Below are 72,089 nucleotides of genomic sequence, written 5' to 3' on the forward strand. Positions count from 1 at the left end.
GAAAAGTCCAGTTTTTTCACATCAAGTACAAAGTGTTTATGCCAGATATACTTGTTCCAAATGTTGTTTCTGTTATTATACCTGTTAGTTACCTTTTGCAATGCATAATATTCATATTTCTTTATTTTAATCTTTAATTATCTTTCTAATAATGTCATATTTTACATATTACTGTTTTTGTAAATGTTTTGCTTTTGCTCCTGGTTTGTGACCGAAATTTGACTGATAACCAGGTCATGCAGCTGGTTATCAAAAGAATAAACAAATAAATTGGTTTCAATCATTTAGTAGATAACATCTTCAAAGTAAATAAAATATTATAAATCACCATCAGGAGAAGGTAGGTGGTGAATCTTGATCCATAAATCATTAAAGACTTCAGACAATGACTATGCTATCAGTACCATAGTGTTGGGGTAAGTTTTCTGGAGAACTTGTAGAAATTCTTTATAAGCAAACTCTACAGAATGGCTTATTGCCCTTAATATATGTAAAAGAGTGGAAATTAGTAGAATATCTGGTAGAGACTGATTTGCAGGAGCATGACCTATACATTAAAAAAGAAAAGGAATACATGGAAAATAATGTTTGGAATTTCTTCCCTTTTACAGAGATACAGCCCTGTGATGAGCCCACCTGAGAAACACACAGCAATTATGCTAATTAGCAACCAGGGAGCAATGAACGCTCTGAATCCAAGTGCTATCAGATACAATGGTGCAGTTGTAATAGTTAGAGCGGCACAGCATTACCCGTCATTTAACCACAAAGTCCCTAGCTCTCTATCTCCTCCCAACAATAAGCAAATAATTAACTAACTCACTAACTAACTAACTCACTAACTAACTAACTAACTAACTAACTAACTAACTAACTAACTAACTAAACTAACTAACTAACTAACTAAATAAATACTAACTAAATAAATAAATGTTTTAAAGTAAGACTTGTGTATACATATTATTCTCATCTGAGAATCTTATTGTGTAAATAGTACATATTTAGGACATAAAATTATTTTTCTTTTGGTAAGTATTACTGGTGTTCTGAACCCTATCCTGCTTGTGAACTGTGACCTTATAGGAAAGTACTAATACACAACGGAGTGTTTTATTTATAGACTGAACAAAGCTAAGAGCTGGTTTGCTGAATCATGAAAACAGACAGACTGCTTTGCTGGTGCCTACTTAACTCTTTTTACGTACATAATTCCATTTCTAGCTTAACGATCATCAACAAGAATAAAATAAACGTTTTACATTCGCCTGGAGCTGCAATGTACTCAGCTGCCTCTGTTTGTAATTATTACAGGCAAAGTTGCAGTCAGGTGACATAACTAAAATTCAAAGTATTTGTTTAACTCTGTCAATGTAAAAAAAAAATACTAAATTTATATTTGTGCAGTAGTGACGTGGCAACATTTTGTTCACTTGCTGATTGGCGGGAAAATGCTGACATTAGCAGAGGACATTGGCAGCAGATGAATATTGAGCTGCATTATACAGGTGACGATTCCAGTCAGTATTTTTAATAAAAGCAAAAATAAGCTATGTTGAATTCTAATGGAAACTTCATGAATGATCAAGACATTCTAAAATGGTGTTTCTAAAATTTAAATCTAGGACTGAGTATGTTAACATAAGCTGATATTTGAATACATCTTCATTATTTTACTTGGTGAATGTCTGGAAGGTATGATGACAACTTACACTGGAACTATGCAACATTTTTGTATTTTATTTTACATTTGTTTGCTGAGGTATCACACTGCTCACAACTGGCCATTTTTAAGTATGTCCAAAGTGAATAAATTAAAAAATGCAAAGAAAACAAACTTATAAGAGTACGCATTGAGGAAAAATATTTAATATAATGGTTGAAAAGAACTTCACCCTGTATAAACGAAAATCATTTACCAAAAAATAACAAAATCAGACAATAACTCATTTCAAAAGTGTTATGAGGTACAGAGGGGAAACTTGACAGCTGAGAAATGTAAGAGTATATTTTCTGGCAGGAATATTTTTAGAACCTAACCTGCATAAGGACAAATAGCACAATGATATTATTCATTCATACATATGTAATATGTAAAAATTAAATAAAAAAGAACCAAGGCTGCAACAGTTTTTGACAAAATCTGGAGCATATGCTAATAAGAAAGTATTCTACAAAGCAATCTCAGACACTGCTCTGCTTTGCAAAGAGTTTGCAAAGGTGTAATGTGCTTGGTTGGATTAATTTTATCTTCTTGAAGAATCCATGTCTAAAGGCAGTGATTGTTCTGCAAATTACTATTTACATTTATGAGCTATTCTCTCTGAGGGTACGAAACAGAAGCTGTTTACAGCTTACACCTTTACACCAATATTAATGGTGTAACTTGAGTTACTGTTGTGATTGGCAACCTAGATTAAATAGGCATTCTAGTGGTGCTTTATCTCTGTAACACGGAATACTTACAAAATAAATGTGGTATGGCATAATTCAGAAATGTAAGAGGGTAATTATTCTGAGCCACTGTACACAGTTTCAGTACATTCACCAGTTGGGATTTATCTTGACAAACCACCACTTTCCACCTTACCTGGACTTCTTCTCAAAGTTAAGTCTCTTACCTTTCTGTCTCTTTCTTCTTTCCACTACATATTTTTTACAATGACATAGTCCCTATTGTGTCTGAGACTATAACGGGTGGATTCACGAAGGCTTACACGGAGTTTAAGAGTAGTGTAAGCCTCCGTGTAAGCCTCCCGATCCAGGAACAGCCCAAACCTCCGTGTAAGAGACAGCTAAAACGTCTCTTACACGGACTGGGCGTGGAAATGCTCAATACCTCATTTGCAGCTCAAATATATGCAAATGAGGTATTTGAGCGATCCAGGAAGCCCAAACCAGTCCGTGTAATGGACGTTTTAACTGCAGAAATGTACTCAGCTGACAACTGAGTACATTTCTGCAAAATTGACAACGGAGCTATGTCAGCTCCAAATAAAGGGTGCATATGTGTCATCTAGCATGCCAATGGCCAAATATGTGGCCATTGGCATTAAAAAATGATGCAAAATTATTTAAAATAACTTTTTTTTTTTCGGGGGATTTTAATGTTTAACTGCAGCGCACACCCGCGCAAACGGGGTGCGCTGCTCAAAAGTAAAAACCGAAGCTTATAAGCTCACAATTGTGGGTTTTATGTATTACATGGAATGACAATGCAGGGACTAGCAGACCAAAAACAATATGGCCACTGTGTAGTGGTTGCCAAGGGGGGGAAGCTCAGTGTAAGAGATGTAACTAAACATTATAGGCAATCCTATGTAAATGAGGGTTGCAATACTGAATCACACTGCCACATAGGTAATGGGCACTTTCCGAGTAGTGTAAGAGTTACAGAAGGGGGAGGAATAGAGTAAGAGGTAGGTGACATCACGGGGGGGAATGATAGAAGTAAATGTATCACATTGGAGGGCAGTGTAACGTGACAGATGACAGACAGACATCAGGGAGAGAGGTGTGTCCCAACAGAACACTAGGAAAGTCAAGAAATAGAGGGTGCACACTATCCCTACACTCAAACTTTCTTGATATACGTGCATGCGCATGTGTGCGCGCGTGTAAGGCAGGTTCAACATGTGGGAGCGTGTTGCAAACCGTTTACAACGGTTTGCACGGGCGTGCACATGTATAAGGCAATGTGCGCGCATTTTACCATGAATCAGCCAAGTCCAAACCGTCTAAGGATGTGTGCGCGCATTTAAGTAACTGTGAGCGTGCTTAAGCTGGTGTGCACATTGCTCCCCCTGAGGAAACAGAGAGGAAAAAGGAAACAACCAGAATACAAGGAAGCTGCCAGAGGATACTGCTGTAGTTAATTGGTGATAACAATTAGAAGCAGGTAATTACACAGGCAGACTAGAAGCCCAACCCAGCACTTAAAACACTGCAAACTGCAGTGCAGGGTGTTTCTCTCAAGAGATACTGCAAGAAAGGAGTAAGCTATCAGAATTGAAAACTGAAAAAGCTGAACTCAGAGCAGAAATGCTAGGGGCTGCCATAGCTGTTATAATCAGGCATAGGCGAATTGCTGAGGGTGGTGACAATGCAGATGCTGACAGACAACCCAGAGTGAGGAGAAGGAGAAGAGTATACAGGCCCACGGTCACCTACCATGTGTTACATGAGCTGGAGATAGTAGAGCACTACAGAGTGGACAGAGACCTTCTGCAGCAAATTGTTGAGCTGTGCAGGCCACGTCTCACACACAGAACCAACAGAGGGGAACCCATCCCAGTGGAAACCAAGGTATGTGTTGGCCTAAGAATACTAGCAACAGGTACCTTCCAGAGACCAACTGGTGATATGATGGGGATATCACAGGCATTAGCCTCCAGGGTACTGCACCAGTTCCTGGATGCCATGTCAGCACATGTCGGTGATCATGTATATTTCCCCAATGCCCGTGAGGTATTGGCCAGTAATATGCGTCTCTTCCAGCAAATAGTGGGATACCCTGAGGTACTGGGTGCAATAGACTGCATGCACATATGCACCAAAGCACCAGCCGGTGAGTGGGGTAGAGCCTATATTAACCGCAAGGGATTCCCCTCCATCAACTGCTAGGTCGTGTGTGATGCCCAGGGCATAATAATGAATGTGTGTGCTGGCTGCCCTGGGAGCTACCACGATTCCCACATCTGGCATCTGACGCAGCTGTACCAATCATTTACCAGTGGGGACTTCCCACATGGACACCTAGTGGGGGATGCAGGTTATGCACTTGAGCCGTGGCTGATGACACCCATCAGAAATGCACACACACCTGAACAGGAACGCCAAAATGAGGCACACGCACAAACACGTAATGTCATAGAGCGTGTGTTTGGGCTGCTCAAGTCACGGTTCTGGTGTCTGGACACATCTGGTGGAGCCTTGCAGTACACACCAACTATGACTGAAGAAATGTAGAAACCACCACGAAGATAAAAAATGTAAAATGAATTTATTGTAGATCAGAAAACAAGCGCTTTCACGCAATATAAATTGCGCTTCCTCAGGTTACAAATTACAAAACCAAATGAGTGCTTTTATACCAAATGCATTGCCTTTCAATTAGATAATTGAAACAATCATTAAATAAGCAACCAAAGTGCTTGTTTGTATAAAATAAGGATTCAATATTGACGTCACAAGCAGTCTAACACAATTAAACGCAAGCAACCTTATCATCATTCAATGGCACCCAGATACAAAATTTTAGAATGTAAATAATGTTGATGTTCATTAAATAAATGTCTTTTTAGAAGCAAAATAACATAAAAATATTCATACCGTAACCATCTAGATATTAGTAAAACTTTTAATAAGCGCTTGCAGGAAGCTATGCCCATGTTTAGAAAGCCTAATGCTAAAGTTGCCAATACTACTTGATTCTGCAATAAACACAATCAAATAATTAAGGGCTAACAAACCATTAGCTCAAAGATTCATGAATCAGGAAATGTTGCCCATATATGGCTGGAAGTATAGCCAAAATACTTATATAGAGTCACCGTAGAATAAAGGTGATGACAACAAAACAAAAAGTATGAAACAACTTTCATTTAGCACAATAATGGTTATACTGCATGACGCAAATATGAAAAATGTAAAAATGTAAAAAATGCAGAGATATATAAAAATATATGAATAAAGATATACATCAATCATAAGATTTCATTCATCCAAAAATTGAGTAGTAACAGCATGAAAATAATGCTTTTAATTTAATCAACGCTAACTAAAAACTAAAAACTCGTGTTAATTATTAATGAATATAGTACATTATTATAATAATAATAATAATTACATTAAAAACGAAAATATTAAATAACTCCATTATTATTATATATTATTCTAATTCATTTTTATTTTTTATTTTTATTTTTAAATTTTGACAGACACGCTTCTATCATATTGTTATGTACCAAGTTGCGCTATAATAAGCACACAAGCTAGTGGCTAACATGCATAAAATTAGTATGCCAAGAAGATGCTATTTTTATTTTTATTTTTAAATATTAGCAAACATACTTCTGGCATATTGTTATATAACAAATTGCGCTATGGTAAGCACACAAACCGATAGCTAACAAGCATAGATTTAGTATACAACGAAGATGGATATGAAGCGTCTTTCAAAATTAGCTTACATAGAACGTACCATAATTCATTTTAATATATCTAAGCAAAGAAACATGTCCAAGAATACTCCCTATAGGTATTCTCACTTAGAACAGAATATATACAAACCTATGCAAAGTTTAAATGTCTGAATCAATAGGGCTATAATACTGTTCATAAAACAAATTAGCAAAATGGCAGAAAAGCTCAGCGACAATGACATAGATATTAGTGGGGGATGCAGGTTATGCACTTGAGCCGTGGCTGATGACACCCATCAGAAATGCACACACACCTGAACAGGAACGCCAAAATGAGGCACACGCACAAACACGTAATGTCATAGAGCGTGTGTTTGGGCTGCTCAAGTCACGGTTCTGGTGTCTGGACACATCTGGTGGAGCCTTGCAGTACACACCAACTACATGTACCCAAATGATCATGATATGTGCTATGCTACATAATATGATCCTGCGGAAACAGCTGCAGCAGGACCAGCATAGGGCTGGGCCAAACATACCCCCACCATTGCCAAGGCCACCACAGGCAGAGGGTGACTCGGAGGAGGAACAACCTGACCTTGCCCCAGTAGGCAGAAGGAGGTGCGCCCAGTATGCCCTGGCCTTGGCAAAGAGGCAACGCATAGCACATACACTGGCTCAGTAGGAACACTGAGACTGATACCCCCTCCGACTCACTCATATAGTAACAGGGATGCCAAACATGACACAACCTGCTTCCAAACATGTACAGGGAGTGTAGTATGTGCATCTGACAGAGGCAGCCCTGCAGCACCACCTGAGGCATGAATGTCATGTGTTAAGTAATGTAACACCATGTACCATATGCACACCTGAGGACCCTGACTAACATCCACCCTCACCAATCATGAACCACAAAAACACAAACCCACCTTCATAGGTACCACAAGGGATAGGAACCTAGATGTAATGCTAAAAAATGCCAGAAGTATAAACAGCAAGATGCGTGCAGTGTAAATGCACACAGTATAGAGAATGTAGATATCAGTGCTGTAATAGAAAACTGGGTCAAAGCCCACATCAGCACCCTAACACTACCAGGTCACACCTCATACAGTGATGTACAGCTGCAAAACATGGAACAAGCTACAAAACGAGGGTGACTAGCAATAAATGTCATGGATAACCACACCCCATGTTGGTACCACAACAAGAAGCAGCATGGATTAGCCATGGTCAAATACCAATGGCTAAAACTGCCTACTACTATATAGCTTGCTGCAGACCACTGTCCTAATAGCAGGAACTGCACCAGGCCTGTGTTGGAATACATGAAGATATCAAGCCCCCCAAACCACATTATATTGCTTGACTGAAAATACCTACACATACACCATAGTTTCATAGTTTCATAGTTTACTACTAGGCTATCTGCCCTAGTGCATTTATAAGCCTAGCCATAGTGATGTGGCTTTTGGCACCCCTTATAGTGGTAATAAGTGTACAGAATAGATTCCAAATATTGTGCCTCTGACTTAGTAGTGACACATTATGACACCCTTACTTAATCGAATAACTTGACTGTGCCTCTGTCTAGTAGTGACACAGGGAAGACCCCTGGGGTAAACCTATGATCTCACATCCACTTGTCCAGATTTCTCTTGAAGAGAGTCAGTGAGGGACTCTGTCTAACATAAACTGGGATTCTGTGCTAGAGTGTGAGAAGCCTCTGAGTTATGACTCTGTCCCTCCAGCATGTCCTATACATGTATGTGCTGAGGTTCAAATCTTTAGCTCTCATGGTTCTGGTGGATTTGGATTGCTTGCAGTGGAGCATGTCCACCAAATCCTGATTGGACATGGTCTTGTATATCAGGCATAGGTCACCTGTAAGTAGGCGGTATGCTACTGAATAAAGCTGGATTTCCTTTAGTCTGGAAGCATATGACATGTGTTGTAGACCCTTGATCCTCTTGGTAAGGTACTTTTGGGGTCTCTCCAGCTGTTGCAAGCGCTGGGTGAGGTACATACCAAATGGGGCTTTGTATTCAATCATGGGCCTGATAAGGGAGAAGTATAGGGGTACAATGACCTCCTTTGATCTGGATGGAAAACCCTTCCTGATAAGGTGGGCAAGATAGACAGTCTTTCTAACCACTTTGGCAACATGGGTGTCAAACAAGAGGTCACTATCTACATGGGTCCCCAGGTGTCTGATTTGTTTTCTGTGCTCAGTGGGTTGCTGTCTATGTGTTAATTTGTGGGCACTTTGTTCCTCCCAAAGGGGATGACAACACATCAGTTGCATTCAGTTTCAGGCCATGATTCCGGCACCAGCTATCTGTTTTTGTAAGGACATTCTGTAGGATGTGTGTGCCGGCTGATGTATTCACTATGGTGCCTAGGTTGCAGTCATCTGCAAACTGTGTCAGCCACAACCCTCCTATGTTTGCTTTCACATCTGAAAAGTAAATGCCAAATAAGAGGGGTCCCAAGACAGATCCTTGTGGGACACCACTTGTGACTGGCTTTGAATCTGACAAGGCACCTGCAATGTCGACTTTATGGGTTCTGTTTCTTAGCCATTTTGCAACCTATCCTGTGATGGATCTACCTTAGTAGATCGACATGTTAAAAGAGCGAACACGAATTAACCGACGCCAAAAGATCGCAAGTCACTTCACCGACGCCAGAAGATCGACAGTGCACAAACACGACATCGCATACACCCGACACATCATACCAACAAACAAAACAAATCCCCTATCCAAAACCCACACACACAACACAAGCACACCAAAATCCTTACAAACAAACACTAACCCATACATACACAACTATCTACAACCCTAACCCAAACCCTTACCCTTAGGTCCGTCACTATCGCACACTCACCTAACCCGCGCCCTAATCCTAACTCACCTATCCCACCCCTACCCCTACAGACCACCAACATTGCACACTTACCTTACTCGCATCCTAACCCTAACCCTAACTCACTTATCCCACCCCTACCCCTGCAGACCACCAACATCGCACACTTACCTTACTCGCACCCTATCGTCCGTCACTACCACATACTTACACATCCTTTCCCCATCGCAGTGTTCTCAGCGTCGGTGTCTTCCTCCGTCGGTCTTCTGCCTTGTCGAATTCTGGCATCGGTAAAGTGACTTGCGATCTTCTGGCATCGGTTAATTCGTGTTCGCTCTTTTAACATGTCGATCTACTAAGGTAGATCCCCTGTGACATATGGTTTTATATTTCAGCTGTTGAGCTTGTCTATGATGCCTGAGTGGGGTATTGTGTCAAAGGCCTTAGCCAAGTGCAGGTAGGCTGTGTGGACTGCTTAGCCTTCATCAATGGCCCTACTGACAGTTTCAAAATAGTCAACTAGGTGCAAAAGGCAGGATCTGCCCTGTACAAAGCTGAACTGGGTGGGATCAAGGGTCTGTAGGTCACCAATGTCTCTGTTTAAGAGCTCCATAATGACTCTTTCCATAGCTTTGCAGACAAGGCTGGTTAAGCTTGTGTGGTGGTAGTTCCCAGGGTCTGTGGAGGCATCTCCTTTATGGAGTGGGACCACTGTTGCTGTACACCAGTGTTCAGGTACATATCCTGTAGCAAGGCTAAGGTTAAATAGCATTTGTATATACCGGTTTAGCTCCTTCTGGAGTTCACGTAGCATGCAACTGGGGATACCATCAGGTCCCATTGATGCTGTGTTTGTGTCTTTGCTGAGTGAGGCTCTCACATGGACATCTGAGATGACAGTGAGGTTACATTCAGCTGTGATAACTATCTTCTTTTGGGGGTGAGGGAGGGGGAAAATTGCACTGAACCTGTCTGCCAGAATGTTGCCAATATCTGTCAGGTCACTGAAATTTATGTTGTTGTGTACCAACTCTGAGCATATCTGAGGGTTCCCACCCAGGTTTCTGACATAACTGAAGAAGGCATTGTGGTTATCTTTATTGTCTTTGGTGATTTTTGTCTCAAAGTTGACCTTGGATGTCTTTATGAGAGAATGTAGCTTTTTACTAGTGCTGATCACAGCTGCCTTCCCTTTAGGAGATTTAGCTCTGTCTTGCATTAGTATCCTTCATTTGTTATACAGTTTATTTATGGCTGGGGTCCACCAGACAGGCCACTTTCCCTCGGTGGAGAGGGTCTTGGTTTTATTTGTGATTGCATGGTCCATGCTTTCTTGGAGATGTCTGTAGAAAGCGTCTGTGAAGGAGTCACCATTGTGTGTTGTGGTTTCCACTGGCCCAGTGGGCTTAAAGAATACCATCTCAGTTTGAAGAAGTGTGAAGTCAGCTTTTGACACGTTTGTCACTATACTCTTTGTATTATACTATCACCGACACATTTGTAGACAATTTCCCAGAATCCATCAAACAAAATGGACATGCAAAATGTAACACTTCCACAAGAGGGGTAAGCATACTGGATGTGATAATCAGAAATATGTGTACTGGATGTCAAGATGAGAAGTGTATCCCTCACTGGTAAGACCAGACCATAGAGTAATCACACTGTAGTTACACATCCCGACCCCAGTCCCTGGCCAGAATACCACAGTGAAACACATGTATAAAGCATAGCTTGCACTCCTACAAACCAATGTGGAATCCATGGAAGGCCCTGTGCAAGTCCAGAATATGGGACACACTGCAGAACATGTTATACAGGCATACCATGAACACAGCCAAGAGTGCTTGGAGTCTGCGATCACAAATAACAACAAGACACAATGCCATACACCCAGGCATCTGGCATGCTGGACTCCAGCAATTACTAAACCATTGAAGAGAATGAGGAAGCTACCACATGATAGATCAAACATAAAAAGTGAAGTAATCAGTGATCACTAGTATGGCAATAAAATGTGTCCACACATACAATCCACTAAGGCCAGGCAAAACAAGTAGAATCTGTGAATCCAGAGGCAATGTGACACCTGTCCCAAGTACACACACAACAACAACTCACCCCGATAAATACAAATATATGTGATAGACGCAACCAGGTAGCCAAACTGGAGCCTGAGCACCCCCAAATCAGTACTGTCAAAACTAGTCAGGAGGTCAAGGTAACCACATACACCACAAACGCAGTCCCACATAGACCTACAATGACTGTAAACCAAACACATAAACACAAAAACATTCCCAGAGGCCCTAATTACAAACACACAACACCAACACAAGCCTCCAAAGCAGACACCCAATAAAACAACCTCCAGACATAGCACATGTAACACATAGTACACAAAGCTGGTGTGCCAAACAGTCACAGGACAGAAGGAGAAACAGCATGCCTGATAAAGTTGTAATAGGTGACTCCATAGTGAGACATGCTGCTGTTCCAGGGATGGCTTGCACCTGTTACCCATGGGCGTCTGGATATTGCTTAAGGCTTTTGCAACCTACAGAGATCCTTTCGTAGGCAAGGCTGAAAAGACTAACCCACCACCATAGAAAACAAAACTGGAAAGAAACAGAAGGGTAATGCTGATCAATGCCAGATGTGTAAACCTCAATATGCATGCTCCTGAGGCCCTCCCCAGTATGGAGAAAATTTATGTCTGTCCAGTGATAGAAACCTGCTGCAAGCCTCGTGACAGCACACCAGCACTACCAGGTAATACCACATATCATGTGTTATGGCCACAAAACCTGGAACAAAACATAAAAGGAGGGTGAGGATCCATATTCAGCACAGACACCTATACGTCCAGTTAACTGACAATGCTTACGTCATTGCAGTCCACCCATGTGCAACTAACCATAGGCAAGACTGCTGTACAGTCTGTAGCATGCTACAGACCACACTCTCACACACAGGAACCGCACTCCACTGTCCTGAAGACAGTGGACAGTATGAATGTACCACCAAATACAACACAAGGTACACACAAATTACCACATAGGTGGTAAACCATTATGTATGGAAGGAGTAATCAGGGACCTAGTGACACAAGTGGACAGTAACCTATGTGACAGTCACATCGCCAATTTGGCTAGGAAGACTGCCTATATTGGACACTGTATCATGAAAAGATTCACATCTACGTCAACAAAGGTCATTGTGCCCCTATACTGTTCCCTTATCAGACCATAATGTAGTACAATGCCTCATTTGGGATGTACATTACCTGGCACCTGCAGCAGTTAGAAAGACCTCAAAGGTTCCTCACCAAGAGTCAGAAAGGGTCTCAAATATATGTCATATGCTGCCTGGCTGTAGACACCATGGCTGAATGCAGTCACATACTGCCTACACAGAGGCATTGTATGTCTGTTGTACACGTCCATGTCCAACACATAAGTAATGGACATGCTCCACCCCAGAAAACTCAAAGCCATCAGAGCTGTGTGAGTCAGATATGTCATCCTCAACACATAATCAAATAGGATGTGCTGGAGGGACAGATACCTAACCCTGAGTCTCTCCACACCCTTGAACAGAATACCACTACATGTTAGGCAGAGCCCCTCACTGACACTCTTCAACAGGAAGTTTGCAAAATGGATGGATAATTGTAGATGTACACTGGGGGTCTTTACTGTGTCATGTCCAGACAGAGGCACAGCTAAGTAAATCATAAATGGCCATAATATTCACATAGCAAGGGGTGGCAAAAGCCACACACACTGTGGCTAGGCTTACAAATGCCCTAGGGTGGATAGCCTAGTATGAACCTATGAACCTATTATGATACAAATTGTACAGGACACTAAGGATAACCCCAAGGCTGCTGCAACTGATGGTAGGAAGCGTGTTGTGAATTCCCAGATATGCTGTGGATCACACAAATATTACAAACAACATACCAAACACACACACGTATTGCCAACATACATCCTGACAGGTGCAGTGCAAACCCCCCCCCCATAATGCAAAATATCTTTCCCAGCAGACTGCTGCCTCCCTGACATTATGTCAGCCTTACCACAGGATATGTACCCAAAGAGCAGTGTACAACAACAGTGGTCGTTCTCAAGAAAAGTGTTGCCTGAATGGATACTAAAAACAACCACCACAGAATCCTGAGAAGCTTGGTCTGCACAGCTATGGAAAGGATCAGCATGTACCGCAGACATAAAGATATTGGGGATCTATTGACACCCGACCCTACCCAGTGTGGGTTTATTAAGTGCAGACCCTGCCCCTAAACATGTGTGACTCAGTTGAAACAGTAATTGAGGTCACTGATGAGGGCAATGTGGTCCACACAGTGTAGCTGGACCTTGCAAAGCCTTCCATACAATACCCTACGTGTTCAAAATAGATATGCTCACCAGCTTATATATACACCCTATGTCACTAGAGGGGTTGCAAACCAGACCAATGACAGAACTGACATGGTCAGACATGCTGCAGCCATGTCAGACTACAAACCACATATAACAGGTATCCCACAAAGCTTGGTCCTGGGACCTTCCCCATCTGGTATATATGCCCCATAGGTACAGGCCAACATGTAAGGACTGTGCCTGAACATGTTTGCAGAGGACTACAAACCGCCCAACATATCTGACACTCCAGCTGACACAAGCATCCCACAAAAGGGCCACATAGAAACAGACAACTGGTGCCATAGCCATGTCAGCATGTTAAATGGAGAAAACTGTATAGTCAACCTCTGTGGATATACAGTAAGTGACCACCAATTACCACATAGGTGTTAACCCATTACATACTTAACATGTAATGACAGACCTGGGTACACAAGGTGATAGATATCCTGCATTGGACAAACATGTGGCTGTAGTGTTAACAGAAACAATCCATATACCAACCTAATCATGAAGGTTATGACATCTACATAAGGGGAGGTCATGTTGGTTCTGCAGTTATCCTTCATCAGCGTTACAATTGACTACCAACAGCCCCTGTGGTGTGTACCTCAGCAGACACCTCCATCAACTGTAAAGTCCACAACAGTACCTCACCAGGAGTATAAAAGAGCTTGAACAGATGTAATGTGTTGCCTGATTAAACAGAGTGCAACTCCACACACTGCAATGCTGGCCACCCAGACGGAAGCTGTGCCTGATGTAGAAAGCCATGTCCAAGCTGGAATCAATGAACATGCTGCACCTTGTACAATCTGAATGGCAGTGAGCTATGCACATGAGGGACCTGAACCCCAGCACTGACATACATAGGACAAGCTGTACTGCATTATCCATAACACAGAAGCCACCCCCACGCATGAGTAAACTACCAGTACAGGTTATCCATAGAGTCACTCGTTGATTCTCCTCAACAGGAATCTTAATGAGTGGATGAGAGATGGTAGGTTTACCCTGGGTATCACTGTTATGTCACGGGTAGACAGAGGCACAGTATACTAAACATGACATATGTCATGGCAAACTACACTTACAATGTGTCGAAGGACAAACACACTCTCTGACTAGTATTAGAAATGGCCTAGGGCACATCGGTAGTGTTTGCCAATGTACGCCTATGTTGTGGAATACACTACTGATGTTGGACGAGGCTGTTGTAAGTAGTTAATATCTGAACATAATGCAACATGGTCAAATAGGTTCATAGGTTCATAGGTTTATACTAGGCTATCTGCCCTAAGGCATTTATAAGCCTAGCCCAGAGTTTTGTGGCTTACGCCACCCCTTATATGGAAACAATGCTGTGCCCATTAGTTTGTTGTGCCTCTGTCCAGCAGTGACACAGAGACGATTCCCGGGGTAAACCTATGATCTCCCATCCACAGGTCAAGATTCCTCTTGAACAGAGCCAGCGAGGTGCTCTGCCTCACATGGACTGGGATTCTATTCCACAGCATAAGGAGTCTCTGAGTGATAAATCTATCCCTCCAGCATGTCCTATTTATATCCATGCTAAGGTTTAAGTCACTTGCTCTAGTGGATCTGGTGGATTTGGATTTTTTGAGGTGGAGCATGTCCATTAATTCATGGTTGGACATGGCCTTGTATGTCAGGCACATGTCACCTCTGAGCAGACGGTATGCGACTGAATAGAGCTGGAGTTTCTTCAATCTGGCAGCATATGACAGATGTTGGAGTCCCTTTATCCTTTTGGTGAGGGACTTTTGGGGTCTCTCCAATTGCTGCAGATGTCGGGTGAGATACATCCCGAATGGGGCATTGTACTCGATCATTGGTCTGATAAGTGAAGAGTACAGGGGAACAATGACCTCACTAGATCTGGATGTGAATCCCTTCATGATCAGGTGGGCAATGTAGAAGGTCTTTCTAACCACTTTAGCAATGTGAGTGTCAAAAGAAAGGCCACTGTCAACCTGGGTCCCCAGGTCCCTGATAACCTCTTCTGTGCTAAGAGGATTGCCACCTATATGGTAGCCTGGGGTTACCTTGCTTTTCCCGAAGGGTTTGACTATACATTTTTTGGCATTTAACTTCAGGCCATGGCTCTGGCACCAGCTATAAGTTTCCGTGAGTCCCTTCTGAAGGATATCTGTGTCTGATGCACTTTCCACTATGGCGCCCAGTTTGCAGTCATCTGCAAACTTTGTCAGCCAAAGTCCTCCCATGTTGGCCTGTACTTCTGAGAAGTAGATGCCGAATAATAGGGGGCCAAGGAACGAGCCTTGTGGGACACCACTTGTGACCGGCTTGGAGTCTGACATAGCGCCAGCAACTCTAACCCTGTGGGTCCTGTCCTTAAGCCAGTTTGCAACCCATCTTGTGACATATGCGTTTACATTTAAGTTGGTAAGTTTTTCTACAATACCCGAGTGGGGCATTGTGTTGAAAGCCTTTGCAAGGTCAAGGTAGGCTGTATGGACTGCCTTTCCCTCATCAATGGCCTTGGTGACTGTTTTGAAGAAGTTGACCAAGTTTAAAAGGCATGATCTGCCCTTGACAAAGCCAAACTGGGACGGATCCAATGTCTGCATGTCCCCTATATCTTTGTTTATGAGCTCCATTATGATCCTCTCCATAGCTTTGCAGACTAGACTTGTTAAGCTTATGGGGTGGTAATTACCAGGGTCCATAGAGGCACCGCCTTTGTGCAGATGTGCACAACTGGACCCTAACCAGGCTGTTGTGCTCAGTATGGAAATGTAAAGCAGTGATAGGACTAAAGCCCAGGATACTGTCCACCACAGTGAAAGTACTGAACCACTACACTATACAGTACTACAGTGTTAGGTCAGTATGAACAGATGTTGACAATTGTATGCAAAGTATCCCATGCAAAACCTGCAGGCACAGTATAATCCCTGTTGTGTTCACACAAAAAGCATTTGGACAGTAACTACACAACATGACACAGAACACACAACCATAAACAGGAGATATTTGTTGAAGTTCACACTCATCCACAAATGTGATGGGCTGCAGAGTTCAACATATGGAAAGCTCACACTGGGCATGCTCACACACTTGGATAAATGCGACATCTTTCACACAACATACCATGGGAAGGCTGAACTGGGCATGCTCACACACTTAGTCCAAATATCAGTTTAGCATTTTGCCACATATATCTGGTATATGTACGTGTTATTCCAGTAACCAACAACATTATAGCAATCTGACCAGTGCTCACACTTAAATGACTACAGAGACATACATGATATAAGTGGATTTCCCCCGTATGAAAACATCTTCCACAGATACACAAGTTGTTCATACAAACAGGAAATGTTATGGCAATAAAGACCTGCAAACACTGCTATCAGCACCAAATAATGTGCATCTGACAGTTAAACATATGGGTGTAGAGGTCAACACTAGGCTGTTTGCCCTAGGGAATGACAGTTTATCCAGATTGTGTGTGTGTGGGTGATTGTGGTTGGTCTGTGTGCAAGTCTGTGTGAGGGAAATGTTCCTTTTAGCAACTGGGAAAACACACCACAGGATGCTCATTCCCCTTTCTAAAAACTGATGATGTCAGCACCCTATAAGTACATGAGGAGAAAATAAATCTCCCAGTAATCCGAATAGTGTGCTCCGCTAATGCGTCTTTCTTTAGTGTCATAACATAGTTAAGTAGAGGTTTGAATCCGGCTAGTGTGTGTGTATGAAAGGAACATCCCTTTAGGCAGCTGTGAAAACACACCACAGGATGCCCATTCCCCTTTCTAAACACTGATGATGTCAGCACCCTATAAGTATATCAGGAGAAAGAAACTCTCCCAATAATCTGAATAGCGCGCTCTGCTAATGGGTCTGTCTCTAGTGTCATAACATCGTTAGGTAGGGGGTTGAATCCAGCAAGTGTGAGTGAAGGGGGGATTAGTGTGTGTGTATGAAAAGAACATCCCTTTTAGCAACTGTGAAAACACACCACAGGATGCACATTCCTCTTTCTAAACACCGATGATGTCAGCACCCTATAAGTATATCAGGAGAAAAAAAATCTCCCAGTAATGCGAATAGCACGCTCCGCTAATGCGTTCATCTCTAGTGTTATAACATAGTTAAGTAGGGGTTTGAATCGAGCAAGTGTGTGTGAATGGGGGTTAGTGTGTGTGTAAGTGTGTATGAAAAAGACATCCCTTTTGGCAACTGTGAAAACACACCACAGGATGCCCATTCCCCTTTCTAAACACTGATGATGTCAGCACCCTATAAGTATATCAGGAGAAAGGCACTCTCCCAGTAATGTGAATAACACGCTCTGCTAATGCGTCCATCTCTAGTGTCATAACATAGTTAGGTAGGGGTTTGAATCCAGCCAGTGGCAAGTGTGTGTGAAAGGGGGTTAGTGTGTGTGTATAAAAGAAACATCCCTTTTGGCAACTGGGAAAACACACCACAGGAAGCCCATTCCCCTTTCTAAACACTGATGATGTCAGCACCCTATAAGTATATCAGGAGAAAGAAAATCTCCCACTAATCCGAATAGCGCGCTCTGCTAATGGGTCCGTCTCTAGTGTCATAACATCGTTGGGTATGGGGTTGAATCCAGCAAGTGTGAGTGAAGGGGGGGTTAGTGTGTGTGTATGAAAAGAACATCCCTTTTAGCAACTGTGAAAACACACCACAGGATGCACATTCCTCTTTCTAAACACCGATGATGTCAGCACCCTATAAGTATATCAGGAGAAAAGAACTCGCCCAGTAATGCGAATAGCGCGCTCCGCTAATGCATCCGTTTCTAGTGTCATAACATTGTTAAGTCAGGGTTTGAATCCAGCAAGTGTGTATGAAGGGGGGGTTAGTAAGTATGTATGAAAAAAACATCCCTTTTGGCAACTGTGAAAACACACCACAGGATGCCCATTCCCCTTTCTAAACACTGATGATGTCAGCACCCTATAAGTATATCAGGAGAAAGAAAATCTCCCGGTAATGTGAATAACACACTCTGCTAATGCGTCCATTTCTAGTGTCATAACATAGTTAGGTAGGGGCTTGAATCCAGCAAGTGTGTGTGAAGGGGGGTTTGTGTGTGTGTGTGTGTGTGTGTGTGTGTGTGTGTGTGTATGAAAGAAACATCCCTTTTGGCAACTGGGAAAACACACCACAGGATGCCCATTCCCCTTTCTAAACACTGATGATGTCAGCACCCTATAAGTATATCAGGAGAAAGAAACTCTCCCAGTAATACGAATGGCATGCTCCGCTAATGCGTCCATCTCTAGTGTCATAACATAGTTAAGTAGAGGTTTGAATCCAGCAAGTGGCAAGTGTGTGTGAAGAGGTCTAGTGTGTGTGTATGTAAAGAACATCCCATTTGGCAACTGGGAAAACACATTACAGGACACACATACCCCTTTCTAAACAATATCACAATTATTTATGGCTTTTGATTCCAGACATGTCACGTGTGTTTTGCTCACACAGAATGCCCATGTGTGCAGGTTGTTTCTCACAATAATGCATGACATCGATTAAACCAGTTATGGCAATGCACACATGATGTATGTGTGTGCCAAATACACATATGTACCTGTGACCTTCAATAGTTACCATGTGTGATGCCTGCCACATGTGAATACATGGTATTTGCACTGGGTAACATTATGACTGTGGTCTTCTGTGCAGGTGCTGCATGTAGGATGTGTATATACAGTGTGAGATGTAGATGCTATCAACCTAGTAGTGAGGGATACACACCTGGTCTGGGGCATATAGTCTACATGTTGTTGATGAAGAGGTGCTGCATGTTTGCACCTGTTGTGGGAGTGGTAAGAAGTTGTTCCATAGCAATGCAGTGACCGCATGCTAAGAACCTTTCAGTTAGGATGTTGTAGCTACAGTAATTCATTAGCATTCAGTAATATGTCAGCATTCCTGGTGAGGGCATGATGCCAACCAAGGTTAGGGTTCTACCAGCCTGTGCCACTTGCTCAGTGAGCCCTTCCATGTTCCCTATCATGTATTCCAGTGAGGGACATCACACATCAGCTGTAGTGGCATGGACAATGACTGAGTCATATGTGTCCATGCATCTGACTGACCTGTATGCTTGTGTTATGTGGTGGACCATAGTGCCCCATGAGCATATCACTGTGACCTTCACCTTGTCCAGCCTGGTGAGCATGACTTCACTGTACCGGGCAATAAAAATACCTAACACAACTGCAGCAGGAGTGTTGTATAGCTGTACAGACTGTGCTTGTTTGGCACACAGGATTTGTGTGCTATGTGTTATGCGTGCTGTGTTCAGGCCTAACGTATGCCTGTGTGCCAGCTGCAGAGGTGTCTGCCACTCAGTCAGGATGCCATTCTTAGGCTCCACGAATGGCCCGGTGTGTTCCCGTGCTTGTATTGCTGTCAGTGTAGGTCTACATCAGACTGGTATTGCAGTCACTGTAGTATTTCATGCCACCTGACAGGTTATGCCAGTACTGGGTTCAGAGTGCTTAGTCCACAGTTTGGCTATGTTTTTCCATCTCATACATGTGTTGTACATCCATGGGTAGGGGATAGGGTTGACTGTGTACATGTGGCAGCTGTGACATTACTACATGACTCACATATTCCACAACTGTACCATAGAGGTGACTGACAACTGACCTTTGCACATGCTACCATAGTATTGAGATTGCATTGGTGATTAACAGCACATAGGGCCAATGGTGCACGATACATAGGTTCATAGGTTCATACTAGGCTATCTGCCCTAGGGCATTTATAAACCTAGCCAGAATGTGTGTGGCTTTCACCATGCATTGTAAATCTATCTTGCTATGCCCTTTTCCAAGGTTAGTATACTGTGCCTCTGTCTAACAGTGACACATAAGTGATACCCAGGGTAAACCTACAATGTCCCATCCAGTCATTAATATTCCTCTTGAAGACAGTCACTGAGTGACTCTGCCTAACCTGTATTGGGATAATATTCCAGAGTGAAGGGAGCCTCTGAGTTATGAATGTGTTCCTCCAGCATGTCCTATGTATATCACTCCTGAGGTTCAAGTCTTTCCAGCGTGTAGCTTGATGGGATCTGGATATTCTGAGGTGCAGCATGACCATTACGTCAGGGTTTGACATGGCTTTATATGTCAGGCACAGATTGCCTATGAAGAGGCAGTATGCCACTGAGTAGAGCTGCTGTTTCTTTAACCAGTCAGTATGTGGCATCTGTTTGAGCCCTTTGATCCTCTTGTTGAGGTACTTTTGTGGTCTTTCCAGTTGCTGCAGATGTCTGGTAAGGTGCATGCCGACAGGGGCATTGTAGTCAATTATGGGCATGATGAGGGATGAGTAAAGAGGCACAATGTCCTCCCCTGATCTACATGTGAATCCCTTCATGATGAGGTGGCCTATATAAAATGTTTTTCTAACCACTTTGGCCATGCGGTTGTCAAATGAGAGAATGCTATCAACTTGTGTACCCCAAGGTCCATAATTCCTTCATCTGTACTTAATGGATGAACACATATGTGGTACTTTGTGGTCACTTTGTTTTTGCCAAAGGGGATGACTATACACTTTTTGGCATTCAGCTTGAGGCCATAGCTGTGGCACAAGTCGTCTGTTTCTAAGAGGCCCTTTTGGAGGATGCGTGTGTTGGCTGGAGAGTTGATTATGGCGTCCAGTTTGCAGTCATCTGCGACTTGCTCAGCCACAGTCCTTCCATGTTGGCCTGTACCTCTGATAGATATATACTGAACAAGACAGATCCCAGGGCTGAGCCTTGTGGGACACCACTTGTAACTGGTTTTGAGGCTGACATGGCTCCAGCAATTCTAACCATGTGTGTTCTGCCCTTGAGCCACTGGGCAATATTTGTAGTGACATAGGGGTTAATATGTACACTGGTGAGCTTCCCTAGAATGCACAAGTGGGGTATTGTATCAAAGGCTTATGCAAGGTCCAGGTAGGCTGTGTAGACCACCTTCCCCTTGACAGTGGCCTTGGTGACTGTTTCAAAGAAATCAAACAGGTTTGAGAGGCAGGATCTGCCATTAACAAAGCCAAACTGTGTATGATGACGTGTCTGTAGGTCCCCAATATCTATATTTATGAGGTTCATGATGATCCTTGCCATAGCTTTGCAGACCAAGCTATTCAGACTTATGGGGTGATAGTGTCCAGGATCCGTTAAGGCACCACCTAAATGTAGAGGGACCACTGTTGCTGTACGCCACTCTTTGGCCACATATCGTGTAGTAAGGCTGGGATTGAACAGTAGTGTTATGTCTGGGTGTAGCTCTTCTTGTAGTTCATGTAGGACACAGCCTGGGACACTGTCTGGTCCCATTGATGCAGTGTTTATTGCTTTGGAGAGGGCAGCTCTTACCTGAGCATCTGAGATGTTAGGGGGGGCAGCACTCTGCTGGGAGAAATATTTGCCCTTTTGGTGTGGAGGGGGGGGGGTAGCAGTGAACCTGTCCACTAGGATGTTGGCAATGTCTGTGTGTTTGGTATTTCTTTTGACATCTTGGACTACCTCTGAGCATATCTGGGAATTACCACCCAGGTTCCTAACATAACTACAGAAAGCCTTGTGATTATCCTCAGTGTCTTGTGGAATCTTCTCTCAAAGATGGCCTTAAACAATCTTATGAGTGCCTGTAGTTTTCTTCTAATACTCATCAGTGATGCCTTCACATTTTGGGAGTTTGTTGTATCATTTAGTAGCTTCATCCTTCTATTGTATAGTTTGTTTATGGCTGGTGTCCACCACACAGGATGTCTGCCTTTGGAGGATTGGGTCTTGCTTTTATTTGGGATTGCATGATCCATGCATTCCTGAAGGTGTCCATAGAATGCCTTTATACAGGTATCTGCAGTCTGGTCCATATTTTCAACAGGCCTGGGGGCTTTGAAGTTTTCCACATCATTTATGAGGAGTGTGAACATGCTTTACATGAGTTGTTGACTGTATTCTTCTGTGCAGGGAGTGGCCTTGGGATGTGAATATCCAGTGAGATTAGTTTATGGTCTGATCTTACCAGTGAGGGATACACTTCTGGTCTGGAGCATAGAGTCCCCATGTTGGTGATGATCAGATTCAGTATGTTTTCCCCTCTTGTGTGAGTGGTAACAAGTTGTTCAATAGCATATTGGTATATAAATTCTAGTAATCTGTGGGCTAGGGTGTTGGAGCTACAGTCATGCTCCCAGTCTATGTTTGGGTAGTTTAACCCACCCAATATAATGGTGTATGGACAGACCTACATATTTCCAACTGTTTTCAGGAAGGCCAAGTGTGGTTCTTGTGTTTGTGAGGGTGGTCTGTAGCAGGCTATAACCTGGAAGGCAGTTTTACCCATTGTCACTTGCATATGGATGGTCTCTGATGTTTGGTGCTTTGCCACCAACCTGGAGGTGTGGGTATCTTGGATGAATATCAATACACCCCCTCCTTTTGTGGTTTTGTGCAAGTTTTGGGCCTGAGAAGCATGGTATGAGGTATAACTTGGTAGTGCTGGGGTGCTGTTGGTAGCCCTGAATCCGGTATCTGTTACTGCACAGATAGCAATGTTTTCCATGCTGAGGAATGTTTCGAGTTTATGCATCATCAGGTTTAGAGTCCTGCAGTGGCATATATGACTGCTCACGTGGACAGATGCCAGGTAAGTCATATACAAAGTGTCACAGGCAACGTACATGTGCACAGAAGAAACAGTGACATTCTGTCAAGTGAGACATGAACATACATATAGTAAGCTATGCAGATGTCACTAGGAGTCCACAGAAGCTGTGTAACTCTGCATGGCAGGTCGGATCAGTATTCCAGGGTAACTGCAAGGAAACATGCATGCAAACATAGCTACTGTAAGCAGGGCTGCATGTAGCCCATTGTACAACAAACAAGTTGTACCACTTTCAGTAGGTAACACTGCAAATGCTCACCGGCTGACATATGAATACCTATGTCACCAAAGGTGATACTTACCAGACCACGGACAGAAATGACATGGCCAGACACGCTGCATCCCACATGAACACATATCTCAAGCAACACAGACCTCACAAACTCAGTGTTCTTAACAGGCACAGCCCGTAAGGCCAAACACAATGTGTGACACACCTATAATAGGTGATGCCATAGTCTGACACACTGACGTCCCGCTCTCCAGACTGAGCAAGGTGAGAGTCACATTTAGCTACCTGTCGGGTGATAGAATGTGCCACATAACACAAGCACTCAGGTCACTCCACAGCAAGTACAAGTATGAGGCAGTCATTGTCCATGCTGGTGTGAACAACCTGAGACATACCTCCCTGGACCACATGGAAAGAGACACAGAGGAGCTCTTACATCACCCTCTCAAACTCAGGAATCCCACACAGCCTTCATGACGACACAGGAGAGTATAGATTTCTCTGCAAACACCATCGTACTGGGTGACTTCAACTACCCAAACATAGACTGTGAACATTACTCAAGCCACAGTACCCAAGCTCTAGGGTTCCCATAGTTCAGAAACTCTTTAGCTATGGAACAAGTAGTCAACATTCCCACAAGAGGGGAAAATATACTAGACCTGATTATCACAAACATGAGTACAAAATGCTCACCACTTGAAGTATATCCCTCATTGTTGCAATCGAACCATATACTAATCACACTGGAGTACTGGATCCCCCACATATGCAAACCTCAAACACATCTATGTGTGTGTGGGAAATGCCCCTATTAGCAACTGTGACAGTACACTACAGGATGCAGATTCCCCTTTTGAAACACTGATGATGTCAGCACTCTATAACTATATTACCTGAAATAAAGCTCCCCAGTAATTCGTATAGTGCACTCTGCTAATGCTTCTTTCTCTAGTGTCATAACATAGTTAGGTAGGAGTTAGAATCCTGCAAAGAGAATGTATGTGAGTTAGTGTGAGTGGGGTTTGTGTGTGTGCGTAATGCTGTGAGGGAAACGTGCCTTTTGCCAACTGGGAGAACACACTACAGGGTGCACATCCCTCTTCCTAAACACAGATGATGTCAGCACCCTCTAAGTACAGCATTAGAAAAGATTTCTCCCACTAATGCAAATAGCGCACTCTGCTAATGTGTCTGTCTCAAGTACCATAACACAGTGAGGTAGGGGTTTGAATCTTGCAAATGGAAAGTATGTGTGTGAGTGGGGTTAGTGTGTGTGCACAATGCTGGGGGTGGGATGGGGCTATGCACTGCAGGGTGCACATTTCCCTTAACAAACAGTGATGTTGACAGCACCCTATACAAACAACATGACAACTGCCAGTACTCAGTATAGTGCTACATGCTACTGTAGCACGCACATGTACCAGAACATACCTAGATAGTGTTTCGAAACCTGAATGTGGCAAGTGTGTGGATGTGGGATGTTTTTGTGTGTGCATTTCTGTATGGAAAACATGTTGGATGTGGCAATCAGGGAACCACAGTACCTGATGCACATTACACTTTTAAACTAATGAGGTTGCCTGCACCCTGTGAGTACAGGTAGAGAAGAGGAAATTGGTAGTAATCCAAATAGTGCACTTTTCAAATGTGTACCTGTCATGTGTCGACAGCTACTCATGTAGGGTAATAAATAATGGAAATGGCAGATGAGCGTGTGCATGTGTGGGGGTAGCAGGGTGTGTGTAAATGCATGTGTGACAGAACAGATACATATAGCTGAATCTACAATACAGCACATGATGCACATTCCCATAGTCAATGGTAGCATGTGATGGTGTGCAGCTGGTACATTTTGGTAAGTAGTATGGGTGCAGATAATTCAGGACATTCATACAGTTACTGCAGCAGGAATGCTGGAATATACACACAATCATAGTGGAACAGTGAACAGTTACCAACATGTTACTACTTATACACATCTATGTAGTCACCCTGTGCATCAGCAACGTGCTTACCTTTTCCTGCACTGATGTTGTAGTATGCAGGAGGTGGCACAGTGTCATCATATGCACAGGGTGTGGGTTAGGTATGCCCAAGCCAGCCACTGGTACCACCAAATGACATGTGTGTTTATGTGTGTTTGTGAGGGGCAGCAGTACAGGGTGGACCAGTGTTGGTGCAGTGTGTGTGTGTATGTGTTTGCCCTAGGTGTTAAATTTCTGCATGTGTGTAAGCACGCACACAGTCCCACATAATGGCTGCCATGTACAGGGTTTTGTGGACAGCCACAGACTGCACCTGTCAGGTCATCCAGATCAGTGTCTGTGGGCATGGACATGGTACCTGTGCCTGGCAGGGGTGCTACGGACCGTATCCGGTACTAACCCAGACTGGGTACTGTCATCGGAAATGGGTGTGTGTTGACTGGACACAGTTCCCTGTTGGGACTGTCCAGAGCCACGTGCACGTGGTCTCCTGGTGCGTCCTGATGACAGCACTAACCCAGCATTGCTGGGGCTGCTGCTGGCACTTGAGGTGCGTGAGTGGGCCTGTTGTCATCCGCGGCGACTGCCAGCTGGTGCTGTTGCTGGCATACGGCCATGTCGACACCGCAAACGCACACCATCGCCCTGGTCCATGGACATCTGGTTGTGGAGCAGCTGTTGTATGTCCCCACAACATCTGTCAACGACATCTGTGAAATTACGAATAGCATTCGCAATGTCACGCATGCCATCTGTCATGGCTGTGCGACATGCTGTCAGCTCCCTCAGACCCTGTCTGGTGTACCTTTCCATACGTGCCTGTGCCTGCATAACAGTCCGAAACATAGTGGAGGTTGACATACCTCCTTGGGCACGTTGGCCAGAGGCAGTACGGCCATGGATGCCCCCACGAGAACCCAAGGGCGACTGTCTGTGTGGTACCATTGGAGGACCCTGCTCATGGCTGCTTTGTGGGGATGCATGCACCACAGGTACCACATTACCCTGATCTATGCCCAATGCATACTGTCCATCACCTAGGGACAATGGTGACAAAGGATGTAACGGCAGGATGACTATGCACATTGAAGGGGTTGACAGCTGTGTACTGTCAATTGGCTGACCAATGGCAGACCCAGACACACCTTCCTGCACCATTATAGACATTTCCTCATCATCAGTACCTGGGGCACAAGATTCAGGTTCCCTGCTGCAGGTCACCAGAGCAGCACCAGAACCTACAGGAGGAAAACAAGGAATACAGATTACAGTCTCAAGACATATTTTATGGTGATGCACTTCAATACAAATGCACACAGTCAGAAATGGACACATGCACTCATGGACACACACACACATGGGCACAGGCACATCTGCACACATGCACTCCCCACAGTACACACACACATCAGTACTGAGTTACACTACTCTTACTAGTAGTAACTTGAGTATTGCAGGTATTATTAAACACACTCACCAGCATGTATACTACTGAGTTACACTACTCTTACTAGTATTATAAATAGTTTTTCAGGTAATGATAAACACACTCACCAGCATGTATACTACTGAGTTACACTACTCTTACTAGTATTATAAATATTTTTTCAGGTAATGAGAAACACACTCACCAGCATGTATGGCCTGCCTCGTTGCTAGATGGGAGGGACCTGGAAATATGAGGAAAGTAATGTCAGTGGGCACAAGTGTGCCATTGTTTTTGCATATGATACAGTACAGTAGTACACCAGTTCCCTTATACACATCAGCTGCTCATAATACCAATATCACACATGCACAATTACATATCATGATGACAGATACATACCACGTGCACATCTTATGCATGCATGAAGTTACAGTGTACAGAACAGTCATATGTACATATGGCATCTTATCTGCACGGTCAGTGACTTGCTGCTGTGTGGATCCAACCTCCATCAGGATGCAAGTCTGATGCTGTTGTTCTGGGGCTGGATCCACGACACTTAGCAGTAGCCCCTCCTGTCTGGTGAGGGGGGGATGTGTGGCCACCCCCCCATCTGTGGCAACCTGTTGCCTGCGGATATCTGCAGCACGCTGGCGGGCATTTCTAATCAAATCACTGCAGTGATGTCTCACCTGCTCATATGTCCTATCATGCATGCCAACATCGTTTATCCTGCTGACAAGGTTTTGCCACAGTGCAGACCTCTCCTGCTGATTCTGGGTGGTGCGTGAAAACAGGATGGCATAGTCATGCACCAGGCTCTGGTGGATCACTTCGTCCTCTGCAGCAGAGTATGCAGGGTTCCTTTTTGGAGCCATATCCCCCTGGAAAAGTACACAAACAGGATATCAGCAGAGTATGTCAGCAATATATGGTACACAGTCTATACATGAAGTATTAAATTGTAGTTATTACTGCTTGGTTGTAACTTGATTAAAGTGTGGCTATCATTCTAAGTCTTTTGGTTTAAGCACTTGGCCTTCAGACCAGTTGTTTTACATTAGAAAGTTTTGTGGCAAGCACTGTGGTGGCAGGACAGGTAGCTTTCATCCTTCTAAGTTGGGAACTGCTGATTGAGAGCCCAGTGTCCAAGTGTATTAGTTCTGGTATAAGGAGTTGGCCTTCAGGCCAGTTATTTAACATTAACAATGTTTGTGGTCTGCACTATTGTGTGAGAATAGGCTGTACTCTGCCATTCATAGCTGGGAACGTCTGGTTTAAGGTCTATAGTGCCTGCATATTTGAACTGTATCTTACTGACATTGGTACACCTTGTTTGCTGTAGCATACACTACATCCAAGCCTCCTTAATCTAGCTTTGTTTATATGCTTGTTATTTGTTAGCTTGTTATTTCACTGGTACGCTAATTCCACATAATACACAGCTTCTCAGCACTTCTGTGAATCACTACTGATATCTGCATTGCTTACTGTACTTATTTCCTTGTTACACTTGAAAGAAAGTGACTGCTTGTCGTTTTTGCATTTAGTTAATTTTAACACATTGCACTTAAGTTACCTGGCACTTGCTCAATGAAGCTATTATATCAGTCAGCAGTAGAAATTAATATCAGTACACCCTCACTCCCCACTGGACCTTGTTTTCAATTATTACGGACTTCACAATAGTATTCTAGCATGTCCAAAGGTCAGTTGTCAATCTCCTCTCCAGTCCAGCTGGTGAGTGTGGTAATCCAGAGGCAATGTTATAACAGCCTCATGTACACAGACAACCCCCTCCTCCTAATAACAAATTCAAACACATGTGAGTGATGCAACCATATACCAAACTGGAGGCTAGGCTCTCTCTACTCAATAATGCCATAACCAGTCAGGAGGAGAAGGAAACCACACTCACTACAATTCCAGTCTCACATAGACCTACCACGACAGCAAAACAAACACATAATAACACAAAAACATACTTGGAGGCTCAAAATAAAGATCTGCCTAAGCAGCAGAGACCTCCAAAGCAGACACCCAAGCAACCGCTACATCAAAACAAAACACATGCAACACATATCTCACAAAGCCAATGTGCTGAACACTCACAGCCCTTAACAGTGAACAACACACCTCATACACATGTAATAGGCGACTCTATCATCGGGCACACTGACGTCACGTTCACCAGGCTGAATGAGGAGAGGGTCACAGTGAGCAGCCTGTCGGGCACTACGACCCGCCACATAACACAAGCACTCAAGTCACTCTAAGGCAAGTACAAATATGACTGACTCATTGTCCATGCTGGTGTGAATGACCTGACACATACCTCCCTGGACTACATGAAAAGAGACAGAAAGGAGCTCTCTGAGCATGTAGCCCAAGATAGTATGACCCTGACCTTGAGTAGCATCTTACCCTCACCAAGAATGATGCCACAATATCAAGGCAAGATGATCACTTTCAACAACTGACTGAAGTACTGGTGTCATTCAAAGGTGATCCAATGCCTGTCAGCTTGGGATGATATGCTGTACAAGCCATGATGCTTTGCTAGGGACAGCTTGCACCTGTCACCCCTGGGCTTTTGGATTTTGGCAAAGGCTCTTGCTACACCCATAGTGCCTTTATTAGGCAAGGCTCATAAGGCAAACCCACATCCATAGGTATCCCAAAGGATGAGGAACTAAGAGTAATGCTACTCAACGCCAGAAGTCTAAACCTCAAGATACACGCACTCAAAACTCTACTTAGCATTATGGACATCAATATCTGTGCAGTAACAGAAACCTGGTTCAGGTTTCCCAAGAGCACACCAGCACTACCAGGTTATACCTGTTACCATTCTTGTCAGCCCCAACACTTGGACCAAACAACAAAAGGAGGGGGAGTATCAATATTCATCAAAGATACCCACACCTCCACATTGGCGGCAAAGTACCACATAGGTGTTAATCCATTAAGTACAGAAGAAGTAATTGGGGATCTGGGGAACAAACTTGATAGAAATCTGTCATTTGACAACAACGTGGCCAAAGTGGATTGAAAAACATGTTATATAGCCCAGCTAATCATGAAGGGATTCACATGTACATCAGGGGAGGTCATGGTGCCTCTTTACTCATCCATCATCAGGCCTATAATTGAGTACAATGCCCCTTTTGGGATGTACCTAACCAGACACCTACAGCAACTGGAAAAACCCCAACAGTACCTCATCAAGAGGATCAAAGGGCTCAAACAGATGCCATATGCTGCCCGGTTAAAGAAAATCCAGCTGGACTCAGTGGCATACTGCCTGTTCAGAGGCAGTCTGTGCCTGACGTATACAGCCATGTCCTACCCAGAAGTAATGGACATGCTGCACCTCAGGAAATCAAAATCCCATACAGCCACACGCTCAAGAGACCTGAACCTTAGCACTGAAATAAATAGGACATACTGGAGGGACAGATTCATATCCCAGAGGCTCCCTTCACTCTGTAATGAACTCACAGTACAGGTTAGGCAGAGTCCCTCATTGACTCTCTTCCATAGGAATCTGGATGAGTGGATGGGAGATCATAGTTGTACCCCGGGTATCACTTCTATGTCACTGTTAGACAGAGGCACAGTATACTAACCTCGGAAAAGGGCATAGCAAAATAAATTTTAATTGGGTGGCAAAAGACAAACACATTCTGGCTAGGCTTATCAATGCCCTAGGGCAGATAGCCTAGTATGAACCTATGAACCTATGTGTACTGCTATACTACTTCTGCCATATGTTGCATGTGTGTGTGTTGTGGGGGATGCACAGGTAATGGGCAGATATTTCTGCACAGGCAACACTTCTGAAACACTCTGGGTGTTCATCCCAACATACTGTATGTGTGTTGCCATCCAACACTGTGATGTGGACACACATTACTCAGCCTGGATATACATATCCCAACAACACCACAAGCACAGTACACTACCTTGCTATGTATGTATGTAATTACACAGTTATTCACTAGTTAGGACTGTGATGCTATCCATGCAGCCCACTGGGACAGTGGAAGCCACAAAACACACTGCTGGCCCCTTTGCAAAAGCTTACCACAGACATCCCACATAGTGCATGTAATGTGCACACACATATCTAACCCAGACCGTATGCACATCACTTATTTATCCTGTCCAGTGGTCTACAGATACAGGCACATTGTATAACAATAGTAGGAGGCTACTGCAGCACAGAGCAGATTCACATGAAGGCAAGGCATCTGTGGTCAGCAGTGGTAAGATGCTTCACATTCACCAAATGCACAGATATTGGCAACATTGTTGCAGACAGTTTAGGTGCAGGTATCCCCCCCGCCTATTCTCCTACACATGTGGAATTAGTTATCACAGATGAATGTAACCTCCCTATCATCTCACATGTCCAGGTGAGGGCCAACCTCAACATTGCAGAACACACAGCATCACTGTTACAAAATGGTATCCCTGGATGTGTGATACGTTCACCCCTAGAGGACATAGCACCACATTACAGACTGATATTAAACCCTGGCCATACTACAGGATATGTACCTGAACAGTGCCATACATACACAGTGGTCCCACACCAATGAGGAGGAACCTCTACTGACCCTGGGAACTACTGCATCATATGCATAACTGGCCTTGTGTTCTAAGCTATGGAAGTTTTAAGTATGGAAGACATGTACAGCAATATTACATATATATATATCAGGACTATGTACACACAACCTGTCTCATGGACATACCTATAGATAGTGAACTATGATACATTTGGAGGTTTCACAGTAAACACAGTATTAACCTGCTACTTTGCATTACCTGTGTTTGTGTCAGCTGTTGCTGTGTCACTGCTGCTAATTGCTGCTGCTGGTTTTGTTGCTGTGATGATGCAGTTTTTTTTTATCACTGCCTTTATTGCTTTATTTATTTCTTTCTTTCTTTCTCTCTCTCTCTCTCTCTCTTTCTCCGTCGGTTTAGTGCAATGAATGTATTGCATGTGTGGAGTGTTAGTACTGGATGCTTTTGCAGGTATCTGCATAGGTCCATGTGATGGCCTCTGCACCAGTTGTAAAGCAGCATTTGCTAATTGCATGCAGCCAGTTGTTTACTGATTGCATGTCTCACTGTGATTTCAGGACAGTGCTATAAAAGGGTATGTGAGATAGGCGTTGCCTTTTCAGATTGTAAGGGCGTGGACCATGCTGGTATGCTGTCAACAGTGTTCTGAGAGTGTGAAGGTTAGTAAGTCTCTCATGATTCATGCTGTGTTGTAAAGTCAGGTTGCTGCATTTCTCTCACCTGTTCCCTGTAGTGAGTGTGTATGCATACTGACACCTACAACTATATTTCCATATGTATTAACATATATATATATATATATATATATATATATATATATGTGTGTGTGTGTGTGTATGTGTACATATACATACTTTCATATATGTACATTAGCTTACATTATTAAGTACAAGCTAACAATTAGCAGAGCTGTTTCTGCTAACACTAAACTAGTATGGGAATCCAGTAATTAGGACAGTAAAAGTCTACCTGACATGCTTTGGGTAGTACACATCCTATATTGCCTTTATCTTCATTCCTACTATTACATGTTATACTTATTTTAGCACTATATTCCTGTATGAGAGTCATGGCTTTGTGGTAGGTCATACAGACTAGTGTTACAATGGTCTTGTGGTAGGGCCTAATAGTATGCTTTTATTTTGCTTTCAAATTGAGTACAGGGCCTGTGAATCAAAGTGCTGAAGACACCTTTACGCAGTTAAAAGGGTTAGTAAGTCTCACAGGAGTCAGGCTGTGTTGTAGATTCTGGTTGCTGCATTTATCTTCACTGTTTCCTGTAGTGAGTGTGTATGAATACTGACACCTACCACTATATTTCATATGTATTAATATATGAAGTTGGTGCACCTTGTTTGCTGTGGCATAGACTGGATTCGGGCCTGCTGGAACTAGCTTTGTTTGTGTAACTTGAGCACTAATCCAGACATTCTCTAAAGTATTCAATGGTATTTATTACTGCTTGGTTGTAACTTGATTAAAGTGTAGCTATCATTCAAGTCTTTTGGATTAAGCACTTGGGCTTCAGACCAGTTGTTTTACATTAGGAAGGTTTGTGGCAAGCACTGTGGTGGCAGGACAGGTAGCTTTCATCCTTCTAAGTTGGGAACTGCTGATTGAGAGCCCAGTGTCCAAGTGTATTAGTTCTGGTTTAGGCACTTGGGCTTCAGGCCAGTTATTTTACATTAAGAAGGTTCGTGGTCTGCACTCTTGTGGGAGAAGAGGCTGGACTCTGCCCTTCTGAGCTGGGAATTTCTGGTTAAAGGTTTATAGTGCCTGAATATTTGAACTGTATCTTACTGAAATTGGTTCACCTTGTTTGCTCTAGCATAGACTAGATCCAGGCCTGCTGAATCTAGCTTTGTTTATATGCTTGTTGTTTGTTTGCTTGTTATTTCCCTGGAAGCTAATTCCACCTAATACGCAACTTCTCAGCTTCTGTGGATCACTAGTGATATCTGCATTGCTTACTGTACTTATTTCCTTGTTTCACTTGAAAGAAAGTTACTGTTTGTCGTTTTGCATTTAGTTACTTGTAACACATTGCACTCAAGTTACCTGGCACTTGCTCACTAAAGCAATTATATAAGTCAGCACTAAAAATTAAAAGCACTACACCCTCACTCCCCACTGGCCCTTGTTTTCAATTAAGGAATTCCCAATATTATTCTAGCATGTCCGAAGGTCAGTTGTCAATCTTCTCCGGTCCAGCTGATGAATCTGGGAATCTTGAGGCAATGTTATAACTGCCTCATGTACACAGACAACCCTCTCCTCCTCCCACATAACACAAATACTTCGAGAGATGCAGCTATTTAGCCAAACTGGAGGCTGAGCTCTCTCAACTCAGGACTGGCAAGACCAGACAGGAGGAGAAGGCAACTACACACACCACAAAACCAGCCTCACATAATGCTACCACTCCACTGAATCAAACACATAAACACACAAAGACATACTCGGAGGCTCTGAGTAAAATTTACCTAAACAGCAGAGGCCTCCAAAGCAGACACCCAAACAACTGCTACCTCAAGACACCCCACAAGCAACACATAAACCACAAAAGCAGTGTGCAAAGCAGTCACAGCCCTTAAGGCCAAATACAACACCAAACATACTTGTCATAGGTGACTCCATAGTCAGACACACTGACGTCCCACTCACCAGGCTGAACAAGGAGAGGGTCACAGTAAGCTGCCTATCGGGCTAGAATCCGCCACATAACACAAGCACTGGTCACTCCACGGCAAGTACAAATATGACACAGTCATTGTCCATGCTGGTGTGAACGACCTGAGACGCACCTCCCTGGACTACATGAAAAGAGACATAGAGGAGCTCTCTGATTATGTAGCCCAGGCAGGTATGACCCTAACCCTGAGCAGTATCCTTCCTTCACCAAGAATGATGCCACAATATAGAGACAAGATGATCAGCTTTAGCAATTGGCTTAATGTCTGGTGTCATTCAAAGGGGATCCAGTGTCTGTCTGCCTGGGATGACATGCTTGACAAGCCACGCTGCTTCGCAAGGGACGGCTTGCACCTGTCACCCTGGGATTCGGATATTGGCTAAGGCTCTTGCCACCCCATAGTGCCTTTTTAGGCAAGGCTCAAATTCTAAACCTACCACCCTAGAAAACAAAATGGGAAGAAACTGAGGGTAATGCTGCTCAATGCCAGAAGTCTAAATCTCAAAATGCATGCACTCGAGGCCCTTCTCAGTATGGAGAACATCGATGTCTGTGCTGTAACTGAAACCTGGTTCAAGGCTCCTGAGAGCACCCGGCTCTATTAGGTTTTACCTCATATCATGCGTTCCGGCCCCAAAACCGGACCACACCACAAAAGGAGGGGGTGTATCCATATTCATAAAGGATACCCACACCTCCAGGTTGGTGGCAACGCACGAAGCCGGAAACCATCCAGGTGCAACTAACCATAGGCAAAACTGCTCTACAAATTGTAGCATGCTACAGGCCACCCTCTCAAACTCAGGAACCCCACACAGCCTTCCTGAAGACACTGGAGGGTATAAATGTATCTCCAAACACCATCATATTGGGTGACTTCAACTACCCGAATATAGACTGGGAACATTACTCAAGCCCTAACTTTCTAGCCCAACGGTTCCTGGAGTTCATAAATTCAAATGCCATGGAACAGCTAGTCACTGTTCCCACAAAAGGAGAAAATATACTAGATCTCATTGTTACAAACATGGGGACAAAATGCTCCACACCGGAAGTATATCCCTCATTGGTGAGATCTGATCATAAACTAATCTCACTGGAAATCCACATCCCGCCCCCACCCCAAACAAAAAAGACCATAGTGAAGAACTTCTCTAAAGCAAACTTCACACTACTCAAGACTGGTGTGGTATCCTTCAAGGCCCCTGAGCCAGTGGAAACCACAACCCAAGCTGCGGAAGCCCTTACAAATGCCTTCTATGAACACCTCCAGGACTGCATGGATCAGGCAATCCCAAATAAAACCAAGACTCTTTCCACAAAGGGCAAACGTCCAGTCTGGTGGACCCCAGCCATTAACAAACTTTACAATAAGAGGAGAAAGCTATTACATGATAGAACAAAATCCATAAAAGGGAAGTCACCCTGATCATTATTAGTAAAAAATACGAGCACTCATAAAACCAACTAAGGCCAATTTTGAGAGAAAATTGCCATGGATTCAAAGGACAATCATAAGGCCTTTTTCAGCTATGTTAGGAACCTGGGTGGAAACTCCCAGATATGCTCAGAATTAGTCCAAAATGATACAAAAATCACTGAACCCACAGACATTGCCAACATACTGGCAGACAGGTTCAGTGCAAACTTCACCCTAAAGGAGAGATAACTATCCCAGCTGAGTGTAGCCTCCCGGACATCTCAAATGCGAGGTGAAAGCTTCTCTCTAAAGCTAAAACACAGCATCAATGGGACCGGATGGTGTCCCCGGCTGTGTGCTACACGAGCTAAATGAGGAATTAAACCCGCACATAAGGCAGCTATTTAATCTCAGCCTTACCACAGGATACGTGCCCAAGGAGTGGCGTACGGCAACTGTTGTCCCACTCCACAAAGGCGCCTCTATGGACCATGGTAATTACCGCCCCATAAGCTTAACAAGTCTAGTCTGCAAAGCTATGGAGAGGATCATAATGGAGCTCATAAACAAAGATATAGGGACTTGCAGACATTGGACCCGACCCAGTTTGGCTTTGTCAAGGGAAGATCATGCCTTTTGAACTTGGTCGACTTCTTCGAAACAGTCACCAAGGCCATTGATGAGGGAAAGGCAGTCCATACAGCCTACCTTGACCTTGTAAAGGCTTTTGACACAATACCCCACTCGGGTATTGTAGAAAAACTTACCAGCTTAAATGTAAACCCATATGTCACAAGATGGGTTGCAAACTGGCTTAAGGACAGAACCCACAGGGTTAGAGTTGCTGGCGCTGTGTCAGACTCTAAGCTGGTCACAAGTGGTGTCCCACAGGGCTCGGTCCTTGGCCCCCTATTGTTTGGCATCTACTTCTCAGAAGTACAGGCCAACATAGGAGGACTTTGGCTGACAAAGTTTGCAGACGACTGCAAACTGGGCGCCATAGTGGAAAGTGCATCAGACACGGATATCCTTCAGAAGGGACTCATGGAAACAGATAGCTGGTGCCAGAGCCATGGCCTGAAGTTAAACGCCAAAAAATGTATAGTCATACCCTTCGGGAAAAACAAGGTAACCCCAAGCTACCATATAGGTGGCAATCCACTAAGCACAGAAGAGGTTATCAGGGACCTGGGGACCCAGGTTGACAGTGGCCTTTCTTTTGACACTCACATTGCTAAAGTGGTTAGAAAGACCTTCTACATTGCCCACCTGATCATGAAGGGATTCACATCCAGATCTAGTGAGGTTATTGTTCCACTGTACTCTTCACTTATCAGACCAATGATCGAGTACAATGCCCCATTCGGGATGTATCTCACCCGACATCTGCAGCAATTGGAGAGACCCCAAAGGTTCCTCACCAAAAGGATAAAGGGACTCCAAAATCTGTCATATGCTGCCAGATTGAAGAAACTCCAGCTCTATTCAGTCGCATACCGTCTGCTCAGAGGTGACATGTGCCTGACATACAAGGCCATGTCCAACCCGGAATTAATGGACATGCTCCACCTCAAAAACTCCAAATCCACCAAAACCACTAGAGCAAGCGACTTAAACCTTAGCACGGATATAAATAGGACGTGCTGGAGGGATAGATTTATCACTCAGAGACTCCCTATGCTGTGGAATAAAATCCCGGTCCATGTGAGGCAGAGCACCTCGCTGACTCTGTTCAAGAGAAATCTAGACCTGTGGATGGGAGATCGTAGGTTTACCCCGGGAATCATCTCTGTGTCACTGCTGGACAGAGGCACAACAAACTAATGGGCACAGTATTTTTTCATATAAGGGGTGGCGTAAGCCACAAAAATTTGGGCTAGGCTTATAAATGCCTTAGGGCAGATAGCCTAGTATAAACCTATGAACCTATGAACCTATATATATATCTATATATATATATATATATATATATGTGTGTGTGTGTACATATAATACTTTCATATATGTACATTACCTTACATTATTATGTACAAGCTAACAATTAGCAGGGCTGTTTCTGTTAACACTAAACTAGTATGGGAATCCAGTAATTCGGGCATTAAAAATCTACCTGACATGCTTTGGGTAGTACACATCCTATATTGCCTTTATATTGATTCCTACTATTACATGTTATATTTATTTTAGCACTATGTTTTTGTATGAGAGTCATGACTTAATGGTAGGTCATACAGACTAGTGTTACCAAGGTCCTGCGTTCGAGACTGGCAGTGGAAATTTATTTTTCTTTCGAAATGAGTACAAGACCTGTCAATCAAAAGTGCCAAAGGCACTTTTAAGCACTTAAAACCAGGTCTGCGCTCGTTTGCTCGTAGCTCACGCATGCGCACTGGCGGTGAGCTCCATGCACACAAGCGCACACCCGTGCTATTTTCTTTGAAAGAAAAGAAAAAGGGGTGACAGGAAAGTGATGAAAAAGGGGTCACAAAGAGGGTAAGACAGTAGGGAAACAAGCTTGGGATTTGCAGGAAGGATGTAGGTGAGGCCCATAGCTGCCCATGTCTTTCTCAGCAACAGCTGTGCATTTGTATGTAATTTGGTGTGACATTTGAAACCTTCCACCCTTGAGAGAGGTGTCAGGACAACATTAATACCTGTTGTACAGCCAATTGTAATTAACAGTTTCAATGTCCAGCGGACATGTGTGCAACATGGACAGCTATGTATGGGGCGTAATTTTTTTGTGGGTACAGAGTGCCCTTTTTTTTATCAGGTGAGAGTGGTATGTCAGGTGAAGGTAGCCGGTATAGCTGGGGAGGTAGGTTGGGTAGGTTAACAGACAAGAAAGGCAAGATGCATACAGGGGCGGTGTATGACACATGTGGGGGGGTTACACAATTGACGGGGACAGAGGTTGGGATATCCAGGGCACATGAGCCCACAGATGGAAACAGTGGAACTGATATCCCCACCCATAGGCAGTTGCCACTGTTCCTTCACAGCCCAGGACGGGGCTGTGCTGGGGGCTGTGCAGGCGGGACAATGGGCATGCCCGTAAGCTGTGCCACCCGGGCCTCAAGCTGGCGTAGGGGCCCAAAAACAGAGTCTTGGATCTCCCTTCGCACCACAGACCGGACACCTTGGAGGGTGAGTGGACGGGCTCCTCCGGCCGCGCTTACAGAAGGGGGACAGGCCCCATCCCCTGCAGCGCTTCCACCTGAAGGTGGCACAGGGCCACCGGAGGAGGGTCCAGCCTGGGCACTAGTGCCAGGTGCAATCGCCAGATGAGGTGGGAGAGGTGGGTCCGCTGGGACCTGCCTTCCCAAGCATTCTAGGTTTGTGAGTATGTTATGTTAGTTTGGGTTAGTAGCATATTATTCCATTCAAATTAGTTGTAACAGCATGCATTGGTATTCCCATTAAACAAACACCCAGATATTAACACCATTGAACAACAGGGATATCAATATCACATGCATTATTTGAGCAAAAATACACAATCAAACAACATGCAGGGTTGATTAATGGCAACAGGCCATCAGGTTTGCAGGTATGAACAGGGCACATGCAACAACGGACATGCATATATTTTTGAAACAACAGGACAAATGTCCATGGTTAATGAAATGTTCACATACCAATATTTAGTGAGTTTTTTAATTTGCAATTATAGGGTGGGGTGGAGAAAGAAAATGATGACACATTCATAAATTATACATTGATATACATTTGTAATAGAAATACAATTAACTTGTGGGTGATAGTTTCAAATGATTTTAATTGACTGTCATGCTAGACCTGTTACAGATACATCACTATCCTAGTTATTTTGAATTTGATCAGATACATCATCCTGCTACACTTTGATGACAGGGCAGGGGACAACTATGGATTTTTAGTATGTCAGACAATCATTCATTCTATCTGAAAATTGTTGACTGTCATCACCATATACAGATTTTGGCTTAAACATTCAAGATTCAGACACACTGAAATCAGTTTGGGATGTTAATTTTTAATTCCCACATGCATTTAGTTCTGTAGAACCACACTCAGGCTTATATATTCAGGAGTTATTACTACTTTATTTATTGATACATGACCCTTTCTGTCACTCACACACATCCTGCTATTTCACAGTTCAGGTTGGTACTTCTAGGCTTTGTTCACATATTAGACCTGTGGTGATTCAAACACTTTCCAGCAGCCTCACTTCTCTCATGATTCAGCATTTCAACAGGGGATATATCTCACGTGTGATTAACTCAGCTTCTGAAGCTGTACTCTTGAGACTACTGCAGGTTATACTACATTTAATTAATGGCGGGACATCTGTATTACAGAACTATTTATTTCTATCAATTATATTTCCAGTTTCACTTGCATACTGATGAACTTGTTGCAGCCATACCTGCAGACTTTCACTTGTTGCTTGCACATTCTATTACTTTTAATCAATACACTGCAGTGTTCTGCTACATGCTACACTATAATATTTATTTACAAGTACTAGGTGGGGTTACTAACCTGCATGGTGGCAGCCGCACCAGCCTCTTGGTCATGTGCCCTGCGATTCACAGAGCGGACACCTGCAGCTGTAATACAAAACAAGTAATATTGGAATACATATCTCCATGGTATCAGCTAGTTGAATTCCTTACATACATAAGTAAAATGTAACTTACTCAGTAGTGGGGCGTTGGGCATATCCCAGGCCTCCTGGATCCATTGGGTCAACTGGTCTTGTTTACGTCGCTTCAGGTCCGCATGGTGGTGACGGACCTGCTCACCAGTACGTGGAATCCCAGTAGCACTAGTGAGATCATGAGCCAACTGGTCCCATGCCTCCGCCCTGTATGCTCCCCATGAGACCTGGCCCTGCATGAGTTGGGCCTCATGATGGTGAACTAGGAGCCAGACCATGTATCTGGACTCCTCAACACCCCGCCGCTGTGCTCGAAAGCAATGTCCCTCCCCTACTCCACTCATTCTGCCTGCAGGTCTATTCTATAATCGTTTATGCTGTGTATTCCCGCCTATGGGGCTTATATATGCCGATTTTCCCGCACATTTCTATGATTGGCCGTTTTGGAATTGTATCAACTTCACAGAAACTGCTTTATCATGCTCCATTTTGGATTACATCCTATATATATGCTATTTCTGCATTTCTAAGTACTGCTGTCATGGCTTAGTGGTTTAGTACCTTGACTCTAGTGCGTGGTATCCTGGGTTCGAATATGACCACTGATTTTTAATTTTTATGACTGTCTAGAAATGAGTACAGGACTTGTCGATCAAACATGCCAAAGGCACTTTTAAGCACTTAAAACCAGGTCTGCGCTCATTTGCGCGGAGCTCACGCATGCGCACCGGCGGTTAGCTTGTGGGCACGGCGCGCACCTCCGCGCAAACGGTGTGCGCTGGGTTAAACCTTAATTGGCTAGTAACACGCATGTTAAGCTAAGCACAGCTAGTTGCACACAGTTTGAGCCTGTTAAACCAGTGCTTAGCTATGGGCAAGCAATTTGCAGCCTTTGAAACACTACTCAGCTACGGGCACTCTGTCTCACAGCAGCTTAGCTATCAGTACATTTCTAAATATTTTTATTATTGTATTACTTGAAAATATATGCTCCATTTCATTCCATTTTACAAAAGGAAATACTTTTACATTTGTACAATACTGTCAGGGGCCTTTTTAGTGCTTATTTACAAAAATAAAAGGTTGTTGTGTGGGCTCGAACCTTGCCTGCCTGCTTTTCAGCCGACAACTCTACCGCTATGCTATTACTTCTTGGCTTACTTTGCATATTTAGTTCTTATATCCTTTTCCACTGATTGCTAACTGCAGTTGCGCTAGTAGCACACCCGCGCACACGAGCGCATGCAGTAGCAAACATTTACGGGGTTTAAAAAAAATAAAACCGTTTTCATTTTCATTTTATAACATCTGTTCACTTTTTACATTGCTGGTCTGTGGGGGCATGTGTTGTGTAGTGTGTTTATTCACATTTCCATGGCCTCTCTTGTGGCTGTTTACTTTCTGCCATTCTAGACTTCCTGGGGCGTGTCCGCTTGCAGGGCTTATCCAACGGGCACGCCCCCTACTGCCTTACATGGTCCGTGTAAGAGTTACAGTGTGATTCAGCATGCCTCATGCACCTCATGCATATGCATGACATGCTGACATCACACCGTTTAACTGCAGCCTCCGTGTAAGAGTTATAACTCTTACACGGAGGCTTCCTGAATTTGGCCCTAACTCTTTCCATACCTCACAAGTTTACTTTCAAAATTAAATATCTCATTATTTGGATAAAATGGCATTTTAGTGTTCTTCTACCACAGGACCAATGTTAACATAATACTTTTTTGATGCGTCATACTCATTAATCTCATTACCTGTTTCTAATCAGAGGGATAATTTATAATAAACCAACTTTATTTTTTTTTTTTTTGCTAAAGGCATATACCTTGTGATGACCATTTTTGAATGAGCCTCCCTTTTTTATCAAGTCTTGTCATAGGCTACACCTTCTCTGCTTTTAATGTACTCTTCCATTTTCTGAAAGTTGCTTTATCCATCTCTAGGTCAAAAAAAAAAGCTTAGCTTAAACCTAGGTTCATGGCATACACATATAAAATGCTTCAAACTGTGAACAGATGGCAATGGGTCTATACTATTTCCTCAAAAGACATCTCAATTGAACAGCTGTTCATCAATCACTACCCATCGAACAGCCATTCACTGAATGTTAGTCATTGAACCTCTTTCCTAGGGAAGGAAACTACTTGGCCATCAGGGCAACCATAATATGAACCAGAAAATTTTACACTTATGAAGGTGGGAGGCTTTGCACCCAACACCCCTCAATGTGGGGGGCTGCACCTCCCACACATCCCCTACTTATATATACCAACTCTGAGATTACACTAAAGTGGGGAAAATGGTTAATTCATGATGCTGGCCACTTAGTTCCTTTCCCAGGGAATAACTTCAATGTAGCGATTGTTCGCTGAATGCAGCATCTGATGTAGTCATATCAATGAATAATGATTTGATGGAGACATATTTCAAGGAAATAATATAGACCTGATGACAATATATACTGTCCCCATAGAATTGCAATCAAAATACTGATTGATCTTAAAGGAGCTACCAGAATGTGTCGAAAAGATATTAGGACCTTGTAATATAAAATTACATGCACTACAAAAGCCACATCTAAACATGCCTTCAGCTTTGTTAGTGCCCAATATAGGTATTTTAGTGCTCTCAAACTCTAAATACTGTTTAATAGATCTAGACTTCTTATAAATGAAACTGGGACCAAAACCTGTAATTTGGTAAATCTCAGGATTACCTTTAAAAATTTTCCAATTATCCACAATAATATTCCTAAAATTAGAATCATCAAATATCATCTGTAAGACAAAACTACTTCTATAATTATTACTGTCATCCACTGTTTGACTGATAGGAACACCAGCCAATAAAATAGGAGGAAATGATTCATTCCTTTTGTGTACTATTGCAGCAGCTGTACATTCTAACTTACTGTGCTCATAACCTCTTCAGAGAACATGTCAAAAAGTTCTTTAATTCCATCAAAAAAATGTCATTGGTAGTCAGTCTTGAAAGCCTAATCATTTGTCCTGTAGGTATATTCCTTTTAATAAAGTTTGGATGGGTGCTAGTATAATATAAATAATTATTAAAATACATGGTTTTCTATAGACTTTACTGGAAACAAATTACCCTTCTCTGGGTTACAACTGACCTGTATAGCCAAATAAGGAACACTAGACCCCATATGGCCCAGAATAAAAGTTAGAAAATCCATACACACATTTAATTCAATAACAAACTGTTCAATGTCTTCACTAGGGCTATCAGTGATGAAAAATAAATCATCCACAAATCTTTTGTAGAGAAAAACATGCTGCTTAAAAAGGTCTTTCAAAAACTGGAACAGCGTAGTGTACTTTATTTACATTGAACGTAAAGTCCCTGTATACAAGTATACCTATTGATAAGGGCTTGGAATACCTCAGATTATTTTGTCTAATTTGACTAAAATTTCCCTCTGCACAAAGGTTGGCCATATACAGACCCAGGGAACTACAGACCAATCAGTCTCACTAGTCTCATATCCAAAGCCATGAAAAGAATTATCATGGAAATGATCAATAATGACATAGGAAACCTCCAAACACTGGAGCCAACACAATTAGGTTTAGTCAAGGGCAGGTCATGCCTACTCACCCTGGTGTATTCCTTTGAAAAGGTCACCAAAGCAATGGATGAGGACATTTGACACAATATACCACTCAGGCATTGTTGATAAACTCAGGAGGTTGGGTATAAACCCTTATGTAACTACGTGTGTTAGAAAAATATGTACTTAAACAAATATGAAGTGCTAGTTTAAAAGCAAATAGTATGTAATGCATTTTATTCTATTTTACAATATGGCAGTAAGAATGATCTTACATGTAATTGCTTGAAGCTTTGGAGCTGCAGTGTGATTGAACTCTGACCCTGGCAGTAGCCAGCTCAGCAAGCTTATGTTTTTCAATAATGATTATCTGCTGGGTCAGGAAAAAGCATGTATCTTCCCTCCTCTGAGATAGTTGGCCTTGTGAATATTATCAGCACAGCTGCTATTAGTTAATGTTGCCAGAAGGAACAAAGGAACGTATTAAGAACCAAACTGACTATTGTATTCGAGCAGGACTGAAACCTTGAAAGAGCAACATTTACAGAAAGACATTATAACTGACCAGGTGCCTTGCAAGGCTGTATTATTCTCATGGAAAAGTTTTTAAAAAGTATAACCTCAGCACTTTCTTATGAATAGAATATTGTAGACTATAGTGATGTAAGTGCCCTGTGACTGACCACGTCAGCAAGGTGGGCAAAGCTGATTGTAAATACTATAAAAAGTTGATTACTTCCTGAATGTAATTAGTCAAAATTCTATACTTGTATTGTATAGTCTTTTGCCTCCTGGTGTACACTAGTAAAATGTTTTGAACTTGAACCTCCTGTATTATTGACTGTTATTTAAGAAAAACCTGATGATTTTACAGTCTGTTTTAATAATTTTGCTGACAACGTGGATAGACAGTTGACTCACAGACAGGATCCAGGAAGTTAAAATTGAGGAGGTCACCTCTACAAAGAGGCCAGCCATAAGTATAGTCCCTCAATGATCAATCCTGGGATCACTCCTTTTGACATTTACTTCTCTGAAGTCAAGGCCAGTGTCAAATACCTCTGGTTGATTAAATTTGTAGATGACTGGAAATTAGGAGCAGTCATAAAATCCCCCACTGACACTAATGTTCTCCAGGAAAGGCTGACACAGACAAGCAACTTGTGTCAGAGCCACAGACAAAAACTAAATGGCAGGAAATATATAATAGTATCCTTCAGGAAGTCATTCACCACTGGTAAATATCATATTAACAAAACACCCCTAAGTATCGACCCAATAGTCAGTGACTTGGAGACACACATAGACAGTAATATAACCTTTGACCATCATGTGTCTGCTTATAGGTACTTAGGTTCATAGGCAAGTACTAGGCTAAGTGCCTATGTAGACCATTTTAAGCCTGGCCAATTTATGTATCAGAGGTAAGAATCAAATCCTGTACCTTCTGTCTGTTAGGTAAATACCTCTTCCATTATTTTTATTTTTATTTTATTTGCCATTTGTTAACCGGGTTGGTCTGGCTGGGCAGGTGCCCTTTTTCAGCAGAGACCTGAGGAGAAAAGCTCCAATTACAGGACAGTAATTTTTACAATCAATAAAGTATTTTCACATACAATTTATACAAGATTTATATATGGAATATAGAGCAGGTACATACAGCAGACTAGATATTTTTACAATGTATGTGGAGAAAAATGAATGAAAAGAAAAATTAAACAATAGAGACTAATCAATTGCGTGCCTTATAGGCACAGGAAGAACATAAAAATCAGGAGAATCAGTACTTTGGAAAGGGAAATTACCAACCTATGCCTTAGTGTAGTGAGGTGTACAGGCATCAGTGAGAGTGAGCCATCCACAAAGTGGAAAGAAGTGGAGGAGTAAAGAGAGATAGAGGAGGGTGAGATTGGAGGTAGAAGTAGACAGTGGAGATCGGAGTATAATGGGTGAGCATGACCATAAAGAAATGACTATGCATTAGTGAGAGAAAGTAGCAGAGAGGAGGAGAGGAGAAGAGCAGAATAGTCAGGGATTTGAAAAAGAGGAGGGGGAGGAGGGAGTGTAGGCAGGGTTCAGGTAGAGTCTTTACAGGGCACTTCCAGGATTTAAGCTGATATTCCTTTATAGCGAGTTTGAAGTTAGATGGGTTTTGAATAGTTCTGATATGCAGAGGGAGGTGGTTCCAAGAGGAGCCATCTGAGTGGCTATACAGCAGTTTTCCTATAGCTTTATTAGGTTTGGTGATTTGAAGGAGGTATTGGAGTTGAAGTAGAAAGAGTTGATTGTGGAGTTCTAACCAGTGGAGTTTTTGTTAGGAGAGGCAGTGATGAGTGATAGGGAAGGTTTGTGGCAAATCTAACAATTTTGTTGTAGGTAAGCTCGAGTTTAGTTGATAGATTATTTTGGAGGTTAGTGAAAATTTGGGTAGTGTATAGTAGGGTAGGCAATAGGTAGCTCTGTGCTAGGGGCTTGTGTTAAGAATTTTTTATTTCTGTATAGTAATCCCAGTTTCTGGTGTGTCTTCTTGATGGAGTTATGGATGTGGATGCTGAATTTAAGTTCATTGTCAATACAAACACAGAGAAGTTTTGTATGAGATTCAACCATAATAGTAGTGTTGTTTAGAGAAGAGACTGAGAAGGAAGATCTGAGGTGTTGGAGGGAATTAGGAAGGAAGAGAAGTAGTTTTGTTTTGTTGGGGTTGCATAGCATTTGGTTAGAGGTGAGCCATGCTTCAATTGAGTGGAGGGTGTCTTGAGTCAGGGAGAGTAGGTGGGGTAGATTGTCAGAGGTTGTGATGATGGTTGAGTCATCGTTGTATTGTATGAGTGTGGATAGGGGGCACGATGGGTAGAGATTGTTAGTAAAGATGTTAAATAATAGTGGGCAAAGGATGGAACCTTGGGGCACAGCAGTTTGAATGAAGAGGAAATGAGAGGTTGCAGAGAGGCATTTGACAGACTGAGCTCTGTTTGATAGGTTTGAAGAAAACCAGTATGGAGTAGAAGTGGAGAGATTAAAGTGGGAGAGTTTGGAGAGAAGGCATTTGTGGGACACAGTGTCAAACACTTTAGAAAGGTCAAGGATGAGGCATGACACTAATCTGTTATTGTTAAGAGATGTAGCAATGGAGTTAGTGAAGGACAGTAGTGCTGTAGTTGTACTATGATGTTGCCTGAAACTGTGTTGTGTTGGTGTGAGGAGATTTTCCCTGAGTGAAATATGAGATGAGCTGTTTGTGTATGCACTTTTCCAGAATTTTAGACAGAGGGGATAGGATCATGATAATCCTGAAATTGAAGGAGTCTGTGGAGTTACCCCCTTTATGTAATGGTATAATATAGGACTTTTTCCAGATATTAGGGACAGAATTTTCCTGAACTGACCTATTGATAAGGATGGAGATAGGGTAGGCAATAGAAGCGGCAGCTAGTTTGAGGTATAGAGGGGCAGGTTGTCAGTGGAAGGGGAGCAAGTCTTTAGTTTATGGTGTAGTGATCTGATGATGGAGGTGAGGACAGGCTTAATAAGGAAGGGAGTTGTGTGGGTTGGAGGGAGGAGAGTCAAGGCAGGTATATTTGTTTGGTTTAATTAGGTTTTGTATGGAGTTAATGAAATGGGAGTTTAGAAGAGTGGCGGTTTCAAGTGGAGAGCTGTTTGCAGATGGGTTAGGAAGAGATGGGTTTCCAGGGTATAAGTTCATAGGTTCATAGGTTCATACTAGGCTATCTGCCCTAGGGCATTTATAAGCCTAGCCCGAGTATGTTTGGCTTTCGCTACCCATTTTAAATTAATTTTGCTATGCCCTTTTTTGAGGTTAGTATACTGTGCCTCTGTCTAACAGTGACACAGAAGTGATACCCAGGGTAAACCTATGATCTCCCATCCACTCATCAAGATTCCTCTTGAAGAGAGTCAATGAGGGACTCTGCCTAACCTGGACTGGGATTTTATTCCAGAGTGAAGGGAGCCTCTGGGTTATGAATCTGTCTCTCCAGCATGTCCTATTTATTTCAGTGCTGAGGTTCAAGTCTCTCGAGCACGTAGCTCGATGGGATTTGGATTTTCTGAGGTGCAGCATGTCCATTAATTCTGGGTTGGACATGGCTTTATACGTCAGGCACAGATCGCCTCTGAGCAGGTGGTATGCCACTGAGTAGAGCTGGAGTTTCTTTTACCGGGCAGCATATGGAATCTGTTTGAGCCCTTTGATCCTCTTGGTGAGGTACTTTTGGGGTCTTTCCAGTTGCTGCAGGTGTCTGGTAAGGTACATCCCAAAAGGGGCATTGTACTCAATTATGGGCCTAATGAGGGATGAGTAAAGAGGCACGGTGATAATAGTTTATTGATAGTAATCCAGAATTGTTTGGGGTTAGAGTAGAGGCTTCTTTGTGGGTCTAGATAAAAGTATTTTTTGTCAAAGATGACATTTGTTTGTGGAATTCTGTAGTTCCCTATAGTTTTGGAGACTAGAGGGTGTTTTGAGTTTATTCCAAAGTTTCCAAGCATTGTCTCTCTTTTGCATGAGGAAAATAGCTTCTTTGCTTAACCAGAGAGCATAGTTGGTTTTAACCATAGTCTTTCTGATAGGTGCCAGGGAGTTGAGAGTGTTAAGAAAGATGCTGTTGAACTGAAGGACAGCTTCTTCGAGGGGAAGTTGAAAAGAAGAGACCAGTTTATATAGCAGTGTTTGGTTAAATTAATCTGGGTTGAAGTTATATAGACTATGACAGTCCTTATATTTATTAGGTTTAGGAGTTTAAGATAGGTGATGTAAGATGGAGGTAGGGTGATGGTTGCTAAGAGTATCAGAGAGTGTGGAAGCATTATGGTAGAGGTTGGCGTGGGAGGTAAGTATCTGGTCGAGAGTGGAGCTAGTATTAGAATGTTGATTAGAATGAGTAGGAGAGGTGATGAGTTGGGAGAATCTGTATAGATTAATGGCATCATTGGGACATCTTGAGGTAAGTGTATTCCAGTTGATGTTAACATCACCTAGAATAATAGTTTCATAAGAGATGGCTTGAGAGATCCAGGCAAGGAAGTGTTCTAGTATAGGGATGTTATTGCCAGGAGGCATATATATTGCAGCAGTGGCTATCTTTTTATGCCTGTTTAAGTTACAGATGTCTATGAGAATCTCAGCGGGGTAAAACTTGGGTGGGGGGAGGTAGGGGATGGACTGAGAAATGTTCAGAATAAAGTATAGCTACCCCACCACTTTTTTGGTTGGTCTGTCATGACAGAAGATATTGTATCCTGGGGGTAGTATTTCTTTGTTTGGTATGTGGGGTTTTAGCTATGTTTCGGAGGTACAGAGTATATCTGAAGTGTGTAGAGTTATCTAGGATTATAAGTCAGGAACCTTGTTTAGGGTACTGCAGCTATTCAGTGCAAGGATTTTGAAGTGTCTGGTGGATGGGGTGGTGAGTGGTAATGAGGAGAGATGGGAAGGGGTAGACATTTGGGGAGTGGTGGTAGGAGAAGAGTTAGTGAGGGGTCCAGTATTAGGATGAATATCTCCAGTGAGAAGAACAGTTAGTACTGAGGCAGAGAGAGTAAACCTAGAGGGTTTGGTTGAGATTTTATTTTATGCTTTGAGAAGCTGTTGAGTGGAGGTGGGAGTTTGTGTTTGAAGAGGTGTGTAAAGTGATGAGCAAAAAGGGAGGGTGCTATAGGGAGGGGGAAATGTTTAAGGTATATCAGGTGTGTGACTGGAAGGGTGGGAGTAGGGTGAAAGAAGGGTGTGTGATTATGGTAGGATGTGGCTAGTGAGAGGTTAAAGAGGAGTGGTATAGATAGGAGTAGATGAAATATAATGTTCGGAGTTGAAGTAGGGGAAATGTATGTGGTGAAATATTATCTGAGGGATAGATAGATGTATTAGAGGTTGAGGTGTAATATTGCTTGAGGAAGCAGTAGAATGAGTGGGTGTATGACTAAATAGGTTTGGTGGGAGGAGGGGTGGATAATAGAGTGAGGTAATAGAAGGGGAGGAGTTGTAGGAGTGAGTCAGAGAATGTGATAGGTTGGAAAATTGGTCAGTAGGGTGGGGAAAGGGGTGTGTACAGAAATGGAAAGGTATAAATGTAATTGAAATAGGGGTAGGGTAGGGGAGTGGAGTGAGCTCGAGCATAAGCGAGGGTAAACAAAGTGGGACTACACCATGAGAGACTAGAGAAGCACCAAGCAAAACAATCAGAGAAGCAGTAAGCAAGACAGAAGGTGGACAGAGAGAGGCAGGAGGAGAAGGGATAATGGCTGCATAGAGAGAACTGAGGATTCCTTAGGAGAAGGGGATAGTATCAGCAGAGGAGAGAGAGAGAGAGGTGTTGGGCAGAAATAGGGTGGCTAAGGAAGGAGATACAGAGCAATACTAGTGGAGAACAGCAGTGAAAAGAGGTAGAAGTAGGGAAAAAGGAAGGTTAGTCTATGAAAGAGAAAAATAAAGGTTATATGAGGGGAGACCTACAGGACAGGCATTTTACAGAAAGAAATAGCAGAAGAGAGGAAAAACGGTGGAGGGAGGAAAAAGCAGGGTAGGTAAGGCAGGTAAAGTAGAATATAGGGAGTGGAGATAGGTGATGTGCAAGCAGTAGCCATCTGTGGGAGACCACTAGAGTATATTATTAATTAGACTCAACTATACATAGTTAGTTTGGACATACTTTAAACTTAAGCAATGTATGAGCAGGGCTCAGTAGAGGACTGAAAGTCAGGTAGGTCCAGGCAGGTTAGGTCTGTGTGCTTGAAAATTGTTGGTAGTGTTAACTTTAAACTTAAGCAATGTAGGAGCAGGGCTCAGCAGAGGACTGAAAGTCAGGTAGGTCCAGGCAAGTTAGGTCTCTCTGCTTGAAAATTATTGGTATTGTTAACCTTAAAATGACTGCCTGCACATCACGAGTCCACCAGAGGGGAAAGAAAGAGACAAAATCGCCAATAGAGAAACAAAGGTATGGTATCTAGGTCTAATTAGGTCATTGTTCCACTATACTCAGCACTCATCAGACCTATCATTGGATACAGTGCCCCCTTTGGTATGTACTCAGCCAGGCATATCCAACAACTGTAAACTTCACAGAGCTTCCTCCTTAACACAGACACCTGCATCATACACACACACACGCACACACGCACACACGCACACACACACACACACACACACACACACACACACACACACACACACACACACACACACATACACAGACACACACACACACACACACACACACACACACACACACACACACACACACACACACACACACACACACACACACACACACTCACCCTCACACTCACTGACATTCCTACACATGCTGACACTCTGGAGATCAGAACTCCACACATGATTTCTCTAATGGACAAACTCATCCATTCCCTCCCCTCACAGTCACTCCCAGAGAGACACACACACAGAGGTAATTCTGGGGATTTCCAATTTGCCTAAACTGCACCTTTGGGATGTGGGAGTAAACTCTGAGCTCTCATAGAAAATGTACAAAAAGGGAGGATATGTAGACTCAGTTCTTCTGTGCAGTCTGTAGGATCACTGAAGTGGGCTGTCTTCACATCTTGAGACTCAAATTTAAGAACACCAACTATTAAAAAATCAGCACTAGCCATACCAGGAATGGGTCAATGAGAAACACGGTGTAGGGATGATACCAGGATGAAGAATGAAAGAAGAGTGATAACAGTAGATTAGTTCCAAAGTTTTTAATTTTGTGAATTACTGAGGTTTTACCAACACATGTATAGGGTAAGCAAAAAATTATGCTTTTTCAAACTTTTATGGTTTCTATGCACCAAGGAGTCCAAATGGAAGCTAAGACTGAGTTGCTTTATTATAAAGTTATGTTAGCCATAGACTCTGTGGTTGTATTTATAAACAAAAAAAACATTTGGTAAAAAGAGATCCATAAACAAATTCTGCAGGCTTATACTTATCCTTTCTAGGTCATGAGATGACAAAGCAGACTGATAATGTATTAATGTGGGGAAAGTCTAGTTGCATTAGTTTAATACACTACTGCAATATGCGGGGTTCTGAAACGGACCCCTGTCACTCAGTACTCACTCCTTTATGATGATCACTTAATCAGACTTGGCAAGTGTAAATGACTCACCACAAAGCATTAAACAATTATGCACAACAGAGCAATAAGTAAGTGGGCACATGGGGAGAACATACCTTTATAAGATACATCATTACAGCAATTGTTCCTGTCTACCTCCTAGTTCAAAGCTACTTCTGCATTATGTAGTATGTTTTGATCTCCTGGTGGTACAGCTGGTCTAAATTCATCAGCTAGAAAGGGAAATGGTAAACAGCCAAGATGGCATAAGGATTCAGTGGTTTGGAAAGCAAATGCATTTGAAAACTGTAAGCAAATTTGGCATCCATGGTGCTTTTGAAGTGATGTTTTAGGAAAGAAGAAAGGGTCACTTTTGCAGCAGACACTTTTTTTTACTCATATGAACCGTTTAGAAATACAAGACCAGTTGGATTATACTTTGTTCTAGTATGCTTCAAAGGCTGAGCTGGAGGAAATCTATTAAGGCTGGTATCGCAGAAAGCATATTATCTGCCATTTAAGGAGTTTCTGGAACAGTGTAGCTTGGTAATATACCAGAAAGCATTTATTTGTCTTTGTTATACAGGAAACTCCTACTGGACAGAACCCACATTACAGTGAAGATACTCAGGTTATACATGATGGTTGCTTCTTGCAGTATATAGTGGACTGAAGATATTCAGCCTGAGACTACCAGAAACATTAGAGCTGTCACTTGCTAAACAGAAGAAGAATAAAGAAATAACACCTAGGATAAGGATAAAGGGCAGGAAGAACCTAGGATTTCCCTGAACGATGGGAGATGGTGACCTAGGTCAAAAGAGGAAGAGAGCAAGAGGGAAGAGAGGCAGGGACAGTTGCACAATATTTGTTAGTTCCTTAAACAGCCCATAAGTTCTTTGAACTTCCATAGACATAGATAGGTGGCAGGTAGAGATCACTGCAATATTTCTGCTCATTTCAATTTGCACTGAAAATTTAGGTTTCAGACTCATGCTTAAATCAGTCCCACAAGAGCACAGACTAAGCATGTCAAGGTTGATGAAACAATACCAGGAAGTAGTGATGAAAAAATGTACTTGCATAGTTAATGATAAAAAACACAGCTTGCTATGATAAGCAAGCAATAATGGCTGACAGTGTGGGTGTTAACAGGGAAATAACTCCTGTCCAGAAGTGTTTTGATAGCACGCATACTGGAGAGCATTATTGTTCTCAAAAATGGACTGTCTGTTAAATTGTTTTGTATATTTTTTTATTTATTACTATATATTTTGCATGTTTTTTTTTTTACATTGTAATATAAATGATTTCCTCCACTAAATGTTTCAAGATTTCATGTAACGTGTAATTTTTTTTGTTTGTTTGTTCTTTTGTGGGTGGAATGACTGTCCATCCAAAATGTAATTTGTGTCAGTATTTAATGTCCACAGATGCAAACAAACACATGTATATATGTACAGACACATACAAACACACACACACACACACACACACACACACACACACACACACACACACACACACACACACACACACACACACACACACACACACACACACACACACACACACACACACACACACAGATATATACAAATGTATCCAGCAATTATAGTTACATTCTTGACTGAGTATAATTCATATAGGTCACTGTCATCAAATAAATGAAAAAAAAATAACCGTGTATAAGGCATTGCAATCCTCCAACTCCCTACTCATGCCTCTCAGCTGCCATATTGTTGTCACCCTCAAATGTTTATTTTTCTGATAAATCACAAAAGATGCTGTCAGTCAATGGTGGTAGACTTTATAGGTTCATAGATTCATAGGTGTTTACTAGACTAATGAGCAGAAGGGACACTGACAAGTTCTGGTACCCTTGATAAGTGTAAGCAGGGGCCTGGGAAATGAAGCATTTGCAAGCAGGGACCTGGGAGATGAATCATATATAGGTTGCCTGTGTCCATTAGAGACATAGGTGCCAAACCAGGGATGGACTTCCTGTTCCCTATCTGATTGTCCAAGTTCACATTGATGGGGAGCATGTTCCATAGAAGAGATAGTCTCTGGGATATATACCTGTCTCTCCAACAGGCCCTATTTATATCACAGGCAAGGTTTAAGTCTTTAAAAAGTGTAATTCTTGTATTGTTTGTTTTGTGGATATGCAGGAGTTCCATCAGAGTGGGGAATTATAATGCCGTGTATGCCTGGTATACATCTATCCTCAACAGCCCCTGTAGGAGGCTGAATACAGGGATAGGGCTTTGAGGCAGCCTGCATTGGACATGTTAATTATGCCCTGTATTCTTTTAGTAAGAAACCTCTGTGGACATTCCATTTGTTGGCTATGCCTGGTTAGGTACATATCAAAAAGGCATAGTACTGAGTTATAGTTTCATACTTCTTATTGTTCAGATAATGCATGGAGGTGGAATGCCTGTTGCTATCATTTTAATGTAAATTGGCTAATAATACCCCCATGACATATTATTCAGTGTCAGAAAATTCTACACACACACACACACACACACACACACACACACACACACACACACACACACATTATTTTTTTCTTTATTTTTTTCTAGCTTGCTAAACATGGCAAGGGAAATATAAAATAGGAAGTCCTCATAAATGATACTGTAGTTAGACACAGACTTGCATTATTTTTTTTTTCTTTATGCTTTTCAGCTAGCTAAATGCACTAAGGGGAAAGTAAAGTGGGACATCTTTGCAACTGCTCCGCTACTGGATTTTTTTTATGCATTATTATTTTTATTTACTGTATTTTCCTTCTTTTTAATTTAGCTAAACAGCAAAGTGACTTTTAGCAAGTAAAACAAAACGTTGCTGGCTGTATGATCTTTTTGGTCTGTCTTTCCCAAAAGTGGCAGTTTAACACCCTGTCATGAATCACTGGACTTTTTTTTTTTACCAGGAGATACCTGTACATTAATACCCTGTTGCAGAATGTTTGCTCTCCAGTAAGGTATTGTTGTATAATTTACCTATTGCCTCAGAGCTACTACGAGCTTCAGATCTGACCACAAAAACAGTATTGGCATTCATTTCTAAATGCCAGTACTGTCCTGCTAACCAATAAGCATCTGCAGATTATGGCCCCAAAACATTACCCCTACGGCAGTTGCCCCCTTTGCCCCACCTTTGCTATGCTTCTGCATACTGATGAATGAAAACTGGATAATAAAAAGTGCTTGATATTTGAATGCAAAGGCTATAAAGGCAGTTGTGATGTGAAGAACATACTTTGACATTTCTGCAATTAAACATAATGAACATAAAACTGGTGTGTTTATTGGATCAGTATGGCTAGCAGTTCCTGAGCAAAGGTATACTGAATCTTTTTGCATATGACATGTGGTTATGTTTGATTTTCAACCTTAATCAAATGTTTCATCCATTAGCTAAATTATCTGCTGCACTGTCCATGCCATAAAGGTAGTACAAACCTGTAATGGAGTATCAGAGTTGACACCCATCCATACATAGCACACTACCTGCTTATTTTATAATCCTTACAACTATACATAGCTCTTAACTGTCCAGATGTTCACAGAATGTCCAGAATTTTGCCTCATGTTTTTGGTCTGTTCATCATAAAATGTGTGGCTTTCTGGCAAATCATTGAGGATTGACATCATTAAATAATGACACACATTTGTGTTTCTGACTTCATATCCTTCAGAAAATACATGCTAGCACAGATCCTGTTATTCTAGCAACTTTCTAAATTTATAGGAGCAATATTTAAAATCTGTCCCTAATTTTGGCCTTTGTCCCCCATTATTTAGGCTTTGTCTAGATTTCTTGTCCTAAGGGGTTGTGAGGTATGTACCTATACATCTAAAAGATCCCTTTGAGAATTTTCTGTTTAAAGATGAGACTGTCGGTTACACACATGACTTATATATGGAAATATTTCTTGGTTATTTATATTTACTGTTCTCTGGTATATTACTGTTTCTATTTTGTGTAGGCCAATTAATGTTAATCTGAAATTTCTACACTGTTAATGTTGTCTGTATATTGTAACCATGTTGATATAGACCATGTATTATTCTTGCACATTATCACTACATGCATGTGCATATGATTTATTTTGTACACTATGCCTTCCTATATACAAAACTAATTGATCTAACCAGAAATGCTGTAACTTCTATGACATAATATTTTTGTCACTAAAACTGCTTTTATTAAACAAATCTATAATTCTTCAAAGAAAAAGTTTTACTGAGCATGCTGATGATTAAGGACGCTGCATTCTCATGACACCACACTTTGATAGTCCGATAGAATACCTACTGACTTTTATCTTTCAGAATGTGCAGCTTGGCAGATTTATATTTGCTTCATGTATTTGCACTGTTATGACCTCCATGTGAATTCATCTTTTTCTTTTGAAATATTCAACAAGTCTGGATTCAAAATGCACCCCTGATGTGTTTGATGTCTGTGTTTTGCTGATTACTGTCATTTCTGTTTATTCTAGAAATTCTGGCATAGTATCTGCAGGTAGAAGTTTCTCTGTACTCTCTCTGAATTTCAAAAAATGACTGAACTGTGCAGTGACTAAGAACTTCAAAAGCAAATTATGGATATCCAGACAGCATATCCTGCAAAGGAAATATGTTAATACCTTTATCATAATGGCACACTCTGGGAGGTCCAGCATGAACTACTCTGACTTACTAAGCAGTAAAAATGAACATCAAACACATTATATGCATCTTGCAAGCAAATCATCGCTCCCATCTCAGCACTATAAAAGGAGTTTACCAGTGTTGTTTTCACAGGAACTGATAATGAATAAAATGTGTATACCAGCTGCTACTGGAAAATATAACATCCTTACAATTGTTTTAACTTAACTTGGGAAGTGAATGCAGAACTTCCAAAATATTAAGTAACAATATGATTTCCTTCATCATTCATGGGAATGCATTTAAGAAATACAAAATTATGATGATGAAATGAACTGCCTGATGGAATATGATACCAGTAAAAAGAATTTAATGAAATATCACATAGGACTACTTATGCATGTCATGTGAGAGAGTCTCTTTCCAGTTTATGGTATATCCCTTTCTTTTTATTTTACAAAACTGTTTCTTTGCCAGCTGGTGGCCATCTATGTTCGTTTTAAGTACTTGAACATAAGTGATTGTTCTATTTTATTTTTGCATTTACATCAACTGCGTTTAAGTTTTTTTCTTACTTTGCATCTGAGTTCCCTTAATACATATTCACAGAATGCTGTGGAGTCATGAGATTCTGTTGTATAATCCTGGGTTTAATACAATCATCACAGAACTGGTCTCATAACAATGACAAATATGAGGTTTACCTTTAGCTAGTTATACAGTTTGTTCTTTGTATACAAAAGTGTTGTTTTTTTAATACTCTCATATTTAAATTATATTAGAAATGCATGATTACAGACATCTGTGTTTAATCCGACTGTAAAATTTCCATAGAAATACATACTATAAATGAGTTTTCTTGCTTAAGGCTATTGTATGTCAGGTATAATTACCTGTTAGAACTGCAGCAAAAATGCAAAAAAAGGCATTCAGACTTCGAAAACAAATGAATAAATACCTGTTAGAACTGCCTTATTAGCAAGTCTCAGAATGCATTATACCATATTCAAATCAAAAAAATGAATGACAACATCTCCTGGCATACTCAAAACTCGGGGCAAGGAATTTAATACTCAGATGGTTTGTTAATTAATGGCACTATTGATGTTCACTTTCTAGGCTATTCACAAAAACTCAAGACTGCATTTTATTTGCTCTCTGAAGACATTTGTTAAGTTAAGAATAGACTTAAGTAATACATGCATGCATGTGCCTTTATCCCAATACAACACAATCTGATCTACAACTCATGAAGCCATATCAAACCACCAGAAATTTAAAAATCATCAAATTGCCTAGTTAGAAAAATGTTCAGGAGCTGTAACTCTAAGAAGGAAAATCAAACATGTATGTCTTCTACAGGGATACACTGTTTCAAAATTATATCTACCCTATTAGGAACAGACAACCTTCTTCAATCATAAGCTTAACAAGCACATTTACGAAATAATATACTAACCAAAACCAAATGAAAAGCTTTTGTTAATGATAAATTTAATTTTAAAAATAAATGTAATATACTGCATCATTTTTATTCACACATAATATTATGGTATGAAAACTTACCAGCAATGTTTCGTTTCCTTTTTTATCAAATGAATAAAGATTGGCTGCCAAGATTGTATAGATTTATTGAATTATTAATGTTTTAAACACTATAATATATGTATTATATATATATATATGTATGTATATATGCATATATATATATATATATATATATATATATATATATATATATATATATATATATATATATATATATATATATATATATATGGTTTCACTTCAGAATCTTGAACTACTGAAATACTGAACTTCAGTAGATTGAGACCAAAGTGTCGAAACTGCACTTGCGCAAAAGTGCAGAATGCTGAATGCAGAAATGCAGAATCTGCAGTTTTGGAAGAGCGTGCATGACGTGGGATTCCCTGTGTTCTTAATGTGCGGTCTGGTATGTGGATATAGCTGGATATTCAGGTAAGTGATGTTTTACTATGGGTTTTGGGTAGGGATTTTAGTGTGTGTGAGTGTGTTTGGAGTTTTGATGTGTGGCTTAGGGTAGGTAGGTAAGATTGTGAGTGTGTAAGTGTTGAGAGTGGTGGTATTTGTACGTATGTGATGTGTGTTTGTGCGGGGGGGAGTGTAGAATGTGTAGTGGTGGTTTTTGTGTGTTTGTGTTTTTAGTGCAACCTCGGAGTTAGTATATATAAGAAGAGGGGGTGTGGGGGATGCAGCCCCACACATGTGAGGTGCATTGGAGCTTGCCCCCCTGCTTATATGTGGGGTCTGCACATGTGTTTGTTTTATTGTGTTTGTGTATGTTGTGTTGGTTTGTAGTGTAGGGAGGAAGGTGTATGTGTGCTCGCTTGTGTGTGGAGTGTGTATGTGGGCAGTCGTGATTTTAAATTTCACGCTTTAGGGGTTTCGGGTTTTTAAGTTTTCTGCTTTACAGTCTTGAGCTACTGAATTTCAATATTTCTGTATTTTGGGATTGTAAAGTAAAACTATATATATATATATATATATATATATATATATATATATATATATGTATGTAAATCTCAAACATATGAGCTGGAGTCAGAAAAGTTGCAGAGAGGAGTACACAATTCAATAACAGCTTTAGCAGGATGCTTTTGCATGAAGACATGCAGCACCAAATTGGGCTGTATCTGTGGCTCTGCTACATGCAAATGAAGCAGTCTGGGAGAAAACTATATGCTAGTCAGTCATGTACTATCCCCTGCCTCCCTGAAGACATCTACATATGAATCACTCAGATGTGTAGATTAGCATGGATTGCACACTATGGTAATGAACATAGCCAAAAGGCAGGGCTGATTCATCAAGGTAGAGGAAAGTACTGGAAAGTTAAGTTAGAAGGTACTGTTAGAGGTATATGCATGTGTGTATGCAAGGGTCTGCATGTGCGAGTGTTTGCAGCTGCCTGAGAGGTAACAGAAGTGGAATAGTGAGGGATGGTGTTAGGTTTGTAGGGTCATAGGTACTTACTGGACTATTGATCCAAGAGAGCTTTAGAAGGCTAACCATGCATTCTCATGAAGTTTTTAGCCCATATATTTTAAGTCCCAATAAACCAAAGATGAGTAGAATGTGTGCATGTTGCCTCTATTCTTGAGGGATAAGGGTGCTAAACCAGGAATGAATCTGCAGTTACCCATCCATTCATCCATCATACATTTGAATAGCATAAGACAAGTTTCTTTAATTAATGTGTATAGAAAAATGATTATAAAAAATAGTATTCTCTATAATACATATATTTTCCTCTAACATGTTCTATTTGTGTTGTAAGCCAGGTTTAGATCTCTTGAGTTGGTGCTTATTTCATCAGTGAACTTGTGAAATTACAGTAGGTCTGACAGGATAGGGTCTGTTGAGGGTCTGTATGCAAGGTAGGCAATTCCCTCAAGTGATCTATATGACACTGAGAAGACAGAGTAGGCTATGAGATAGTCTGCATAGTTTTTATGATTCAGGCAATTGATTTTCTTACTAAGAAAGCATCATGGTCATTCAAGTTATGTCAAATGTTTGGACACATATATATCAAAGGGGGCATTATACTTTATGATCAGCCCAGCACGTGTAGAATACAATGGAATGATCACATCCATGGTCTAGATGCCATACCCTTACTAATAAGCTATGCCATAAAAAAACACTTTCTTACAATAGCAGGTACATTGTGATTGAAGGGCAGTATATTGTCTGCACAAGTTTCCAGCTCCCTAACTACTGCAACAGTTTTCAGGTGTTTGTTCTCAGTGTGATAATTAAAAGGGACTTATTGCTTACTGAGTATTACTATTATACATTTCTTAGCATTCAGTTTTAGTTTATGGTTTTGACAACAGCTATTGGTTTATGAAAGGCCCTCTTTAAGGATCTTTGTGACCACTGGGGAGTTAGTAATGCCACTAAGTTTACCTGTTTTGCAGACTTGATCAACCATAAACTTTTAACAGTAGCTTTATCGACTGAAAAGTCAATGTCAACAAGAAGAGAACCTAGGACTGAGCCCTAAGGTACACAATAGTGACAGGTCTTTTGGAGGAGGTGGAGATGGCCACTCTAATTACCTGGGTTGCATTTGTGAGCAAATTTGCTATCCAATAAGGTGTGTGTGTGTGTGTGTGTGTGTGTGTGTGTCTGTGTGTGTGTGTGTGTGTGTGTGTGTGTGTGTGTGTGTGTGTGTATGAGTGAGTATGAGAGTGAATGTTGCTGGGTGGGGAAAGGGGCTATTTCATGTGTATCTGTGTATGTGCATGTATGTTTGGGTGTGGGTGCGCTCATGCCTGAGTGTGTGTGTGTGTGTGTGTGTGTGTGTGTGTGTGTGTGTGTGTGTGTGTGTGTGTGTGTGTCAGTAGGAGTGGATGTCATAGTTCCATACACCCCTAGAATAATGAACAGAATCTGCGTCCTTGGGTGGGGAATCACTTATATCTCAAGCCTTAAGGCCACTTTAATTGTACATGAATGGGTAGGAGTTAGTAGTCACTAGGTATAATTCTTTTGTGTCTTAAGTGTATTTTCACAGTGTGGTAATCATGGGGAGGACACTAGACACAACGGAGTATTTAGAAGGACATGAAGTGTAACACCCTAATGTTTGGCCTTAAATGTGAGACTGCAATTTACCATGATTTCCAAGGGCAGGAATGGAGATATTAGGGACTTACAGACAACTCAGGAACAGATATTGGGTCTGTGGTATGTGTGTGCATGTTGGAATGTAAATATTGTGTGGGATAGTGAATTTACAGGGGTGCCTGTGTTTTACCAATGTGCCTGCCAACAATATTAACTGTAACAGCAAGTGCTGATCTGCACTTCATGGTCATTAACGCATTTCAGAGACGTAAATTAACCCTAATGAAATCTTTCCTCATTAAGACTAATGTGTCTCTGAATCACCAAAAAAGCATCATGGAAACAAAGACCTTTTTACTAAGGGCCTTATCTTGCTGAGGCTCTTAAAGAATTTCCATATATTTTTTTTGATAATATCTCTGGACATCAGTATAGTTCTTTGTTTTTGCAGTAATAATAATGCTCCTAACTGCAGAACACCTTTTATTTTGTATCAATTCTTTTTAAAACCTTTATTTGTTATTGTACTTATAACTTTACTAGGCCTCCACTGAAAATGGGGTTCAAATCCAGTTGGGCAACCTGGTAATTAAAACTGTAATCAATCAATCAATCAATCAATCAATCAATCAATCAATCAAGTGATCAATCATTAATTCATAAATAAATCAAAATAACACAAGTCTGAGGTTGCACTGTTTCAAAGTTATGAGAATACTTGTTTTTTTTCCTTTTTCTGTCAAACCATATATTCCCTTTATCTTTACTCTGTCTGTATTCTAAAAGTAAGTATATTTATTATTTGGGGAATGGTGGTACAGTTCATCACTTGGCAATGCAAGAGGGTATTTGCCCTTCTAAAGAAAAAAAAATACATACTTTATTATTGGCTTCTTAAATTTAAGAACAAATATTACGACTTCAAAATGTATCTGTCACACTTTTTGCTACACTTTGCTTTGTTATGGCATTCATCTTTACCAGGGATATAAAACAACATGTTTCTATAGGAATTTACTCCAGACTGAACCAAGATATGTTTAATTCAGGAATTGTAATTGTAATGTTTATCATTCCTAAGACACAATCATTAATCCATAAATAAACAAGCAAATTAACATAAATCTGAGCGCACTGTCTCAAAGTTATGAGAATGATTGTTTTTTTTTTTGTTTTTTTTTCCTGCCAAACCACATATTCTCTTTCCCTTTACTCTGACTGGATTCTAGAAGTTAGCATATTTATTTATTTGGGGAATGGGGGTGCAGCTCATTACTTAGCAATGCAAGGGTATTTGCCATTCTGAAGAAAAAACAAAACATATTTTACTATTGGCTTTCTTAAATCTGAGTACAAATATTACACCTTCAAAATGTATTTGTCACAACCTTTTTGCTGCACTTTGTTTTATTATGGCATGTATCTTTACTATGAATACAAAATAGCAATTTTCTATACGTGTTTGCTTCAGACTGAAGCAAAGCATGTTTAATTCAGGACTTTTAATTGTAATGTTTAGCATTCATAAGACACAATACTGTTACAGTCTAGTGCTTAGTGCTAGTAAAAATCTATAAGTTAAGTAACTAGTATGAGTTATGCAATCTGTTTAGCAACTGTCACATTCCATTGAGATTACTGAGGCTACAGCATCCACACACTTTTCTTTGGGAACATTGTGCCAGCACAAGTTTGCACTATGAACAGGACTGCAGTATAGACTCTTTGTCAAAGCTACATCTTCACTATCTTCTTGGGAGAAGCTTCACCAGATATTTTTTTGTCCCTCAGTTCTAGCCCAGCCTATGGAAATAAAAGACAGGAATTACAAGATAAAAGTGGATAAGTAGCAGAAATAATGTGAGATTCTTATGGGTAAGGACCAGCAAAATTTAAAGATTTGGTGTAAGATGTAGGGAAAATTCTACAGATGATTGTGAAGAGTTCCTAAATGAAATTATAGCAGGTTGGGGCTGGCGTGATGGTTTGCATGTTTACCTTGCAGTAACAAGGTACACAGTTTGATTATCACCTTTGAAATGGAAACTGGATAGGCTAAAAATGTCCCACAAGTGCAGCTAGCCTACTATTTGCCTATCAACCTCTGAACAATGGGGTGATGTACCTTAGAAAGAGCATCAAAGAAGCTATGAGAGTTCAAAAATATATAGTAGCAGCTACTCAAGTGGAAATAATTAAAATAATGGAGGTTATGATGAAAAGCAATGAAAAAAGAAATGATTCAAAAAGAAAATAGATACAAGAGGCAAACATAAATATAGCAGGGAGATCAGATGAGAAATCAATGATTTCTTCTAAAGCACACTCAAGATATGACCCTGCCAGAAAGTATGCATTCACAGGGCTGGAAAGAAACAAGGGTCCAGAGGAAAGCCAGATGACATGCTATGCAGGTTCCAGTAATGTACAACAAAGGAATAGCTAACAAGAAATACCAGAACAACAATTTAACAGGACTTGATGGAAAAAAATAACACCAGACCAATCATTAAAACTGTATAATAAGTGAATATTTGAGGAGAAGCTGTATTTCTAGACTGTTTGTGAATTTTACAAATGAGCAGAGAGCCAAAAAGAAAAAAAATGGAAAGCAGGTCTCAAATGTAAGTTTAAAGTATGTGAAGTAAACATAAGGTCCCAGAAAAGAAAGCTCCTCTTTAACTTCTGAGAATAGTCACCAGGCCAGCAATATAATATGGACAAAACTACACACCCCAAAAATGATAAAAAAAAACATTTGTGATGAAAATCAAATGTTACAGAATGTACAGATGGCAAAGTAGAACTTCATCTATCAAAACTATCTGAGCCAGAAGCAAGCAACAAATAGAAGGGGAGCTGGGAGGGTACAGATTGTGAAAAAGGAACATCACATTGAACTGAACAAGAAAGCAGAGGGTCTAATTCAGCTAACAGGAGCAGGCAATCTGCATGGCAGTAGAAGCAGAAGTTGAGAAAGGGAAGATCATGAAATTGTTAAGAGGTGTAGCTGGCTAGAGGGGAAAGACAGAGGAATGTACTTGATGGGATAGAAGACAAAATGAACTGGAAAAATAAGTAACATGCAGACAGCAAATGGTGAGTCAGAAAAGCCTTGAGTAGGAGAGAATGGAGTACAAGTCCAGGCAGTCAACACCTTGAAAAGGTTTGCTTTTATACCACTGAACAAAGTAAGATTGTGATAGCTGCTGACAGTAACAATTAACAGAATTGCCTTATTAAATCTGAACTCTGTCAATGAATAAAGAAGATAAAAAGCCAAAAGGTGCTTCTATAAATAAAACATATGATTATAAATATTAACTTAGCTGAGGGAGGCTGGAGTGGCAGTGTTAATTAAACAAAACATTCAATGTGCTGCTGTAGGATATGGCAAGGAATACTGTACTGTTCTTAATTTACTCTCTTTTTTTGTGGTTCTGTTTCTCACTGCATTGAATGAGAAGCAAAAGGTTCTGGTATGAATTGTTTAAGATAGTGGAAATTGCATGAATACTCTGGTTAAGTAAGAAGGTAAGAGAGGAGCAAAAGAATGAAAGAGCCGATGAATGAAGTGCAGTGAAAGACTGGTTAATTTCCTTTTGTGCATAAAATATAAAAGGGCCACAACTGTTGTAAAAATGGCAATTGGAATAAGGTCACCAAAGAACACAATCTATAAATGTAATGGCAGGTATGGATTTTTTAAAAATGGAATGCACAGCTGTATTTAAAACATCATAGTAAAATATGCAAGGTTACTAATGTGGAAGGAGTCGTGGTAGAGCTACAGTGATACAAAATGTAATCTGCTGATGCACAGAAGTTCTTGGGAGTGAGAATGTTCCCCTCACTGTCTTCTTGTTTTCTCTCATGGTTTACCCCATTTGCTTTGATATCTTATTACTCAGCACTGAGGGTATAATCTGACTAAACATAGATTTGCATAAAGAAGTGAGGGACAGTATGGAACGACCTAGGGAGGTGGAGAGGAGGGGAAAGTCTGTTTACATTGGGAAAAGCTGGCATGGGCAGGAGCAAGAAATGACATGAGAGTGAAAGCACAACACTCCAGATTTCAGGATGGGGTAAAGCAAAGTAATAGACTGTTCAGTTTATAAGGAACATAATTAAGTTCCATAAGAACAAGATTTCTGATTAAGGTGAGAATCAAAAAATATAAGAAATGGAAAAGAGTTTGAACTACAACTTTGAAAACTGAAATAAACAAGCTGGACAAACATATTAAGCACAGTGTGAGACAAGATCAAGAAAAATTTAAAAACATTTTATATAAAGATATTGAGCATAATAGGAAACCTTTTTATAAATGCATAAGATGTGGAAGGAGTAAAGATACACAAATTGCTTAACTGTGTGCAGATTTTAAAAGTTATTCTCAGACACAACAGATTATAGATATATTTACAAAATCTTATTCAAAACAGTTTGACTCTACAAAAGGGGTGACAAGTTCTCCTAGTGACATCCAGGTAACCGCAGATACTGGAATCAAATTAGACTATATTGAAAAAGAACTGCACAAACTGGGAAACAAAGTGCAGGGAGGAGATGGAATTTGTAACAATGCCCTGAAAACACTTCAGCAAGAACTTACAGTACCATTATATCTATTATTCACTAGGTCATATTAATATGGGGAGATTCCTCAAGATTGCAGCCATGCACTTATTAAACCTGTCTTTAAGGAAAAGGGGAGTAGGACAAATCACAGTCATATAACCCTTAAGTCTACTCTCATGTTGTGGAAAAATAATGGAGAAGGTAATATTGGAAAAGTTATTGTCGGAACTGGATAAGCTGGGACTTGAAACCATATATCAGCATGCATATGTTGAAAAAAGATCTATTACCAACTGTAACATGATGTTCTATAACAATATAATAACAGGTATGAATGAAATATTGTACTGTGATGTAATTTATAGAGATTTAACTTCGGCATTTGACAGGGTCATACACAAAACACTGATCAATAAATTAATACAATTAGGTATTGATGTACTCTTGATAAGATGGATAGCTGTATGGCTTACAAATAGGACATGGCAAGTATCATACAGCAACTGGACAAGTGAAATCCTTGGTTACAGTCAAGGTGTCGCTCAGGGCTCTATCCTAGGCCCTTACTTGTTTAGATTGTATCTTTCAGACCTAACTTTTTCACCTGAGGTGTTCTACTTTCTATATGCAGATGACCTGAAATTGGGTAAATTGATAACATGTGTTACAGATAAGGCATGTCTGCAAAATAACTTTACTAAATTGACCATTTGGGCACAGGAGAATAATATGTTGATAAAGGCATCAAAAAACAAGCATATGAGATATGGGAGACATAAATTGAAAGGTGAATATTTAATATAGAACATAGTGATTGAAACTACAGACTCATTTAAGGAGCTGGGTATATAGGTAGATTCAGCTATGAGTTTTTTCCTAATCATATCAACCAATTGGTTAATGGTAGTTATAGAACTATAGGTTGTATAAAAAGATTTATAAAGTCTAGGAAATACAAAAATGATGAAGTCATTGTTTACTAGTTACATTAGACCCAAACCTGAGTATGGAATAATAATTTGGAAACCCTATAAGAAAACAAGCATGAGTAAACTGGAAAGATTAGTGGAAATATACCAAGGCCACCATGGATGGGAAAATTTAAGTTATTATGAAATACTGAAATATCTGAACTTGTACAGTGTCTCTTATAGATATGTAAGAGGATATCTTATTCAAGTATATAGGGCATTTAGAGACAACTACCCCTGGGAATGTTTGGGGTTATCAAAAAGTACTAGAGAATCATCAGACAACTTATGTAGAAGATTCAATAGGAATGATAAGTGTACTAACTGGTTCTCTGACAGAGTGGCTGATGTGTGGAACAGGCTACCAAATTACATTAAAGCAAGTACTAGTTTAGATATTTTTAAGAACAGCCTGGACACTTATTATGGGAAAAAGTGTTTTGGTATATTGGCAAGCCAGAAGGGCATTAATGCCCATGCTTGAAATATTTGTATGTATGTATGTAATGTTAAAAAATAGGTTCATAGGTAAGTAATAAACTATCCGCTCATGTGGACCATTTTAAGCATAGACAATTTTCCTTTTTGTGCTTGAAATAACCTATCACATTTGGTTATAGATTAGCCTTACCCATCCCATGGTCAATAATATATATATATATATATATATATATATATATATATATATATATATATATATTACCCCTATAAGAGAATGACTAGGATTATACTATAGATAATTTGAGGGGACCCATACATTGGATAAAGCATTTATGAGCTGCATCTGTCCATTAGTAGTACAGGGGGCAGTACTGGGGTTGATTTTCTCTTTCCCATTCATAGATCTAAGTTGACCTTGAAAATGGACAGGGATGAACTTTTTTAATGTAGAAAACATGAAAAGAAAAGGGAAAAGAAACACGAGAAATACCAACAGAAACAGGGACAGGAAGGAAAAAAAAATGCTCAAAATGACACAAACAAGGGAAGGGGGAGTCCATATTCAGGGTTAGAAGAGGATAGGCATTCAACTGATATATGTTAGGAGAGAGTTAGAAGGCAATGAATAAGAAACCGGGGTAAAGCAAAGAAAGTTTAGAGAAGTAAAGGCAAAAAAATCACTTTAGGGGAATAGTAAAGAATAAAACACTTGTCTAGGAATACAGTTACATAGTTCTGCAAAAGGGAAGGGGAGGAGGCATAACCCAAATGTATATGTACAAGCCTATCCTTCAGACAGCAGGGACAGAATCAATAACTGACAGAAGCAATGGAGTCAAATTATTTTGAGGAGTGGGTAGAAGATAGATAGATAGATAGATGGATAGATAGATAGATAGATAGATAGATAGATAGATAGATAGATAGACAGATAGATAGATAGAGGTGTGTGTGTGTGTGTGTGTGTGTGTGTGTGTGTGTGTGTGTGTGTGTGTGTGTGTGTTATGTATATATGTAAAACATGTAGATTACAATAGAGATTAAAACACAAGAAGGAAGATAATGGGGCAAAATGTAAAGGTCAAGGTCTGTCTAGATGAAGAGAATTAGAAAAGAAGGAAAGTGAACTAGGCACATATAAACGGGATATACAAACAATAAAAGAAAATAGGAAAGGTAAAGTATAGCATGATGGAGGGTAGAGGGGGACATAATACAAAACAGAAGGTGGGGGCTGAGATACTGAGGGAGAAAAGATACTACAGGTAAAATGAAGCCAGGAAGAGAGCTCAGCTAGTAATGGCAGAAACTGTTTGCACTTCAGTAATTGTAATGACCACAAGGACCATGGGAGAAGACTGGACAAAGAGGAGAGTGGGGCAGAAAGGAACCAAAAAAAAGCAACAGAATGGTGGGAAGGTGATAATATTATTACAGGAAGAACAATGTTATATGTAGAAGGGAACAAAGCACATGTAAGCAAATAAAAAAACAGAATGAAAAGAAAAGGTAGGACATGCCAGAATGAGCTCAAGATAGGATGGAGTGCAGAAAAAAGGAGAGGAATAATATTGGAAAAACAAAAAACAAATAGGAAAAAAGAAAATTCGGTAAGAAAGCAGCACATATCAGGGGCTAGCACAGTTATAGGGAGACAGGAGAAGAGATAAAAGGAAGAGGTAACCACACAGGTATATGGAAAGAAATATAAGAAATGAATGAAGGAGGAAACCAAGAGAATGAAGTAACTGAGTCCATAAATACAGATACCATCTCAAGGATGGGAATGATTTAAAAAGAAAGGTAGCAGCAAGTCTAAACAAAGGTGTACATAAAATGGTTATGAAGGAGGTAGATTGCCTAGCTCAAGAGGAGGATAGGGATTAAAAGAAGACAGATTATGATGTGAAATGTATTAGTGGCATTCAATCCAAAAAAAGGGAAAGGATTTTCAGAAATGCTAAACAGAAAAGAATAATGCATGCCAGCTATATTTATTGTATTTATTTATTGACATTTGTTGACTGGGAAAGTCCAAGGAGTCAAAATAACCCATTTTCAGTGGAGGCCCGGGGAGTAAAGCTCCACAAATACTTTACAATAAGAAGAAACAAACTAACATTACAATGAAAAATAATGACATATGATAATCACAAATAATACAAACTTTTGCAATATAATAAAGGTCACTAATTATGGTAATAGTCACAGTAAAGACATTTTAGATATCAAAAAGCATAAAATTAGAACTGCATTCAGCAAGAAGCAAAAAGTAGATTTATTTACTAGCTGTTTGTTTAGAATTGTATTTGAAAAAAGTAGTAGAATTATTGTGTAGAGAGGGCTAGAATGGTTTATGGTGGGTTGAAATTGGTTGTACAAGAACAGGTGTGGCTATTAATATGTTTTTTTTTAGAGTGGATTTAAGGGCTTTTAGTGAGTCAAACTAAGTGATGTGTGAAGGAGTGCATTCCATAGCCTAGCAATGCTGTAGGAGTACAGACACTCACCCACTCTTTTATTAGGCTTGGATCCATTTAAAAGATGTTTATTAGTGGATCTAAGTAAGAGGGTAGGGTTATATGGTTGAAGAATAGAATGGAGTGCAGAGCAGTTATTTGGTTTAAATAGCAAATTGTGGGCTATGGAAAGTTGTGTATAGTGAAGGTAGTGGGGGAATTCTAGCCAATTAAGTTGAGAAATAGCTTGACAGTGATGTGAGTGGTTTGGCAGGCCAGAGGCAAATTTAGCTATTTTATATTAACAATCTTGAAGCTTATTAAAAATGGCTGAGTAGAGGCTGGTGAAAATGGGATTTCCATAGAGAAGAGAAGGAATGAGCAGAGTGTTGGCCAGTTTTAGTCTGGTGTTTATGTCAAGATATAGCTTATGATGGTAAAGTTTCCCTGGTTTAAATTTGGTTTTCTTTACTGCGTTAAGAATGTGCTGTTCAAACATGAGCAAGTTGTCAATAGTTATACCTAGTAGTTTTGATGAGTTTAGTAGTTCAATTTCTGTCTTGTTATGTGAGAATATTTTAAAGTTTATGATTGGTGGTTTTGAAGAGAAGAGCAAGAGTTTGAATTTGCAGGGTTCAACAGAAGGTGAAGACCATTTAACCAGGATTCAATGGGTGAAAAACAATTTTTTGTATGTTTAAAGATGTCAGAGAAGTTATTGGAGGAGGAGATAATGGTAGAATCAACGGGATATTGAATGAGTTTACTTTGTAATGAAACTTTATGAAGGTCATTTATGAAGGTGCTAAAAAGTAGGGGCCCTAGAATGGATCCGTGAGGAATGCCTATATAATTGGTTTGGAATTCTGACTGTTCATTGAGCCATTTGACTGATTGTTCTCTCTTAGTTAAGTAGGAGGAGAACCATGTTAGAGTGTTAGAGCAGCAGCCCAACTTTCCTAGTTGTTTTAACAATAAATGATGAGACACAGTGTTAAAAGCCTTAGATAGATTTAATAGGATTACTGATGTAGCTAGGCCTGCATCTACTTTGTTAGCTGTGTTAGTAAAGGACAGTAAAGCTGTAATGGTGCTGTGTGGTAGACGGAAGCCATGCTGGGTTGGGGCAAGGAGGTCATTGTCGGTGAGGTATTTAAGAAACTGAGCACGTATGCATTTTTCTAGTATTTTTGATAGAGGGGAAGAGTATAGAGACAGGGCAATAGTTAGAAAGTTCATTGGAGTTTCCACCTTTTGCAATGGGGTTATGATAGATTTTTTCCATATATTTGGAAAGTATGATTCTGAGATAGAATGATTTATAAAAATACTGACTGGGTAGGCAATTGATTTGGCAGCAAGTTGTAGCTCTTCAGGTGGAAGTTTATCAGCAGATAGGGAGCAAGGTTTTAGTTTGGATAACAGTCTAAGTACTAGGAATGTGGCTACTTGTTGTATAGTGAAATGAGGGGTGGTAGTGTTAGTATTAGAAGAGTTTGTTGGGAAGGATGTGTGAGGGATGTTGTCACATTGGATTGAGTTATTTGAGTTAGGGAGCTTAAGTTTCTGTCACTACTGGAATTATTAACTACTTTCTGAATAGAACTAATAAAATGGGTGTTAAACATGTTGGCTATTTGTTGAAGGTTTTTGTCTGGGGAGGGAGTTGGGTTATGTGACATTCTTGGATTTAGTAAGGAGAAGACAGATTTCCAAAACATTTTTGGATTGTTTTGTTGGTTGGTTAGTTGTACTGAGAAGAAATTATTTTTATCATTTGTCACAAATTTTTTGACCTTACTACAGAGTTGCTTGAAATTTTGTTCATTTAGAAGAGTTTTATTTTTCTGCCATTCTTTCCAAGCATGGTCTCTTGCAAGAATTATTTGTTTAGTTGATTTTGTAAGCAGGGAGCATGGTTAGGTTTTATATGTTTGCTGTGTATTGGTGCAAAGCTATTGAGAGTGTCTAGGAAGAGTGTGTTGAAATACTTAACAGCATCATCTAAATGTAGTGTTTTATGGGGGTCCATTTATGAGCTTTTAGGATGTTGCTGAAAGTGTTTTTTTAAGTAAATTAATTTCCTGTTTGTTTTATAAGAGTGAGTTTTGAGAGTTTGGGTGTGGGTTCTATGGGTATAAGCTGGAAGGTGGTCACTTAAAGTGTTTGCTTGAGTGCCTGAATTAGAGAAATTCTGAGGATATGATACTAATATCCACTCTAATATTGACTCAGATTGACTGGGTATGCCATGTGGGGGAGTAATGATAAGTTGAGTAAATCTGTACAAGTTAATGCTGGTAGCTGTAGAGTCTGAGGTAAAGTTTTGCCAGTTTATATTAGTCTCCTAGTATGATGGTTTCTTGGGATGTATTTTTCTTTGATCAGGACAAGAAATCTTCAAGACTGGGAATATTGTGCCTTGGAGGTATGTATAGTTCAACCATACATATTTGTTTGCTATTATTACTAATGTGAAGAGATGCTATTAAAAATTCCATGTTACCAAAAGTGGGTGCTGGTT

The sequence above is a fragment of the Protopterus annectens genome, chromosome 3.part0 (genome assembly GCF_019279795.1).
Source record: "Protopterus annectens isolate FY-2018-M chromosome 3.part0, PAN1.0, whole genome shotgun sequence".
Classification (NCBI taxonomy): Eukaryota; Metazoa; Chordata; order Ceratodontiformes; family Protopteridae; genus Protopterus; species Protopterus annectens.